The sequence below is a fragment of the Oncorhynchus masou genome, chromosome 19 (assembly GCF_036934945.1).
Source record: "Oncorhynchus masou masou isolate Uvic2021 chromosome 19, UVic_Omas_1.1, whole genome shotgun sequence".
In the NCBI taxonomy this organism is placed as follows: domain Eukaryota; kingdom Metazoa; phylum Chordata; class Actinopteri; order Salmoniformes; family Salmonidae; genus Oncorhynchus; species Oncorhynchus masou.
The window spans coordinates 10250122-10318716 of NC_088230.1; the positions used below are offsets into that span (position 1 = coordinate 10250122).

The following is a 68595-nucleotide window of genomic DNA, read 5'->3' on the forward strand; positions in this document are numbered from 1 at the left end:
ATAAAAAACAAAACAATTTTAGAATAAGGCTGTAACCTAACAAAATTTGGAAAAAGTAAAGAGGTCTGAATACTTTCCGAATGCACTGTATGGTGTATCTCTGTGCATTCAAATTGCCATCAATAAAATGCATGTGGTCACGTCTGGAGGAAACCAGGCACCTCTCATCACCTGGCCAATACCATCTCTACGGTGAAATGTGTATCTAATGATTGTTATTAAAATACCTGCATGCCTCCATGTGGGTTAAATCCCTTTTGTGGGGAAATGAGGCCAAGTGGCATTCACAAGAGGTGAATGGCCATACCTCTCCTCACTCTCCCTACACCATGCAGTTCTCCAGGTAACATACAGTACATGACACCGCTCAGTGAACCACAAGATATCCTGTCCTTTTATCAATGTGGTCTAAATACACTTATAAAGTCACAGATATAGGCTATATTCTATTTGAACATATTCTTACTTAAAGTAAATGATCTGGTAAGCCTTAATTTATGATTTTATTTTCTTTATAGATCTATTTTTTTAAAAGGAGTGATTACTGGGGTAACATTAGCGGTAAATGTGAAAGCTGACCAACTGAAGGGAATATTCCCAGTGTTTGTGGTGCTCGTCGTTTGGTGCATCGCAGACAGGGTGGCGTGAGTGGAAAAACAGAAGAGTCATTGTCTGTTCTTTTGAGTTTTGTTGTTGAGTCTTTGCCCGACAAAGTGATGTTTGGGTATATAACTTCTCCTGTACAAGTTTCTGTGCCGACCACAATATGTTGTTACAGGTGCCAAGCTTATGGGCATGTGGCAGCAGTGCGTAGAAGGAGGGTTCCTCGGTGTGAGAAGTGTGCAGAAGGGCATAAGACAAAGGAATGTGTAGCATTGGGGAATCTAGTGGTATGTGTTAATTGTAGGGGTGCCCATGGTGCGAGAGAGGCAGGTTGAGGTTTCCAGGGTTAGAGTAGTACAGAAGTTGTCATATGCTGAGGCAGTGAAGAAAGTAGAGGAAGATGGGTCAATGGGGAGAGATCCTGAGAGGAGTGGCGTGAGTAGTAGATCTGTACCAGTACAGAGGGATAAACTAACAAGTGATATTGGTAAGATTGGATTTTGGGCATGTATAGTAGTGGCTATCAACTGTACTGCAGGGATGGAATGTAAGTCACAGAACATAGAGGTTGTGGTGGCAGCTGCAGAGAGGTATTTGGGTGTGCGAGGCTTGACATCAGAAAAGTTACAGGGTGTGTTAAGTGGTGGTGTCCCATCCTTTGACTGTTGGCCTGAAGTAGGACTAAATAGATTTAAATAGTGGATTATGGTATTTAGATGGTAGGGCATTTGTTGAATTTTTGTATTTCTTTATTTTAGACAAAAAAAAGAAAATAAAAATAAGCAAAGTATAAGGAAGTTATACTCCAGTCGGGTAGGTGGCAGTAATGCCACATTTAATGGATGCCAACCTGTCGTTGAACATCATCGAAGAAGCCATATTGATGTCCCTGCACCCAGGGCCGCGGTATACCTCACATTCATTGCAGTACAACAAGTCCCGAGCTGTCCCTTCTGGAGATTAGTAAGAGCCATTATATTATTTCATAAAAAATGTGCTTACGAGCTCGGTTATTGGTGTACTATAAATGTGTAGTGAAGATAGTGTACTCAGTGTTGCTGATTGAACGTTCATGTTGTTGTGTCAATTTAGATCGCTTTCCTAAATACTGTAGCTAGCTAACCAGCACTAAGTTACTAACGTTCCTGCAGTCTTGTGGCACTACAGTAGCTAGTAGTCTATAATGTCGGGGGGGAACAGTCAGAACTAGCCTGGGCAGCTGATACAGTGCATGGACGCTAGATGTGCACTATCAACTACCTAGGCTAAGTCAGAACAGACTTATTTGCTTGAAAATATCACCAGGTTTCTGGTGGTAGTAAGCATTATAACACGCACACATACATAGCTATTAGTCACCTCGGTTACCCAGCAGTACAATTCTCGCGAATGTTGTCACGAGAGATTATAGTAAACCATCACGTTAGCTAGTAACATTTTGACCGTTGGGTTCAGAAGGGTAGAATCATGCGCATCTAATTAATTCCAATAGTTAAGCCAATTGTCCTCATGGCACGTTGTTACTGCAACTACTTCATTTCGTGTGTGTCATTGAGATATGGTGTGTGTAGGACAGGTAGTATATTAGTGCCTAAAAGTGTGTTTTAGGCACAAAGCTATTTATTTTTCCAAAGTAATGGTGACAGCACAAATACTGCACATAACTCTACTACATGTCGAAGGTGTGTTGATTACATCAACTTGTTGACTGGTGTGAGTGATACAATGAAGTCTCAAGGGTACATAGTGGAAACTTTCTCCCTCGGCTTTATACTTTGGTGTTTCTCTTTCCATCAGCAATGTCTGGAAATCCAGCTGTGGTGATGCGTCTGGTAGCTTCGGCTTACGCTATGGCAGAGAAGGCTGGAGCCATTGTAAGAAGGGTTCTTCAGAGCGGAGAGCTGGGCATCGTGGAAAAGGTTTGACTGACTGAATGGAGAGGGGGACAAAATGCTGGAGATTGATGGGCAGTGAAATGGAGCATGATTGTTGTTTTATAAATTATTTATCTGTACTCAATGTACACAGACAGGGGCCAACGATCTACAGACACTGGCAGACCGGCTGGTCCAGCAGAGCATCTGTGCCTCCCTGTCTAAAAGCTTCCCCAAAATCACCATAATCGGAGAGGAGGTGGGTATATGAATGTACATTAATAGGATCTGTCCTAATGTTACTGACAAATAAACATTGATCTGCAGATTAGAATACACAACACGTTTCACAACATCCTAGTCTGAACAGTGAACATCTCTCTCACACGTCAGGATCTGCCAGAGGAGGCTGTCAAAGAGGACCTGATTGAGAGCGGTCAATCTGAAGACATCCTACAGAAGTCCTGTCCAGCAGAGTACAGTGCCCTGAAAGAAGAGGAGGTGAGAGAGACACTTTAGAGCTGAAACTGAAACCTAATGTCCTGATTTTGATTATTTTCTGGGTACTGACTGCTCATTCCAGCTATGTTTCTGTGTTTGAATGGCAGATTTTAATTTGTCTTTTTAGCTGGTTGTGTGGGTCGACCCCCTTGATGGCACCAAAGAATACACTGAAGGTAAATAAACTTGTTATTATTTTTGGCAGTCACTCTGTGATAAGAGTCACTGACTCAAAGCCATAAGAGGGTAGAACATATTTGACGACAACCTGTTCCCCCTTCTTTCATTCAGTCTTAACATTAACATCTCCAACATAATCATCAGTGCTGATTCCCTGTTTGCTCTCTCTCTCTTTCTTCATCCCATTATTCTTTCTTCCCTGCTTAGCAGCAGCAAAGTGTTTCTACCTGCCAAATCAGATGTGTCACACGGGGTCGGACGCCCAGTTTCTCGGCACGGCTATCTGTATGGTGATGGAGGGAGGGCATTTGGACTGGGAGGGACAAGAGCAGAATAGGTGGAGAGGGAAGGTAAAGGAGAAATGCTTGGGCATCAAATCAAGTTTATTTTCAGCAGATGTCACAAAGTGCTTATACAGAAACTCAGCTTAAAACCCCAAAACTAGAAAGGTGGCTAGGAAAAACTAGAAAGGTGGCTAGGAAAAACTAGAAAGGAAGGAACCTAGAGAGGAACCAGGCTCTTGAGTGGTGGCCATTCCTCTTCCGGATGCATCGTGTGGAGATTATAAGATTTCATGGCCATTAAGGCTAGATTGTTCTTCAAGATGTTAATATTTGACCGGCAGGGTCAAATAATAATCAGTGGTTGTAGAGGGTGCAACAGGAGTAAATGTCAGTTGGCTTTTCATAGCCGAGCATTCAGAGGTCGCGACAGCAGGTGCGGTAGAGTCAAAAACACCAGGTCTGGGACAAGGTAGCACGTCCAGTGAACAGGTCAGGGTTCCATAGCCGCAGGAAGAACAGTTGAAACCACAGCAACAGACTCGCCACAGACACCGTGGATGCCATGGAACTTCATGATGTGATAGCAGGAAATAAGGTGAAATATACAGGAATGGGAAGGTATAGGGGTGCATATGTATTAATATACAGTGCCTTCTGAAAGTATTCACATCCCTTAACTTTCCACATGTTGTTACAGCCTGAATTTCAAGTGGATTAAATTGAGATTTTTGTCACTGGCCTATACACAATACCCCATAGTGACAAAGTGAAAACATGTTTTTAAAATTTGTTGCAAATTTGTTGAAAATGGATTGCAGAAAATCTCATATTAGTATTCACACCCCTGAGTAAATACTTTGTAGAAGCACCTCGTTGATCATTGCCAGACAACCAAGATTTTCAAGTAAAGTCAAAACTGTAACTCAGCCATTCAGGAACATTCAGTTTTTTCTTGGTAAGCAACTCCAGTGTAGATTTGGCCATGTGTTTTAGTTTATTGTCCTGCTGAAAGGATCATTCTTATCCCAGTGTCTGGTGGAAAATACTGAACCAGGCTTTCCTCAGATTTTTTCACCCTGTGTTTAGCAGACGTATCCTGGAAAAACTCCCCTGTCCTTAACCATTACACGCATAATTATAAAATAAAAGCAGAGATTGAATATATTTTTGAGCATGGTGAAGTTATTAATTACACTTTGGATGGTATATCAATCAATACACCCAGTCACTACAAAGATACAGGCGTCCTTACTGACTGTTGCCGCGCGACCAGACTAGACAGCCAGGCGTCATCAGGCCAGGTAGTCCTGAGGAATGGTCCAAGGGCTTCTCTCTATCCCTTTTTTCCTTTGTACCACTATACTACTTTTACCTCACTGATTTGTTTTTCATGCTGGAAAAATACACTGAACCAAAATATAAACGCAACATGTTAAGTGTTTGGTCCATGTTTCATGAGCTGAAATAAAAGTTTCCAGAAATGTTCCATATGCACAAAAAGCTTATTTCTCAAATGTTGTGCACAAATTAGCTTACATCCCTGTTAGTGAGCATTTTTCCTTTGCCAAGATAAATCATCCACCTGACAGGTGTGGCATATTAAGAAGCTGATTAAACAGCATGATCATTACACAGGTGCACCATGTGCTAGGGACAAAAGTCCACTAAAATGTGTGGTTTTGTCACAACACAATGCCACAGATGTCTCATGTTTTGAGGGAGTGTGTAATTGGCATGCTGACTGCAGGAATGTTCACCAGAGCTGTTGCCAGAACATTTGTTTATCTACCATAAGCCGCCTCCAACGTCATTTTAGAGAATTTGGCAGTACGTTCAACCTGCCTCACAAACACAGACCATGTGTAACCATGCCAGCCCAGGACCACATCTGGCTTCTTCACCTGCGGGATCGAGGAGTATTTCTGTCTGTAATAAAGCTCTTTGGTGGGGAAAAACAAATTCTGATTGGCTGGGCCTGGACCCGAGTGGGGTCGACATGGCTCCCAAGTGGGTGGTCCTATGCCTTCCCAGGCCCACCCATTGCTGCACCCCTGCCCAGTCATGTGAAATCCATAGATTCAGGCCTAATGAATGTATTTTGATTGATTTCCTTATATGAACTGTAACTCAGTAAAATCTTTGAAATGGTTGCATGTTGTGTTTTTTATATTTTCGTTCAGTGTAGTTTTACAGTACAATGACAATACTTGTGTGAAGTCCACTGTTATTTGTTCCCTTCAGCTAAAATGTTGTCATGTGATGTCAGGGCTTCTTGATCATGTGACTGTTCTGATCGGCATTGCATATGGCGGGAAGGCCATTGCTGGGGTCATCAACCAGCCCTTCTTCAATTATCAGGTACCAACAAATAATCGACAACGAAAAATTATTTTTCTGTCTTATACCCTCTCACCCTATCAGGGCATGACATATTCAGTAGGGAGAAAATGTTTTGAAATAGGGAGATTTTTCATTTTCTATAGTGTGCCCTACTGAACACTACTTTAGTCTGTGAGTGTATAATTTCCATTTTTTTGTATCCACAGCTGGGGGCGGAGTCAGCAGACATGGGGAGAACTCTGTGGGGAATGCCCGGACTGGGCGCTTTCGGGTTCGAGCTACAGGAGGTCCCGGATGGCCGACGCATTGTCACCACAACCCGTTCCCACAGCAACAAACTCGTCACAGACACTGTGGATGCCATGGAACCTCATGATGTGATAAGAGTCGGCGGAGCAGGAAATAAGGTGAAATATACAGGAATGGAAAGGTTAGGGGTGCATATGTATTCAGAGAAAGTATTCACAGCCTGAATTTCAAATGGATTAAATTGAGATTTTGTGTCACTGGCCTATACACAATACCCCATAATGACAAAGTGAAAACATGTTTTTAGATATATTTTTTTTGCAAACTTGTTGAAAATGAAATGCAGAAAATCTTATTAGTATTCACACCCCTGAGTAAATACTTTGTAGAAGCACCTTGTTGATCATTGCAAGACAATTTGCAGCAGGTCCTGCCGTAGATTTTCAAGGAAAGTCAACTTTAGCTCGGCCACTCAGGAACATTGTTTTCTTGGTAAGCAACTCCAGTATAGATTTGGCCTTTTGTAGATTTGTCCTGCTGAAAGGAGAATTCTTCTTCCAGTGGCTAGTGGAAAACCGACTGAACCAGGCTTTCCTTTATATTTCCCTGTGCTTAGCTGAATTGTTTTGTTGTTTTTTTACCCTGAAAGACTCCCCAGTCTTAACGATTACACGCATAATGATACAATAAAAGCAGAGATTGAATATCTTCTTGGGCATGGTGAAGTTATTAATTACACTTTGGATGGCGTATCAATCAATACACCCAGTCACTACAAAGATACAGAAGTCCTTCCTCACTCCGTTGCCAGAGAGGAAGGAAACCGCTCAGGGATTTCACCATGAGGCCAATGGTGACTTTAAAACAGTTAGTTTAATGGCTGTGATAGGAGAACTGAGGATGGATCAACAACATTGTAGTTACTCCACAATACTAACCGAAATGACAGAGTGAAAAGAAGAAAGCCTGTACATATTTCAAATATTCAAAAACATGCATCCTGTTATTGGTATGCTTTTCATCGGCAAGGGAGTTTATTTTTACCCTAAACAGAAGAGAGCTAAGCACAAGCAAAATCCTAGAGGAAAACCTGGTTCAGTCTGCTTTCCAGCAGACACTTGGAAACATTCACCTTTCAGCAGGTCAACCTGAAACACAAGGCCAAATATACACTGGAGTTGCTTACCAAGACATTGAATTTTCCTGAGTGGCCTAGTTAGTTTTGACTTAAATCAGCTTGAAAATCTATGGCAAGACTTGAAAATTGCTATCTAGCAATGATCAACAACGAACTTGACAGAGCTTGAAGTTTTTAAAGAATGTGCAAATATTGTACAATCCAGGTGAGCAAAGCTTAGACTTACCCAGAAAGACTCACAGATGTAACTGTAGAATCGTGAAAATTCACTTCGTCTGAGGATGACATAATTATTTTAGGGATCTATGACCCTACTATGATATTACATCTGACTCCATTATCATGTGAATGCTATAGCCCCATAATCATACCCAGTGGGTATAGCCAAGTTTGCAAGCCTTGCGTCACCACTTGGAATACTATAAGATGCACGTATCTAGGTTTACCATTATGCAATTATTAAGAGGCAAAGGGACAAGGAGCTAATATCTTGCAATCAATGTCCTAGCATTAAATGATTGAGTTAATTCTGGCTCAGAGATGCAGTTAGAGAAAGCATACAGTACCAGTCAAAAGTTAACACATCTACTCGTCAAGGGTTTTCTTTGTCTTCCCTATTATTCTACAATGTAGAAAATAGTAAAAATAAACTGAAATAATGTAGTACCCAAAAAAAGTGTTAAACAAATCAAAATGAGATTATTCAAAGTAGACACCCTTTGACAACTTTTGCACACTCTGCATTCTCTCAACCAGCTTCACCTGGAATGCTTTTCCAACAGTCTTGAAGGAGTTCCCACATATAATGAGCACTTGTTGGCTGCTTTTCCTGCAGTCCAACTCATCCCAAACCATCTCAATTGGGTTGAGGTCAAGTGATTGTGGAGGCCAGGTCATCTGATGCAGCACTCAATCACTCTCCTGTTATCCTGTTGCAAAACAAATGATAGTCCCACTTAGCACAAACCAGCTAGGATGGCGTATCGCTGCAGAGTGCTGTGGTAGCCATGCTGGTTAAGTGTGCCTTGAATTCTAAATAAATCAGACTGTCACCAGCAAAGCACCCCCACAGCACCTCCTACATGCTTCACGGTGGGAACCACTCATGCGGAGATCATCAGTTCACTTACTCTGCGTCTCACAAAGACGCAGCGGTTGTAGCCAAAAATCTCAAATTTGGACTAATCAGACCAAAGGACAGATTTCCACCAGTCTGTCCTTTGCTTGCGTTTCTTGGCCAAAGCAAGTCTCTTCTTATTATTGGTGTCCTTTAGTAGTGGTTTCTTTGCAGAAATTCAACCACGAAGGCCTGATTCACAAAGTCTCCTCTGAACAGTTGATGTTGATAAATGTCTGTTACTTGAACTCTGTTAATTAAGCACTTATTTGGGCTGCAATTTCTGAGGCTGGTAACTCTAACTTAATCTCTGCAGCAGAGGTAACTCTGCGTCTACCTTTTCTGTGGCGGTCCTCATGAGAGCCTGTTTCATCATAGCGCTTGATGGTTTTTGCGACTGCACTTGAAGAAACTTTCAGAATTCTTGAAATGTTCCGGATTGTCTGACCTTCATGTCTTTTAAAGTAACGGACTGTCGTTTCTCTTTGCTTATTTGAGCTGTTCTTGCCATAATATGGACTTGAAATGCATTCCACGTGACTAACTCATGAAGCTAGTTGAGAGAATGCTAAGAGCGTGCAAAGCTGTCACGGCAAAGAAAGTGTGGCTACCTTTGAAGATTCTCAAATATAAAATATATTTTGATTTGTTTAACACTTTTTTGGTTAGTACATGATTCTAGATGTGTAATTTCATAGTTTGTTTTCACTATTCTGCAATGTAGAAAATAGTCAATGAAAAACCCTGGAATGAGTAGGTGTGTCAACTTTTGGCTGGTACTGTATATTGTGAATAAGATGTACTATTAGACATCATCAAATAATATTTAAAGGAAAATTACTCCAATGTGAGGACTACGGTTCGTATCCATTTAAACGTGATCGGATTTGGACTTCCGAGTGGCGCAGCAGTCTAAGGCACTGCTAGAGGCATCATTAGAGCTGGGTTCGATCCCAGGCTGTGTCGGCTTGGCAGGGTCATACCAGAAATCGTCATGATAAAAAGAATGCAAAATATTGTTTTAACGGCATAGAAAATTAATCACTGATATACAAACATACATCGAGATCTACCATGACCTAAGTTTAAGACAAGCTTTTATTCTTCTAAGAGCGATAAATCCCAGTATCTCCCATCGTCTAATTTAACATCAATTTGCAAGGCCCAAAACAAAAAAAAGTCATAACTTCAGACACGTTCTCTAATCTAATTATCACATATCAACACTATGATAAGAGCACATCGTTGTTGTTCCCCTTTGAACTTTCCGCTGTCCAACGAACAGAACAAATCCACAGCACTTACAGTACAATGAAACATCAAAATTCATAGATCTTTATGAACTCTTGAATTCACATAGTAACATTAATTTTGTTGATTGAAATCTTCACCTCTCCTGGCTTCAGTGACCTTAGGGCGTCTGTGGGACTGTCTCTTCGAGATTACCACAGTAAATGTGTGTTTGACCACTGTGGCCCACAGATGGTCAGTCATTCAAACAATGCCATAAATCCCAGTTTGAGTAATCACACTGGGCCTCGGTGCCTACTAGACATCATCACTGGCCTTCATCATTCACTCTGTCTATTCAACTAATCACTGCCAAAGGTGATTCTAACATGTATTGTGGTATTCAGTGGTGTGAATATTTATAGAAATGACATTTAATGTTCAATAAATTTGCAGTGTTGTGTGTAGATGGGTGTTTTTTGAAATCTGGCTGTAACACTTTGGAATAAGTCGAGGTATGAATACACTAATTATAAAATGTATTCTTATTGCTCTGTTGCACCCTATCTTTGTGTAGATTATTCAGCTTGTGGAGGGGAAGGCTTCAGCCTATGTATTTGCCAGTCTAGGAACTAAAAAGTGGGACACATGTGCCCCTGAAGCCATCCTGCATGCAGTAGGAGGTAAGCAACAATCTTCCTCTATCTTACTGAAAGTACCTCCTAATTATGAGTAAGGACCGTAATGTTGCCTGCCATTTTGGTTTTTGTCTTTCCCTCTGCAGGTAAGCTGACAGACATGCATGGCAGTGCATTGTGTTATGATGCTAACGTGAAGCACATGAACTCTGCTGGGGTGCTGGCCACTCTACGCAACCACCAATATTATGCCAGCAGAGTGCCCCAGTCAGTCCTGCAGGCTCTCAAGCCCTGAGTGATAAATTTACTGTACCACGCATTGTCCAAAAACAAATTAGCATAAAATGTTCTTTAATCATGAATCGTGTTTGTTTATTTATATAATAACCTGTGTAACATATTGCACATCAGTGTTAAAAACAACACTGCACTTTTATACTGTGTATAGATAATTGTTGACTAGGAAAATCAGGCCATATGACACTTGTTAAAAACATTTTTATTTACTAGCCATTTCTACATAACATTAACAGCCCAGACTGATTCGGCCAGCAGCATACCCCCTGCGTCCCACTGCTGGGTTTGTCCTTTGATTGGAGACGTGCCGTCTTTTGGATGTTAAACAGGTGTCCCGACTCTGGTCACTAAAGATCCCATGGCACTTATCGTAAGAGTAGAGGTGTTAACCCCGGTGTCCTGGCTAAATTCCCAATCTGGCCCTCAGACCATCACGGTTACCTAATCATCCCGAGTTTACAATTGGCTCATTCATCCCCCCTCCTCTCCCCTATAACTATTCCCCAGGTCATTGCTGTAAATAAGAATGAGTTCTCAGTCAACTTACCTGGTAAAATAAGGGTTAAATTAAATAATTACCAAAATGGTATGGCATAAAAGTAAGCAAGCCTGATGCCCGTGACTACAAGTCAGAGGACTTCGAGAGCTGGTGTCAGACAGACTTGGCCTTAACCATGTCCAAACGACTTGGTAAAAATCGCTGTTCTAAATTGGTAATTGGCTGACATACATCCGTATTACCTTTCTGGAAGACAACACTAGGCCCTCCTCCGATGCACTGGTTTGAAAGGCACCCTAAAGCATAATGACAGACATGAGGCAGGGTCAACAGCACTGTTCCATTTATTCCATTCAAAGATTCTGAAACAAACTTGTACAAATCTCAAAACTGTTTAAAAACAATGACAGTTTCCAACTTGAATAGAGATCGATAAATGAGAACAAGGCAAAAGGCGAGATATGCCCTAACTCAAACTAAAATGTTACTTAAAATTTTCCTTAGTAAGCTCATTAGTTGGATGAGAATAATAATTCTGAACCAGATATTGGAATCAGCATACAGGAAAGGTCCAAGTAGATATACTCACTGGCTCATGCATTCTGATGCCTTGCTTGTTGTTGACGTCTTCAACCTCTTTAGGTGGTCAATCTACCACTAGGGGGCAGCAATGTCTAAGTAACTGACACTGCAGAGTAAAAAGTGCCATCTCTGCTAGCTTGGTAAACATGAGCTGACCTCCTTGTGTAATATTTAATGTTTACAAGAACTGCAGGGGCAATGCTGAAAATAGCTCATAAGTTAAAAAATGTAAAAAAAAAAAAAAAAATGGAAATAGTCTTGTCGTGTGAGAAAAATAATAGGCTACTGAACACCAATTGAAACCAGGTGTCTTGAATCTTGCCTTTAACTTCCCAAGCCACAACCATCTATGCATTCTCACAGGCATACAGTAAAAGCAATGTCCATAACAAACAGTCTTCAGCAATGGAAGCAGGTTCAGTGGGTAAGAAGAGAGGCTGGTGTGGGGGTGGAGGGGCTTGATTCAAAACCAACAGGCTTTTGGAACACCCATTTGTGAGCCCTTTGAGTTAGTACACATAACCTTAACTGTACTAGTACTTTTCTGTATAGAATGTGTACGCAATACATGCCCCGTGTGTATATACCATCATTTTGTATGGTTCTGATAATATGCATTTGTATGAGTACTTTCAAAGTAATTTTGTTAAAACTTCATTAGTGTCCGCATAAAGAAAACATTGAGTCCAACAGGGTGAAAATGACATTCTCCAAACTCACTAGGAGGCTAAACCATTCCAATCAGTTACTGTAGCCAAAATGTGGGAGGAAAATGGTATGTTATTAGTAATATTGTGAGAAGGTTACATACGCATTAGCAGGGAAAATGCAAGGGTCTGGAAACGTTATAGATCTGGAAGAGTTAACGTTGGCTGGGGGTAAAGAACCCACCTCACTCAAATAAGAGGCTATACTTTTTACTATGTTTGAAGGCAGAAAAGCAGCGGTTCCAAATGTGTTGCCCCTTTCCACAAAAGGTTTGTATCGTATTGCTGCACCTTAACCTGAGCAACACATTTCATAGCATTGAAAAACCACAAGTCACCTACATTATGAATAAAAAAACAAAAGTTCACAGCAAAGATTTTATGTTTTACACATATATGAAAGAGGTGAGTGGGGGTCAGGGGGGGCGAGAGCGCTTCCTATAGATGGGAGGGAGGGGACAGCAGGGGAAAGGGTGCGAGGAGAATGCGTGACGGGGGGGGAAGGGGGGGGCCAGACGCTCACCTCTTCTTGGGGGCTTGGGCAGTACGGGGCGGGGTTACGGGGCGTCCCGAGTTCACCCCTCCATACTGGTACTTAGCTTTTTTCTCTGACGGCTTCAAAATCTGAAAGAGAAAGTATTAATACTCAGCTTGTTTCCAGTATTGGGAGACTCATCCACAGTAAGTGTGTTTACGTGCGAGTTCTCACCTGAAAGGAACACATGAGGGACTCGTCAACGCTCATCATGCCCCCAGCGTTATCAAACTCCCCGCAGTAGTTGGGAGCCGAGAACAGCGTCACCAGCTGCCGTTTGGCAAAAAACTCATAGCCGTCCTCAACAACCTTCCAGTACAGAACAACACATGAGTTAATAAACCTTCTTTAGAGAGGCATCCAAATGAACATAGCCCTCATACATTAGGCTCTACCTGGTGGGCTCTGCAGATGAGGTCCAGGTCGTGGCGGTTGAGGAACTTGCTGACCACGTCAGCCCCAAAGGTGAAGGAGACGCCTCGGTCGTTTTCCCCCCAGCCCTGCACGTCTTTGTCTGGATCCGACCACAGCAGATCACACAGCAGTCCTAGCACAGAGAGAGTGCAGTCAGAGCCACCACAAATACAGCACATGTACCACACACACACACACACGTTTACACACCTGTGTCAGGGACATCGGTTGGCCTCATGATGCGTCGAATTTGCTCCATGGACTGTAGATCAGGAGAGAGACCTGAGGAAGAGGGATGATTGTGAATTAATAATATTCATAGAAAAATAATTGATAGAAAAGCACCCACGAATACCTCCATGGCAGCAGAAGATCTTCTCATCGATTATAGCGGCGATGGGCAGACAGTTGAAGCAATCTGTGAAGGTCTTCCACAGCTTTATGTTGAATCTGCGTTTGCCTGGGGAACACAACATAGAAAGACATGGAATTACACAGAGTATATAAAACATTAAGAACACCTGCTCTTTCCATGACACCAGGTGAAAGCTATGATCCCTTACTGATGTCACTTGTTAAATCCACTTCAAATCAATATAGATGAACAGTATGAGCGTAGCTTTTTGTTTTTTAGCCTAAAGACAATTGAGACTGGATTGTTTGTGCCTTTGAATTGGGTATGGTAGGTGCCAGGCTCACCGGTTTGATTATGTCAACACTGCTGGGTTTATAACGCTCAACAGTTTCTCGTGTGTATCAAGAATGGTCCACCACCCCAAAGATATCCAGCCAACTTGACACAACTGTGGGAAGCATTGGAGTCAACATGCGTTAGCATCCCTGTGGAACACTTTCAACACCTTGTAGAGTCCATGCCCAGATGAATAGAGACTGTTCTGAGGTGGTGCAACTCAATATTAGGAAGGTGTTCCTAATGTTTGGTATACTCAGTAGAGAACACAAAACCATTGCCATTATGAATTCCATTTGTGTGTTGGCCCTTTCCACAAAAAGTGCCGCAGACACAGAAAGATAACCGATTCAGCGTGTGTATGAGTGTGAGAGACACTGCTTCCTGTCTTACACTCATCATAGAAACCGTAGATGCGGTTGATGGAAGCACACTCGTGGTTGCCTCTGAGTAGGAAGAAGTTCTCGGGGTATTTGATCTTGTAGGCCAGCAGTAAACAGATGGTCTCCAGGGACTGCTTGCCTCGGTCCACGTAGTCTCCCAGGAACAGGTAGTTAGCCTCCGGCGGGAAGCCCCCGTACTCAAAGAGCCGCAGCAGGTCTGTGTACTGGCCATGGATATCACCTAGTGGGAGAACAAGAGCAGAGAGGTTATGAGACAACCATTATAATAGGTTTTATTTAACCAGGGTAGTCACATTGAGATTGACATAGCCTGGACAATTGGCAGGAGTGGAGAGTGAGCTTGATCCAGATTGTCCTTGCTGGAAGGGAGATGGTCACATCCTGCAGAGCAGCAGACACTTGAGGGAGACACATACCACTTACATCCTACTTCTCTACTTACTGAGCTAGGCCTATGTCTCCCCAATGTGTTATCCTACCCTCTCCTTTCTCTCTGACATGTTGGTTTAAAGACAACTGTGTGTGGGTGAGGATGCCCTTTTCACGTTCATGTAAATTCACAAACATTAGGCCTATGTCTTTATTCAGACAGCTGATATTTTTCTAACCCTGGTATTTCTCATATGCTATTTGTCCTCTCAGGGGGAAACAAAGAGGGCCCAGGAGTAAGGATATAGCAGTAGGAAGGAAGAGGAATAATTCATTTTACTGACCGCAGATTTTGAGAGGAGCCTCCAGCTCCAGTAGAATGGGCTGACTGAGGAAGATCTCCCGGGACTTGATGCACAACCCCCGCACCTCCGCCTCCGTCATCTGGACTATCTTCCCTGGACGACATCCTCGTACTTGAGAGAAAGATAGGGTTATAAATCACAACCACGAGTCATGACCCTTCTCTCCATTTTAAATCGTGCTGGCTTTAAATGTGTCATGTGCTTTTCATTGTCTTCAAACTAGTGCAGAATATGCAACCACTTAAAGTGGCAATCTGCTGTTGAAACAAAGTGTTCGCCCCACCTGTTTCGTTAAACAGCTGAGAGACAGGGCTGGAGAAGTGTAACCAGTCGAATTTATACAGTAGGGTTGTCCCGACTAAAAAACATCTTGTCGACATGTTTTTAAAAAGAACAGACGACGACACATGTACACTACCATTCAAAAGTTTGGGGTCACTTAGAAATGTTCTTGTTTTCCATGGAAACATACATGAAATTAGTTGCAAAATGAATAGGAAATATAGTCAAGACATTGGCAAGGTTATAAATAATGATTTTTAATTGAAATTGTCATTCAAACTTTTCTTTTGCCAAAGAATCGTCCATTTGCAGGAATTACAGCCTTGTAGACCTTTGGCATTCTAGTTGTCAATTTGTTGAGGTAATCTGAAGATATTTCACCCTATGCTTTCTGAAGCACCTCCCACAAATTGGCTTGATGGGCACTTCTTACGTAACATACTGCTCCCAAGCTCAATAGGGTTGAGATCCGGTGACAATAATGGAGTGGCCAGCACAGACATACCAGCTGACGGCTTCTTCCCTAAATTGTTCCTGCATAGTTTGGAGCAGTGTTTTGGGTCATTGTCCTGTTGAAGGAGGAAATTGGCTCCAATTAAGCGCCGTCCACAAGGTATGGCATGGCGTTGCAAAATGGAATGCTACCCTTCCTTCAAGATCCCTTTTTCCCTGTACAAATCTCCCACTTCACCACCGTACAAAGCACCCCCAGACCATCACATTGCCTCCACCATACTTGACAGATGGGGTCAAGCACTGCTTCAGCAACTTTTCCTTTTTCTGCATCCCACGAATGTTCTTCTTTGTGATCCGAACACCTCAAACTTAAATAAGTCTGTCCATAACACTTTTTTCCAATCTTCCTCTGTCCAGTGTCTGTTCTTTTGCCCATCTTAATCTTTTCTCTTTATTGGCCAGACTGAGATAAGGCTTTTCTTTGCAACACCTGCGGGGTCGCCTCTTCACTGTTGACGTTGAGACTGGTGTTTTGCGAGTACTATTTAATGAAGCTGCCAGTTGAGGACTTGTGAAGCGTCTGTTTCTCAAACTAGGCACAAATGTACTTGTCCTCTTGCTCAGTTGAGCACCGGGGCCTTCTGGATTCAAACCAGAGTGTCTGTAGTGACGGCTCTAGCACTGAGATGCAGTGCCTTACACCGCTGCGCCACTTGGGAGCCCACAATTAGTTTGGCTAATACTTTTCAGGGAGTCACTGGGTGACTTAGGCAAGCTCCCTGCTAGTGGTCTGGATGAAATTGAGTTGGGATTAAGGATGTCAATTTTGCTGCTGACCCTCATTGTCAGAATTGTTTTTCTTTTTTAAAATGACATGACCAACAGAAAATACTATGCATGCGTACAAGGAACTGACATTTTTCAATAAGAGCTTAATGGAAACATGCAACAACAGCAAGCCTGTCGTCAGCTAATAAAATGTTATTTTCAAACATTTGCATGAAAAAAACTATTCTAAACAGCGCACCTAATGTGAAGAGTTCCATATGTGACAGATAAAAATCTCTTTTAGATACTTAGAAAGAGGGGGAATCTAATAGCAACCACTTGGATGGGATGCTAATATGACTAGGATTGTACATTTGGCTTCTGGAAAAACAAAGAAAGTTGATATAGAAACCAATAGAACAGGAGAGAAAGGCAGGTTAATGGCACAATGAAGTCCTTATGAAATAATTGCCTCCATGTTTCTATAGTGAGATTTTGGCTAGGCTACCTTTGAAGCAAGGTAAGAAATGATGCTAAGCTACAGAACTGTTTTGCTAGCACAGACTGAAATATGTTTCGGGATTCCTCCGATGACATTGAGGAGTACACCACATCAGTCATTGGCTTAATCAATAAGTGCATCGATGACATCGTCCCCACAGTGACCGTACGTACATACTAGAGGTCGACCGATTATGAGTTTTCAACGCCGATACGGATTACTGGAGGACCAAAAAAAGGCGATTAAATCAGCCGATATATATATGTATATATATGTAAATAACAATTACAACAATACTGAATGAACACTTATTTTAACTTAATATAATACATGAAATCAATGTAGCCTCAAATAAATAATTAAACATGTTTAATTTAGTTTAAATAATACAAAAACAGTGTTGAAAGAGAAAGTAAAAGTGCAATATGTGTTCCTTGCTCAGAACATATTACCAGTTAAGAAGTTTTAGGTTGTAGTTATTATAGGAATAATGACACGTCGACTATTTCACTCTATGCCATTTGTATTTCATATACCTTTGACTATTGGATGTTCTTATAGGCACTTTAGTATTGCCAGCCTAATCTCGGGAGTTGATCGGCTTGAAGTCATAAACAGCGCTGTGCTTCAAGCATTGCTAAGAGCTGCTGGCAAACGCAGTAATGTGCTGTTTGAATGAATGCTTACGAGCCTGCTGCTGCCTACCACCGCTCAGTGAGACTGCTCTATCAAATATAAACTCAAACTTAATTATAATAAACACACAGAAATATGAGCCTTTGGTCATTAATATGGTCAAATCCGTAAAGTATTATTTCAAAAACAAAACATTTATTCTTTCAGTGAAATACGGAACCGTTCTGTATTTTATTGAACGGGTGGCAACCTTAAGTCTAAATATTGCTGTTACACTGCACAACCTTCAATGCTATGTCATAATTATGTAAAATTCTGGCAAATTAATTATGGTCTTTGTTAGGAAGAAATGGTCTTCACGCAGTTTGTAATGAGCTGGGCAGCCCAAACTGCTGCATATACCCCGACTCCGCTTACACTGAACGCAAGAGAAGTGACAATTTCCCTAGTTAATATAGCCTGCTAACATTAATTTATTTTAACTAAATATGCAGGTTAAAAAAAATTATACTTCTGTGTATTGATTTTAACCTCTTACACTTATGGTGGCGCTATTTCATTTTTGGAAGAAAAACGTTCCCGTTTTAAACAAGATATTTTGTCACAAAAAGATGCTCGACTATGCATATAATTGCTACTGTTCGAAAGAAAACACTCTGACGTGTCCAGAAATACAAATATCTTCTCTGTGCGTGCCCTTTAACGTGAGCTTCAGGCAAAACCAAGATGACTTGGCATCCAGGAAATGACAAGGATTTTTGAGGCTCTGTCTTTCATGATCTCCTTATATGGCTGTGAACGCAAGAGGAATGAGTCTGCCCTTTCTGTCGTTTCCCCAAGGTGTCTGCAGCATTGTGACGTATTTGTAGGCAGATCGTTGGAAGATTGACCATAAGAGACCACATTTACCACGTGTCCGCCCGGTGTCCTGCGCCGAAATTGGTGCGCAAAAGTCACCTGCCAGTATTTTTCCATGGGGCACAGAGAGAGAAGCAAGCTTCCATGAACTGCATGTCAATGAAGAGATATGTGAAAAAACACCTTGAGGATTGATTCCAAACAACGTTTGCCATGTTTCGGTCGATATTATGTAGTTAATCCGGAAAAAGTTTCACGTTGTAGGTGACTGCATTTTCGGTTCGTTTCGGTAGCCAGGCGCAATGTAGAAAACGGAACGATTTCTCCTACACACAGACGCTTTCAGGAAACACTGCGCATTTGGTATGTGGCTGGGAGTCTCCTCATTGAAAACATCAGAAGCTCTTCAAAGGTAAATGATTTTATTTATTTGGTTATCTGGCTTTTGTGAAAATGTTGCGTGCTACATGCTACACAAAATGCTATGCTAGCTTTGCATACTCTTACACAAATTAGTCAATTTCTATGGTTCAAAAGCATATTTTGAAAATCTGAGATGACAGTGTTGTTAAGAAAAGGCTAAGCTTGAGAGCAAACGCATTATTTTAATTTTATTTGCGATTTTCAGAAATCGTTAACGTTGCGTTATGCTAATGAGCCTGAGGCTTAGTCACAATCCCGGATCCGGGATGGGGAGTTTCAAGAGGTTAAGAAAGGCATTGACGTTTATGGTTAGGTACATTTGTGCAATGATTGTGCTTTTTTCTCGAATGCACTTTTGTTAAATCATTACCCGTTTGGCGAAGTAGGCTGTGAGTCGATGATAAATTAACAGGCACCACATTGATTATATGCAACGCAGGACAAGCTAGATAACTACACATAATTGATGATATTCCTAGGTTAACTAGTCATTAAGTGAAGATTAAACTTATCTTGTAAAATATAATCAATGCTAGCTAGCAACTTAGCCTGGCTCCTTGCAGCCACCAGGTAATTTTGATGCTGCACTTGTGTAACAGGTGGTCAGCCTGCCACGCAGTCTCCTTGTGGATTGCAATGTAATCGGTGTCCCCCTAATTAAATCGGCCATGCCGATTAATCGGTCGCCCTCTAGTACATACCCCAACCAGAAGCCATGGATTACAGGCAACATCCACATTGAGCTAAAGGCTAGAGCTGCCGCTTTCACGGAGCTGGAGTCTTATAAGAAATCCCACTATGCCACCTGACAAACCATCAAACAGGCAAAGCGTCAATAGAGGACTAAGATCGAATCGTACTACACCGGCTTTGATGCTCGTCGGATGTGGCAGGGCTTGCAAACCATTACAGACTACAAAGGGAAGCACAACCGAGAGCTGCCCAATGACACGAGCCTACCAGACGAGCTAAACGACTTCTATGCTCGCTTCGAGGCAAATTGCACTGAAACATAACACGAGAGCACTAGCTGTGCCGGAAGACTGTGTGATCATGCTCTCCGCAGCCGATGTGAGTAAGACCTTTAAACAGGTCAACATTCACAAGGCCGCAGGGCCAGACGGATTACCAGGACGTGTACTGCGAGCATGCACTGACCAACTGGCAAGTGTCTTCACTGACATTTTAAACCTCTCCATGTCCGAGTCTGTAATTACCAACATGTTTTAAGCAGTGTGCATCATAGTGCCTGTGCTAGAGGTCGACCGATTAATCGGAATGGCCGATTTAGTCGTTTTTAAAAATAAAATATATATATTTTTAAACACCTTTATTTAACTAGGCAAGTCAGTTAAGAACACATTCTTATTTTCAATGACGGCCTAGGAGCGGTGGGTTAACTGCCTCGTTCAGGGGCAAAACGACAGATTTTTACCTTGTCAGCTCGGGGGATTCAATCTTGCAACCTTAGAGTTAACTAGTCCAACGCTCTAACCACCTGATTTACATTGCACTCCACAAGGAGCCTGCCTGTTATGTGAATGCAGTAGAAGCCAAGGTAAGTTGCTAGCTAGCATTAAACTTATCTTATAAAAAACAATCAATCAATCATAATCACTAGTTAACTACACATGGTTGATGATATTACTAGTTTATCTAGCGTGTCCTGCGTTGCATATAATCGATGCGGTGCGTATCGTTGCTCCAATGTGTACCTAACCATAAACATCAATGCCTTTCTTAAAATCAATACACAGAAGTATATATCTTTAAACATGTATATTTATCTAAAAGAAATCCATGTTAGCAGGCAATATTAACCAGGTGAAATTGTGTCACTTCTCTTGCGTTCATTGCACGCAGAGTCAGTGTATATGCAAGTGTTTGGGCCACCTGCCAGAATTTTACGTAATTATGACATAACATTGAAGGTTGTGCAATGTAACAGGAATATTTAGACTTATAGATGCCACCCCGTTAGATAAAATACAGAACGGTTTTGTCTTTCACTGAAAGAATAAACTTCTTGTTTTCGAGATGATAGTTTTCTGGATTCGACCATATTAATGACTTAAGGCTCGTATATCTGTGTGTTATCATGTTATAACTAAGTCTATGATTTGATAGAGCAGTCTGACTTAGCGGTGGTAGGCACCAGCAGGCTCGTAAGCATTCATTCAAACAGCACTTCCGTGCGTTTTGCCAGCAGCTCTGTTGTGCTTCAAGAATTGCGCTGTTTATGACTTCAAGCCTATCAACTCCCGAGATTAGGCAGGTGTAACCAATGTGAAATGGCCAGCTAGTTAGCGGGGTGCGCGCTAATAGCGTTTCAAACATCACTCGCTCTGAGACTTGGGAGTGGTTGTTCCCCTTGCTCTGCATGGGTAACACTGCTTCAAGGGTGGCTGCTGTCGATGTGTTCCTGGTTCGAGCCAAGGTCGGAGCGAGGAGAGGGACGGAAGCTATACTGTTACACTGGCAATACTAAAGTGCCTATAAGAACATCCAATAGTCAAAAGGTTAATGAAATACAAATGGTAGAGAGAGAAATAGTCCTATAATTCCTATAATAACTACAACCTAAAACTTCTTACCTGGGAATATTGAAGACTCCTGTTAAAAGGAACCACCAGCTTTCATATGTTCTCATGTTCTGAGCAATGAACTTAAACGTTAGCTTTCTTACATGGCACATATTGCACTTCTACTTTCTCCTCCAACACTTTGTTTTTGCAGTATTTAAACCAAATTGAACATGTTTCATTATTTATTTGAGGCTAAATTGATTTTATTAATGTATTATATTAAGTTAAAATAAGTGTTCATTCAGTATTGTTGTAATTGTCATTATTACAATATATATATATATATATATAAGAAATCGTCCGATTAATCGGTATAGGCTGTTTTTGGTCCTCCAATAATCGGTATCGGCGTTGAAAAATCTAAATCGGTCAACCTCTAGCCTGTGCCCAGGAACACTAAGGTAACCTGCCTAATGGACTACCGACCCATAGCACTCACGGCTGTAGCCATGAGGTGCTTTGAAAGGTTGGTCATGGCTCACATCAACACCATTATCACAGATACCCTAGACCCACTCCAATTTGCATAGCACTCCAACAGATCCACAGATGATGCAATCTCTATTGCACTCCACACTGCCCTTTCCCACCTGGACAAAAATAGCACCTGTGAGAATTCTATTCATTGACTACAGCTCAGCATTCAACACCATACTGCCCTCAAAGCTCATCAATAAGCTAAGGACCCTGAGACTAAACACCTCCCTCTGCAACTGGATTCTAGACTTACTGACGGGCCACCCCCAGGTGGTAAGGGTAGGTAACAACATATTCGCCACGCTGATCCTCAACACAGGGGCCCCTTAAGGGTGCGTGCTCAGTCCCCTTCTGTACTCCATGTTTACTCATGACTGCACGGCCAGGCACAACACCATCATTAAGTTTGCCGATGACACAACAGTGGAAGACCTGACCACCGACAACGATGAGACAGCCTATAGGGAGGTCAGAGACCAGGTCGTGTGGTGCCAGGACAACAAGCTCTACCTCAACATGATCAAGATAAAGGAGATGATTGTGGACTACAAGAAAAAAAAGACCAGAAACACCCCCATTCTCATCGACGGGGCTGCAGTGGAGCAGGGTTAAGAGCTTCAAGTTCCTTGGTGTCCAAGCACACCAAGACAGTTGTGAAGAGGGCACGACAAAACCTATTCCCCCTCAGGAGATTGAAAAGATTTGGCATGAGTTCTCAAATCCTCAAAAGGATCTACCATCGAGAACATCCTGACTGGTTGCGTCACTGCCTGGTATGGCAACTGCTCGGGCTCCGACCCCAAGGCACTACAAGAGGGTAGTGCAAACGGCCCAGTACATCACTGGGGCCATCCAGGACCTGCCATTCAGGACCTCTATACTAGGCGGTGTCAGAGGAAGGCCCTAAAAAGATTCCAGCCACCCTAGTCATAGACTGTTCTCTCTGCTACCGCACGGCAAGCAGTAACGGAGCACCAAGTCTAGGTCCAATAGGCTTCAGAGGGTAGCTGTTATCTATGCATAGTCACTTTAATAACTCTATCTACATGTACATATGACCTCAACTAACCAGTGCCCCCCTGTATAGTCTTGCTATTGTTATTTTACTGCTGCTCTTTAATTACTTGTTACTTTTAGTTCTTATTCTTATATTTCTTTTTAAACTGCATTGTTGGTTAGCGGCTCGTAAGTAAGCAGTTGTATTTGGCTCATGTGACTAATAACATTTGATTTTACTTTAAATGGCTTATTATTTGAAATAAAACAATTGGGTTTCAAACAATTATACTGCCTCAAGCTCACATTGCAAAGTGGTGGGTGACTCGTTGATAGCCTGACTACCGTTGACTATAGCCTATGCACTCGATTGGGGAACGGGAGGTGAGCTAGTTGAGATTTAGACTGCTACTATTTTTATTTATCTTTCCACTCCAGTACCAGCCTTTTTTAGGAGCTGCTTCCGCACGGTCTGGCAGGTGATAGGCTATTCCGTTCCTAAAACTAGGCTCTGTATGCTTTGCAAATGTGACAAATAAGATACATGAAGACCAATGTAAAACTACACACACACACCAATTTTATTCCTCACAATTATGAAAATTAACTGATAGACTGGTAAGCATGACTGGTCAAGTGTATTTTCCAGGGCTAACCAATTAAAGGTTATCCATTAACATCCCTAATTGGGATTTTTCAAAGTCCTGCAATTTCAGTTCAGCAATGTGCTGAACTGAATAAAACAGGTGGTTGCCACTTTTGCTGAGTGTTCCAATTGGGACAGTGTCACGAAAAGGTGTTTGATGGCAAAATGTACAGCATGTAATATCAGGTTGACTGTGGTCTTCAACATCTCAACAATTTATATGAAAAAAGAAATCCAGACAAAACATGCTTTTCATGTAGGCTGAAGTGTGACATCTTCCATAGGTGATTTCAGTACAGAAAATAAAACGCTCAGGTGGGTACATACCAAACCAACATTGAAAGCGGTTTGTAAAATGACTAACTCGCTACAGATGCGAAACTGAGTAGACGTCAATGGCAGGTTAAATCAATGTTGTGACTGCTCGAGTTGACGCATACTAGCTAACTCGGGCTTTTCTGTGTTATTGCTACCTATAAACGTTACACATAGACATATGACTAAGTTAGAGGCATTCTTTCTTCACTAACAACGTAATAGCCCCTATACAGCCTTGCGTTAAACAAATCTGAATCTAGCTAGCTTAACTGACTTACCTAGCAACACGGACGGAGAGGGGCGTGTGTTCACGCTGGCAAAGCCCCCTCTCATCAAGGTATAAAAGCTAACACTAGTGCCTAACGAGCAATAAAAATGTGCATCTATATATCTATATATATAATAATAAAAAAACATCCATGTCCTGCGCTAGGCAAAGAGTATCTAACTAGCTAATTTCGTAAACTAGAGTAACGTTTGCTTGCTTGATCATATATCTAACGTTACTGTAACACACCGCGTTAGCTAGCATAACACAAATCAAACGTGACAGCATATATTTATATTCAAACAGATGTTGCTTTTTTTGGCAAATTAACTAACTAGTTACAGTTAAATGGTAGTTACTTAAACAGGGCATAACACAGTTAGCTAAGGCTAAAGTCACTAGTTTGTTGAACCACTCTCCCAGTTCCACCTTTCTCCTCTGACGCGCTCGCTAGCTAGCAAAGTCAACTGGCGTCACCAAATATGATTTTACATTCGTTCTTCGACACCTGAAAATGACATAAAATTGTTACATCCTTTTTCTTTGCTGTCCCCACCAAGTAACCACACGGTTAATTGCAAAGCAAAAACAGCATACCTTCAAGCAATCGAGAGATGATGCTATCAACGTTGAGCTCGCTTTCCGCCATTTTCTTCGAAACACTAAAAACTACTACGCAGAGAGAACTACGTCGTGCTCACCAGCAGAGGGCGTGGTCTACTACTGTACAAACGGTGTACTCTAGTTTATTTTGGTTCACTCAGGCTTTCTGTATTTTGGCAAAGATTTGTAACCAGCAGTACGGTACGAGCTTTTTTAAAATCGTATTTGGTGGTACAAAACATTTTGCAGGTAGCTTTCTTTACCCTTCATTGAAGCTGACCTGCCTGCAAACAAGGTACATTCTAAGTTTATTAACATAATTTGGGGATATCCATTACTTTTATTGTAACCCCTCTATCATAGCTCTATCAAATATTAACATGGTGAGGCAACTTGTTGTGTACCCTCAATAAAATACTCCCCTTTCTCCCTTTGTTAATCTCCAAGGACAATGGCTCCAACTTCTATTGCAATGGGCTTGGGTTACGCTGACCTATTCATCCTGGTTATTCATAGGGGCTCACATGATGCAATTGAATGCCAACATTTCTCTTGAAATACCCAATGACATAGTTACTGACAATTTAACCATACAAAGCTAAATTATTGTCTATGCCACCTACATGCTTTTGACACTGTATTTCCACATTCAAACTAGAAAAAAGTATTTGTTATCTGTTGCTGAATATCATTAGAAACCAGTTCCTTTCATCTCAACCTCTTTCTCTCCCATTTTCCTCTTATTCCGCCGTTCTCTGCAGGACATGAGTAGCCATGTGATTCCCCAGCCGATCAGTAAGCCAGTGACGCCCAGCAACACGGGCACCCACACAGGTATGGAGGAGTCACACTGGGGCAAGGCGCTGGGGGTGGTGGTGTTAGTGACTGGGACAGGGGTGGTGGTGGTAACAGGTGGACTCGGGAGGCTATTGACCTTAGTGAAGATGAAGGGTTGATCCTAAAGGAGAGAGCAAATTTCAGTTCAGGGGAAACTAACCTGAGCATAGATCTTCTTCTTAGACATTGTAAGAAATAGCTTTCAGGAGGTGATATGACTAAAATGGTCTACTGCTCAACCAACACACTCGACAACCCACACGTACTGTCAAGTAAGCCGACAACTAACTCACTGATTGCCAATTCAGCCAACACCTGATCAACCCTGCTAAAAAAAAACAGCATAGACCAGCATGCATTTCAAGCTGGTCCTTGCTTGTCTATGCTGGTCCATATTGGCCTATGCTGGTCAAGCTGCTCTGACCAGCATGGTCTTGCTCAGGGATGGGCAACTTTGATTGGTGTGGGGGCCACAAAAATATCTGAACTCATCATAAGGGGCTCCACTCTTGACATCGGAGATAAGTTTTAGATTTAATTTCCTGCCATTCTTGTTTGCCATGGGCTGTAGGGAAATGTTGCAATTTTAAAACAAGTTTGCTTCAATTCTGCACATTTTGCCATGGGGTGGCGAGAAGATATTGACATTTTATAATTCATTTCATGCAATTCTACTCATTTTGCCATGTGGCAGGGGACAAAATAGCAGTTTAACAGCTAATTTCCTGCAATTCTACACATTTTTCTCTGACAGTTACTGACATAACAAGAGAAAACAGCTGATGCACAACCATATTTTGAAATTGTACTTTGAGTATTTTACTATTCTAACACTCAACAGTAAGTTCAAATCAAATCAAAGTTTATTTGTCACGTGCACCGAATACAACAGGTATTACAGTGAAATGCTTACTTACAGGCTCTAACCAATAGTGCAAAAAAGGTATTAGGTATTAGGTGAACAATAGGTAAGTAAAGAAATGCAAACAACAGTAAAAAGACAGTGAAAAATAACAGTAGCGAGGCTACATACATACCAGTTAGTCAGACTGATTGAGGTAGTATGTACATGTAGATATGGTTAAAGGGACTATGCATATATGATGAACAGAGAGTAGTGGTAGCGTAAAAGAGGGGTTGGCGGGTGGTGGGTGGCGGGACATAATGCAGATAGCCCGGTTAGCCAATGTGCGGGAGCACTGGTTGGTCGGGCCAATTGAGGGAGTATGTACATGAATGTATGGTTAAAGTGACTATGCATATATGATAAAGTTGAGACTGTGAGTAAAAAAAAAAAATTATATGTACAGTGGGGCAAAAAAGTATTTAGTCAGCCACCAATTGTGCAAGTTCTCCCACTTAAAAAGATGAGAGGCCTGTAATTTTCATCGTAGGTACACTTCAACTATGACAGACAAAATGAGGGTGGAAAAAATCCAGAAAATCACATTATATGATTTTTAATGAATTTATTTGCAAATTATGGTGGAAAATAAGTATTTAACTTATAAGTAAGTAACCCGTGGTCCTCATTGAGAGCCAGTTTCATCATAGTGCTTGAGGGTTTTTGCGACTGCACTTGAAGAAACTTTCAAAATTCTTCTAATTTTCCAGGTTGACTGACCTTCATGTTTTAAAGTAACGATGGACTGTTGTTTCTCTTTGCTTATTTGAGCTGCTCTTGCCATAATATGGACTTGGTCTTTTACCTAAATAGCGCTATCTTCTGTATACCACCCCTAACTTATCACGACACAACTGATTGGCTCAAACGCATTAAGAAGGAAAGACATTCCACAAATACATTTTTTAGAAGGCACACCTGTTAATTGAAATGCATTCCAGGTGACTACCTCATGAAGCTCGTTGAGAGAATGCCAAGCATGTGCAAATCTGTCATCAAGGCAAATGGTGGCTACTTTGAAGAATCTCAAATATAAAATATTATTATTTCATATGTTATTTCATAGATTTGATGTCTTCACTATTATTCTACAATATAGAAAATAGTAAAAATTAAGAAAAACCCATGAATGAGTAGGTGTGTCCAAATTTTTGACTGGTACGGTATATATATTTAGATTTTTTTTGGGGGGGGGATTTATCCGTGGCCTACAAAAGTTGCCCATCCCTAGTCTAGCTGGTCAAGCTGATCTGACCAGCAGGGTCTAGCTGGTTCATAGATTGTATATATACTGTAAATGGATAAAGCCATTGATCACGTGATCACCATCTACTGTATCTGCCTATGCTGCTCTGTACCATCACTCATTCATATATCTTTATGTACATATTCTTTTCCCCTTACACTGTGTATAAGAAATTAGTTTTGGAATTGTTAGTTAGATTACTTGTTGGTTATTACTGCATTGTCAGAACTAGAAGCACAAGCATTTCGCTACACTCGCATTAACATCTGCTAACCATGTGTATGTGACAAATAAAATTTGATTTGATTTGACACCATTCATTCCTATGTGACGACTCAATAGCGCATTTGAAGCCAAGGGGAAGATCTCAATTGCATACTCTTTGCATCCTCTCTCCTCGTATCATTCTAAAAACAAATTGGAGGAGAAGGTTAGGGGAGAGGGACCTCTGTCTTTCTCATCCAATGTGTTTTGAGTAGGAGACGAGGAGACAGGATGCGTGCAGTATGCCCTTGAGATCTTCCCATAGAAGTAGATTTTTAGCTTAATAAGATAGTGTCTCATAGAGACATAACATGTGCAGATTGAGCTAGTCCAGGAAGTAACGTTGCAGGCTAGGTCAGTGCTGCCCCCTCTCATTGACGATCGCAAGTTGAAGGCCGACCGGGCCGACCGCGGTACTGCAGGTTGCTGGTAGAATCTAAATGATATTTTCTGGTTTCCTGGTTGCTAAAATTCTTATTGTTAATTTTATTTCAGTTTATTTGGCAAAACAAGCAGTCATTGTGTAGAGAATTGTACCATCTAAACCGGTGTGAAATATATTTTCCATATCCACAAATATTTTCTTTTCAGCTGTTTGAAGCTGGTGTACAAAACCGAAAATAAAAGATGCAAAAATGAAACTTAAGAACGGGATGCATAGAAATAGCGCACATAGAACATATCCATAGCTTCTTAGACTTGCTTTCAATGACAAAGACAGATCTATAACTCACATTTCTATGTGAATTTGGTCGGGTCAACTAAAAAGTTACATATTGTAGCTTTAATGTCTGCAATTTTAAATAATTGCTGAAATGTGTATAAAATCAAGCACACAGCCATGCAAACTCCATCCTTACTGAAGAGCTCAGTGACTTTCAACATGGTACCGTCATAGGATGCCACCTTTCCAACAAGTCAGTTCATGAAATTTCTGTCCTGCTAGAGCTACTCCGGTCAACCGTAAGTGCTGTTATTGTGAAGTAGAAACGTATAGGAGCAACAATGGCTCAGTTACGAAGTGGTAGGCCACACAAGCTCACAGAACAGGACCGCCAAGTGCTGAAGCGCACAGCACTTAAAAATCGTCTGTCTTTGGTTGTAACACTCACTACAGAGTTCCAAGCTTCACCATCTGGCAGTCCGACGGACAAATATGGGTTTGGCAATGCCAGGAAAACGCTACCTGCCCGAATGCATAGCGCCAACTGTAAAGTTTGTCGGAGGAGGAATAATGGTCTGGGGCTGGTTTTCATGTTTCGGGCTAGACCCCTTAGTTCCAGTCTAGGAAAATCTTACCGCTTCATCATACAATGACATTCTAGACTATTCTGTGCTTCCAACTTCGTGGCAACAGTTTGAGGAAGGCCCTTTCCTGTTTCAGCATGACAATGCCCACATGCACAAAGCGAGGTCCATACAGAAATGGTTTGTTGGAATCGGTGTAGAAGAACTTGACTGGCCTACACAAAGACCTGACCTCAACTACATCGAACAATTGGGATGAATTGGAACACCATCCGCGAGCCAAGCCTAATTGCCCAACCTTACTAATGCGCTTATGGCTGAATGGAAGCAAGTTCCCACAGCAATGTTCCCACATCTAGTAGAAAGTCTTCCCAGAAGAGTGGAGACTGTTATAGCAGCAAAAGGGGGACAAACTCCATATTAATGCCCGTGATTTTGGAATGAGAAGTTGGACAAGCAGGTGTCCACATACTTTTGGTCATGTAGTGCACAGCTGGTCTAATAGAAGCAAGTATTGGCACCACGAATGTCTAACAAAGAACACAACAGCCTGTGGTTGCCCTTGAACTTCTGGGCTTCTATGAGAGGGGGCAGTCATTGTCACCAAGGCTGGTCACCAGCGAAACCAGTACTAGTCACCAGCATATGCTGGTCTATGCAGTTTTTTCAGCAGGGAAACTTTTCTCCAATAAATGTTGTGTTCATGTCATGTGCATTCAGCATACCTCAGAGGGGCAGTTGATCTTGGTGCGGTCGTATGTGAAGTTGTTGTAGCCCTGCTTCATGCCTACCGGCTCCAACTGTAAAAACAAAACAATAACGTTGTCAGACCACAAACCTGTATGCCTGGAAATACACTGACCATAGAGCTCATGTGTTTTGAGTTAAGCTTCAGAGGGGCAGGTAGCCTAGTGGTTAGAGCGTTGGACGAGTAACTGAAAAGTTGCACGATCGAATCTCCGAGCTGACAAGGTAAAAATCTGTTGTTCTGCCCCTGAACAAGGCAGTTAACCCACTGTTCCTAGGCCGTCATTGAAAATAAGAATTTGTTCTTAAATGACTTGCCTAGTTAAATAAAGGTCAAATAAAAAAAGAGTGCTCTCTATGTAGCCTGGTCCCAGATCTGTGGGTGCTGTCTTGAAAATGAACATGGGGAGTTGGCAAGACAGCACAAACAGATCTGGGACCACACTACTCTTTATGTGGCTGTCTTTACCATGTTGTTCCAGAGAGCAATGGCCATCTCAGCGTGTGCTCGCTCACTGATGTGGAAACAGTCCACTGAGAATAAACTCAGGTCAGGCTTCCCAATCTGAGGAGACAAGAGAACGCAGTGTCAGTGTGTTTGTGCGGGCTTGCGCATACATGCATGCAGTTAAACCACACTCACCCCAATGAGAGGGACAAATGTGTTTCGTAAGTAGGGTTGAACAACTACAGTGAAGTCCTCTCGCCCATCATAGCGCACCCCAGAGACCAGTCTCTCAGTCTCGATCTGGACAGAAGCACAGAGAGGGTAGAGAGAACAAAGAGACACTGTTAAGTATTGTAGAATTGTGTCCGATTGATCGGATCACATCGAATCCCTGTATCTTTATCTATGGAGCTTATGTATCTCTGAGTAACATACTTTACATGACACATTGGAACATTGGCAAAGACCCTCCAAATCCCAGATGTTTTAAGACTGGTAGTTCAGACCTTTTTCTGCACTTACCTGGTACTCCTGGTTGATCCGCCTAACCTCTGCAAGCTCAGGAGAATTCTCTTCAGGGTTCAAAAAGCAGGGGCAAGCATTCCTGTGCAAAAACAAAGACACTTGAGAGGAAACGTTCTGAATATACACATTCTACCGACATACGATGCAATGGGTGTGGCTGCCGTCTTCGTGGGGGAATGGGGAGGTCCCAAACAAACCTCTGTATGAGGTTGCAGACCAGATCGTTCTTCCTGACACTCCTCAACGGATTCATTTCCAGAACCTCGATAACATTGACCATTACCCTGGGTACCTTAGCGAGAGAGATGGAGGGAGAGAGAAAAGAGGGGGTTAGATCTTTAGATTCTGCAAATGATCCTTGTTGAGTAAGTACAGGCTTTCACCTATAATAGATCTCCATTACCAAGCTGTCCATAACTTACCTCTTTGTACAGCATGTCCAGGCTCAACATCAGATTCTCACTGTAGTTCCTGGGTGTAAGGTTGTTCTGTGCAAAGAAGAGCATACAGTAAATAACACTATTTTTAACACTACCACAGTTCCCCAGTGTGCAACAAAGTTATTAAGATTGTAATACATTTTTGTGTCTTTCGTTTGACTTTAGGATAAGAATACATACATGGTCCATGCAATAATCACACAGATCCCTGGCACCAACTAATAAGGTCACTAGCTTCCAATCCTGTTCAAAATTCACCTTCTGTGTGGAAGACGAAGGGATACAATGAGAAGAGAGAAAAATAGCTATAGATTATCATACACTTATATAATACAACAATATGGAATTATGATTACTAACTGAGTCCAGTATAACTATTCAACACATTGAAGAGGCTGCGTCCCAAATTGAAACCGATTCTCCATGTGGTGCACTACTTTTGACTAGGGCCCATAGAACTCTGGTCAAAAGTAGAGCACTATGTATGGAATAGGTGCCAATGGGACATAGAACAGTCTCACCTTGTCATCTTTCATGGCCTTGATGAGAGCTTGGACTTGGGCTGCGATGTCACTACAAGAGATATTTGTTAAAATGTGGTGTTTATTATGCCTTTATTCAAATGAGAAGAAAAGACAGGAGAAACTCAGGGGGAGGTGATAGGCTAGCAGCCAGAGCTGCTGCAAATGAAAGGATGACACAAAATAAAAGGATGGGAAATAGACTGACAGGAAAAAGAGTACAGTGAGTGGACGAGGGAACAGAGAGGTCTAAACTTAGCTCTCTACTCACAAGGCCATGGCTCCAGGCACCGCCATGTTGAAGCCGTTATTCTGCAGAAAGCCCTGACCCTTGGAGAATCCCTGGAGGGAAGGGTTGAATTTCTTCAGGATGTCTGAGAAAGAGAGATGGGAAATACTTATTGGCTTATTCTGGTAAAGCACACAGACATTTCAGTATCAAATGGTCCATTTTAGCTAAACTACAGAGAGGGTGCTTGATGAAGAATGTTTCCTCTATACAAGGAGGCTGCACTCCAAAGGAATGTCATGATATCATATGCTGAGACCGCCATCTTGTGGATATGTGGAATGCTGCAAAGCCACAAGATCATGGGACGGGTGATGTCATGTCTTGTGCACTGTGAATTCATTGACTGTGAATTCATTGAAGTCTTTCTCCAAAGATGTGACAGAAACGGGTCGTATGTGAAATCATCAGTGTGAGGAAGCTACTCTGAAAATATAGCGTACCAAGCTACAAATTACTTCACCCCGGAAGAAGTTAAGAAACGTATAGTTTACTTAACTTTTCAAAAGTAGCTCACCACATCACTGCTGAGTAAAAAAATGTCATACCTAAATCTGAAATGCCATAGACTACAAATTGCAAGAACAGATCACTCTGGAGTCAGATGTTAACTGAATTTGTAATTTATCCTACTAAACACAAAAAAAAACGAGTTTTCCTTTCAAATGAGCCAATAGGATCAGTGACAAGAGGAAATAGTGACTCACTTGGTAGTGTGGTGACTGTGTCCAAGGTCTGATCTCCTCCGATACTGCAGAAATGTGCACACATTTAGTCAATTTCACTGTTGACAATTGTTAAAAAACAGTATGGCAGTGTCAATGTGCTCTGCAAGTGGTCCATAATATGTATGCTGTGTAGTTTGACTATTTCTCAACATGATTCATTACAGTAGGTACCTCCATGACACTCCTTTATACTGTGTGTTGAGTTGCAACACGTTCTTTGCCTTGGCTCCAACTGCTGCCTGCAAACATATTACAACAAAGGCACATAAACAACCCATCATGTAACAAATATACTGTATCCTCTCAGCACAAAGGATAATATAACAGTCAGACACAAGCATGTACTGCTGGTACATTAGTATGCATATGAATACACTTGACTTGCACAAACACTTAGAACATAAAATGGGGCATCACTAATGCCAAACGACTCGCTGATAACAAATTATTAGATGGTTCATATCAGGGTTTTTCTGGATCAAAAAGAGGCTAAGGTGGTGGGCATGGCAGGGGGCGTGGCAGAGGGCATGGCGATATTCCAAGATGGCGTAGCAGTGCGGACGTGTTTGTTGTTGTCCCGTGTAAATGTTATGTTTTTTCATATTTTTTGTTGTTGTATATATGTATTTCAATATATTTAAACCTTTTTTTCTATTTTCAAATTAAATATACCTTCCAGCAACCCGTCTCACCCAGTGTGATACGGATCTGCTATTTTTAGACCTTATAGCTAGAACCTCCATCAGGGGCTAGCCATCAGAAGCTAACCAGCTAATTAGCTACTAGCTATTTAGTCATTGTTAGCCACTGCTAGCGGCTTTTACCTTTAGCTCAGACACCAGCTGCTTTTAGCCTGGATAATACCTGCCAATCTGCACAGCACGATATCAACCCTGAGCATTACGGACTGCTTTTGTCCACTACATCACCAGATTCCTGCCGTAAGCTCTGGACCATTACACTGGATCATTGCAGCTAGTTTTGAGCCAGGCCCATCTCCTGGCCTGCTCAGTGGACCCTATGATCACTCGGGTACACAGCTGATGCCACAGTGACCCAAACTGTTACAGACCTATATCCATCCTGCTCTGCCGTTCTAAAGTCTTCAAAAGCCAAGTTAACAAACAGATTACTGATCATTTTGAATCCCACCGTACCTTCTCAGCTGTACAATCCGGTTTCCGAGCTGGTTACGGGTGCACCTCAGCCACGCTCGAGGAACTAAACGCTATCATAACCGCCATTGATAAAAGATAGTACTGTGCAGCCGTCTTCATCGACCTGGCCAAGGCTTTTGACTCTGTCAATCACAGTATTCTTATCGGCAGACTCCACAGCCTTCGTTTCTTTTCTCAAATGACTGCCTCGTCTGGTTCACCAACTTCTTCTCAGAAAGAGTTCAGTGTCTCAAATTGGAGGGCCTGTTGTCCAGACCTCTGGCAGTCTCTATGGGGGTACCACAGGGTTCAATTCTCGGGCCAACTATTTTTTCTGTATATATCAAAGATGTCGCTCTTTCTGTGGGTGATTCTTTGACCCACCGCTACGCGGACGACACCATTCTGTATACACCTGGCCCTTCTTTGGAAACTGTGTTAACAAACCTCCAAACGAGCTTCAATGCCATACAACACTCCCTCCGTGGCCTCCAACTGCGTTTAAATGCTAGTAAAACTAGATGCATGCTCTTCAAGCCGATCACTGCCCGCACCTGCCTGCCCGACTAGCATCACAACTCTGGACAGTTCTGACTAGAATATGTGGACAACTACAAATACCTAGGTGTCTGGCTAGACTGTAAACTCTCCTTCCAGACTTATATTAGGCATCTCCAATCAAAAATTAAATCTAGAATCAGCTTCCCATTGCAACAAAGCCTCCTTCACTTACGCTGTCAAACATACCCTCGTAAAACTGACTCTCCTACCGATCCTCGACTTCGGCGATGTCATTTACAAAATAGCCTCCAACACTCTACTCAACAAACTGGATGCAGTCTATCACAGTGCCATCCGTTTTGTCACCAAAGCCCCATATACCACCCACCACTTTGACCTGTTTGCTCTCGTCGGCTGGCCCTCGCTACATATTCGTCGCCAAACCCACCGGCTCCAGGTCATCTATAAGTCTTTGCTAGGTAAAGCTCCGCATTATCTCAGCTCACTAGTCACCATAGCACGTGCCCGAAGCATGTGCCCCAGAGGTATATCTCACTGGTCATCCCCAAAGCCAACACCTCTTTTGGCCGCCTTTCCTTCCAGCTCTCTGCTGCCAATGACTGGAACGAATTGCAAAAATCGAAGTTGGAGACTTATCTCCCTCGCTAACTTTAAGCATGAGCTATCTGAGCACCTTACAGATCGCTGCAGCTGTACACAGCCCATCTGTAAATAGCCCATCCAACGACATACCTCATCCCCATATTGTTTTTATTTACTTTTGTGCTCCTTTGCACATCAGTATTTGTGCTCCTTTGCCCATTATCATCTGCACATCTATCACTCCACTGTTAATTTGCTAAATTGTAATTACTTCGCTACTATGGCCTATTTATTGCCTACCTCCTTTCTCCATTAGCACACACTGTATGTAGATTTTTCTATTGTGTTATTGACTGTATTTTTGTTTATCCCACTTGTAACTCTGTGTTGTTGTTTTTTGTTGCACTGCTTTGCTTTATCTTGGCCAGGTCACAGTTGTAAATGCAAACTTGTCCTCAACTGGCCTACCTGATTAAATAAAGGTGGGAAAAAAAGAATGAGCTAGGTCAGACATCAGCACGGCTACATTTTAGAGGCCCCCATCTTGGCGCTGTAGAGGAATTTGAGCATTTTTATGTCAATTTCCAGCAATTCTACACATTTTTCTTTTGTTCAAACATAATAGCAAAATGAATACTGCTAAATTCATAGTTTTTGGAATCTTTAATTCTCTCTGACTGTCTAGCTTTTATTTAGGTGATTGTTAGTTCCCAAAGATGATATTATAAAAAAAATCTATATGTCCATTCTCTTTTCTACATACTTTTAAGTTTACACTTAAAGCGTTTTTCATCCCTAAAATGAATTTCCCCAAAATTGCACTGTTTGGACTTTTAAGGCCAGCCCAAAGATTACAATGGCATGAAAATCCCTGGATATGTCAGCAAATTTACTATCAGCACATTCAGATTGTTCTATTTTACAAGAACACATGCATGCACACACAAACACACACACACACACACAACATATCACACCAACATAAACACTCTCTTACAGTGTTTGAGTCTCCCAGTGCTGCCACCACCTTGATGTCTCCTGGTCGCAGCTTATGAACTGGGGACAAAGGAACAGATTGATACATAAACACAAATACACCAGCATCTCTTTACTTTCCATTGTCTATAATGTTACAACAAATGAATCATACACTGAGTTTGAGTTTATTTTTATTTTTACAAGGACAGTGCACATTAATCAACGTTTCAGTAAAAGTGCCGGTTTTAGCCAGCCGGCTAATTTTCAACCGCAGTCCCTGGGCAGGTTATTAAAAACAATTACAATATAGACAATAGCAACATAGAACAAGCAAGACATAGCAACATAGGACAAGCAAGACATAGCATACAGACAGAGCAACATAGAGCAAAAAGCAGCAAGACAAAATTTATAAAAGCAACAAAGTGTTTCCACACCTCACAAGCTACAGACAACAGACAACATGGAAAGCGGCAACACACAGCTAGGGACCATGTTCACAAATCTGATTGACCTATAGCCATGTCTTCAAGCATTTTGTGAAAGTGTGATATGTGGTGCAGTTATGTGTGTCTGATGGCAGTGTATTCCAGACATGGGAAGCTCTCACAGAGAATGCAGATTTACTAAAGGTGCTTTTCCTTAGGGGAACTATACAGTCACCTCTCATGGCAGACCTTGTGGATCTGCTGCCATATGTCTGGGTTTTCTGTTCAACAAAAATATTGAGTGGAGGGGGAGCCAGGCCATTAAGGATCTTGAATACAAGAAATGCGTCGGTGTATTGCACAAGATTTTCCCAACTCAAGAGCTCATGCTTTCTAAGGATGTGACAATGATGATGGCTATTGGGCTTCCTATCAAGCACTTTGAGAGCCTGTTTGTAGACAGACTGAATAGGTTTTAATGTTGTACAGCAAGCTTGGGCCCAACTAGTCAAGCAGTATGTTAAGTGGGGGAGTATCATAGAGTTGAAGTACAGTTTTGCTACCTCTGTAGTCAAACAATTTCGTATAAATCGGAAATTAGCTAGGTTGAATTTAGTTATTTGAATTACCTTTTTCACATGCTTTTTAAAAGAGAGGTTGGAATCAAGTAAGATGCCAAGGTACTTAAAATCGGATACCACCTGGAGCTTCTCCCCTGACACATAGACATCTGGCTCAGTAGCATCTGTTGCCCTCTTTGTGAAGAACATGCAAACAGTTTTTTTCACATTGAGATGCAAACACAGAGTACGACCCTGCCTCACACAGGAAGCGGCGCAGGTCCTAATCCAGGCACTTGTCATCTCCCGTCTGGATTACTGCAACTCGCTGTTGGCTGGGCTCCCTGCCTGTGCCATTAAACCCCTACAACTCATCCAGAACGCCGCAGCCCGTCTGGTGTTCAACCTTCCCAAGTTCTCTCACGTCACCCCGCTCCTCCGCTCTCTCCACTGGCTTCCAGTTGAAGCTCGCATCCGCTACAAGACCATGGTGCTTGCCTACGGAGCTGTGAGGGGAACGGCACCGCAGTACCTCCAGGCTCTGATCAGGCCCTACACCCAAACAAGGGCACTGCGTTCATCCACCTCTGGCCTGCTCGCCTCCCTACCACTGAGGAAGTACAGTTCCCGCTCAGCCCAGTCAAAACTGTTCGCTGCTCTGGCCCCCCAATGGTGGAACAAACTCCCTCACGACGCCAGGACAGCGGAGTCAATCACCACCTTCCGGAGACACCTGAAACCCCACCTCTTTAAGGAATACCTAGGATAGGATAAAGTAATCCTTCTCACCCCCCCTTAAATGATTTAGATGCACTATTGTAAAGTGGCTGTTCCACTGGATGTCATAAGGTGAATTCACCAATTTGTAAGTCGCTCTGGATAAGAGCGTCTGCCAAATGACTTAAATGTAAATGTAAATGTAACACGAGTCACTGAGCCACTTTGTAACCTGGACCATTACAGTAGTGAGTTCTTGTGCAGCTTGTTGTTTGCTCTTTGCATGCACATATATCACTGTATCATCTGCATACATTTGAACTTCAGACCCAGTACAGACAGAAGGCAGACCATTAATGTACAGGCTGAACAGGAGGGGCCCCAGTATTGACCCTTGGGGCACGCCCACATCATAGCTAAGATAGGGCGACAGCTCATTGCTCACTCTGACACACTGTTGGGTTTCGACACCTATCTCAGACACGTTGTGTGATTGGTGTGGTGAGGGGGTTGGACAAATGTCATGCAACCAGATCATTGGCCTTCCCTTAGTCATGCACTTCCTCGTATGAAACTTTGTCACCTCTTACTACACTTCTCTCACTCTCACCTGATGTAGGCACAGAGGTGGATGGAGCAAAATTCCCACAAGAGAAGTCACTTCCCCAGTTCTGGGAGAGAAGACAGACAATATATTGACAGATGAATGTGAGACAGTATTGTCAAATATTGAATACCTAAATTAACTATGAACACATTGCTGTAATAACAGTTATCATTACTCCTCTATCGCTTGAACGTTTTGACTTGGTCCACCTTATCTACACATGTAAAAAAAAATACCGGAAGGCACAGAGATTTAAACCTGGAATGGTGGCCTACTGTAATTGGTGGAAGTGTTGGGGTGGGTTCCTCATAGGTGTAATTGCTGTTGACATAGGTCCGCACAAATGGTGAGGTCTACGGGGAAGTCAGAGACACAGTTGTATCAGCTAAACATATAGTACTATCAACACGTTATACTCATGAATTGACATGTTATAATTGCACTCTTTTCTGTAAAACTCCCAAAAGGGTGACCAAAATATATCAGTAAATGCAATTAAATAAAGTGAAGACGTCACAGTAGTTCTATAGTTCTGACAATTGTAAACATATTGTCCTAATATTGTACCTTAGAGGGGCATTTCACAGAGATAGCATCATTAAAGTCCTGTTGGGCAGTCTTCTTGCCCAGAGGCTCCAGCTAGTGGAACGCAAAAGCAACAAGAATGATTCAGCAACATGTCAGAGAATTGAAAAGAACTGGGAGGATTGTCTTATAGCTTGCGTTTCAACTCAAGGTGTTATTTGTGTCTTCCTTTATGTCCCTCAGTGCAACACAGTGTTGTGTTTTGGGTAGTGACAGTCAGAGCCACATACTGTATATGTTATGACATGTCACATGTATTGTCACATGTATAAATGAAATGTCAGGTTCTATATAATATATAGATGGATATATGTGAGGTGGCCTACGAGAACCTGCCGGGTGTCACAGATGACTTTTTGTAAGGAAAAAAGTGAAATGCAAAATGCAACAAAAATTTGTTTTTGTGGAAATTGAGATTTTGGTTGTTTTGAATATTTTAAACCCTACAGATAAATTACATCAGGCTGGTTTAGATACAGGATAATTAGCTAGATGGTTATTAATGTAGTCGTATAAAGTTGTCATTTACAATCAACAATGTAGTAATGAATACAAGTGGGTCGGATTTTAATTTGGTCTAAAAGTAGCCATACGCCGTAGCTAATGAGTAACGTTCATAAAAGAGGTCCAGACTTTCCTCTGATGTTGCTTGATCAGTGGTTAGCTGGCCAAAATGTAATGAAAAGTGATTAAAATATATTAAAAGTATTGCAGTAATTTCAGCCGTTCAGAATGATTAAGATTATAGGTAGCAAAGCAATCAATATCATATCAGTGGCGGTTTTTAGCTTGTACGGCTCCCTGGGAAACAATATGCAAAATGCAACAATATGTCTGTGAAACTATATATTCACACTTATGAATGAATTGTGGTTTATTTGGTAGCATTTCATCGTGTGACTGATTTTACTAATTGCATTAGTACTGTATAAAATTAGAGATGCGCTATTTAATAGATTCCCCTGCCACCACCTACCTTCCCAGGCAGTAGCCTGCCTAGCTCACAAACTAAAATCAGGGTGCCCACTCCGACAAGGTTAATTGACCCACAGTCCCACACCGTGACATGATATCATTCACGTGCAAATGTGCGATAGAAAACCGATCGCGCAAATGTCACCATTCCCAAAAAATTAACCTATACCTAAATCCGCCACTGTATCCTATCCTAAACTTGTTGGAAGCGAGAGGCATATTGTTATTAGTATTCTTTGTGTGGCTTTCCTGCAGACTAAACGCCATGTTGCGTATTGCTGCATTTCACAGTTTGTTAAAAGGGAACTGGGGAAAAAGGAAATTGCACCTCATTATATTATACTGTATCTGTATCTATGATTGTATAGTAGAATAATTCATTCTGGTAATGGTTATTGAATGCAAACAATACCAGCAGTTGCTGTTTTAAAAATAAAACATGTAGTGACAATCTCTTTTGAAACAATCAAGTTGAGTGTCTTTGAATGCCGTTTTCTCCGTTTTTACGTTTTGGCTGAAGTCAACTTTAAAACCTAACTTGGGACAGTCTGTAGTTTTCAGAACTTCAAAACTAGTTCAGAATTTGACAATGTGAAGGGTTTGCCTTGGCTGCCATACATATGATGTGTTACACTCATAGCACATTTCTTTCTATCTAGAAGCAAAAAGGGTTGTTGTGCTGTCCCCATAGAATAACTATTTTAAGAACCCCATTTGGTTCCAGGTAGAACCCTTTTGGATTTCATGTAAAAACCTTTTCCACAGAGGGTTCTACATGGAACACAAAAGAGTTCTAGCTGGAACCAAAAAGGGTTCTATCTGGGGACAGCCACAGAACCCTTTTAGAACCCCATTTTTTTCTAAGAGTGTATTGGGTCTCACCATGTTGTTCCAGAGACCACGAGCCATCTGAGTCTGGGCCTTTTGACTGAGATGGAAGCAGTCAGGACTGAAGTAAGTGCGGTCTGGACGTCCATCCTATGTGTCAGACAGAGAGTGTAGTGTGAATATGTGTGCTTGTGTGTGTGTGAAAGACAAAAAATTAAAAAAGGTGTGCAGGTGAGTTTAGAAGCCCAAGAGGATATATAGACCCCTTGACTTTTTCCACATTTTGCTACGTTACAGCCTTATTCTAATACTGATTCAATTTTTAAAAATCCTCAGAAATCTACACACAATAAGACATAATGACAAAGCAAAAGCAAATTTTTTTTTTTTTTACATTTTTGCTAAATGATTAAAAATGAAACAGAAATACCTTATTTACATAAGTATTCAGACCCTTTGCTATGAGTCTCAAAATTGAGCTTAGGTGCATCCTGTTTTCATTGATCATCCTTGAGATGTTTCTACAACTTGATTGGACATGATTTGGAAAGGCACACACTTGACTATATAAGGTCACACAGTTGACAATGCATGTCAGAGCAAAACCAAGCCATGGGGTCAAAGGGATTGTCCGTAGAGCTCAGAGACAGAATTGTGTCGAGGCGCAGATCTGGGGAAGGGTACCAAAACATTTCTGCAGCATTGAAGGTCCCCAAGAACACAGTGGCCTCCATCATTCTTAAACGGAAGACATTTGGAACCACCAAGACTCTTCCTAGAGCTGGTCTCCTAGGAGAAATCAGGGACATGACCAAGAACCCTGACAGAGCTCTAGAGTTCCTCTGTGGAGATGGGAGAACCAGCCCGCTTGGCACATGACAGCCCACTTGGAATGGAGCAAAGTACAGAGAGATCTTTGATGAAAACCTGCTCCAGAGAGCTCAGGACCTCAGATTGGGACAAAGGTTCACCTTCCAATAGGACAACAAACCAAGCACACAGACAAGGAGTGTCTTTGGGACAAGCCTCTGGATATCCTTGAGTGGCCCAGCCAGAGCCCGGTCGAACATCTCTGGAGAGACCTGAAAATAGCTGTGCAGCAACGCTCCCCATCCAACCTGACAGGGTTGGGAGAACTCCCCAAATACAGGTGTGCCAAGATTGTAGCGTCATACCAATGAAGAGTCAAGGCTGTAATCACTGCCAAAGGTGCTTTAACAAGGTACTAAGTAAAGGGTCTGAATACTTATGTAAATGTGATGTCTGTTTAAAAAATATATATAAATTAGCTTTGTCATTATAGGGTATTGTGTGGGTATTGTGTGTAGATTGACAATGGATTTAAATTTAAAAAATAGAATAAGGCTGTAACCTAACAAAATGTGGAAAAAGTAAAGGAGTCTAGATACTTTTCGAAGACACTGTGTATAGAGAAAAACCTATACTTTGCTCTCTCTCTATATATATATATATATTGTTCACTCAATGAAACAATGCATAGTAATTACAATTGAACATGATCAACTCAGTGTGTGTGTGTGTGTGTGTGTGTCTGTACATGCGTGTGTGTGTGTGTGTGTGTGTGTGTGGTGTGTGTGTCCATATATATGCGTGCATCAGCCGGAGTATGTGTGTGGGTGGGTGTGTCCGTACATGCGTGCGTGCGTCTGCCGGAGTATATGTGTGTGTGCGTGTATTTGTGCGTTGGAGTGTGTGTGTGTGTCTAGCCATTTAACGGCATTGGAATATTCATACACATTGTACAGTCTTACAATTGTTGTTTTAGAGAACAGGTGAGTGACAATGCAGTGTGCCTAACCTCCATCACTGGAATGATGATGTCTCGTAGGAAAGGCTGCAGGACCACCGTGAAGTTGTTATGGGTGTCGTATCGTCCTGACTCCACTAGCTCATGCAGTCCACGCTGAAAGAGGTAACAGTTAATTTTTGTTATTGGTAATCATTGAGCAACCACCCTCTTATGGTATTTACCATAGCGTCATGTATAATATTGTGGTCTCAATGGACTGCAGAATTAGTTTTTCCATACCTGATAATCTCTGTTCAGAACGTGGAGTTTCTGAAGTGTTACAGAGCCCTCCTTAGGCGAAATGACACAGGGACACAGAATACTGAAGGAGAGACACACGATTAGGTGTTACTGATCTAGACTTCAGAGATCCGTTGGTATATTACCCTGCATAATGGCAAATATATGAAAGTGGTGGCTTGATGAGGAGGATTGCGGATAGGGGGCATCCCGACTCAAAGTGTGCATTTGCACCCTCCCTGTAATGGATTTTACAATTTTACAATTAAAACTCCCTCCATCAACTGCTCTAGTTATATTCTCCACTTGCTAGGAGGGACTCTTACTTGGCAAGCCAGGTAGGGCACTTGAGATAGGCATTTTCTTGTGTGTGCATCTGTCTCAGAATGGGGATGTAGAGAGGCTCCACCAGGTTGACCAGGGCCCTCGGCACCTGAGAGAGAGAGAGAGATGGAGACAGACAGTGACATAGAGAGACACAGATAGAGAGAGAGAGACAGAGAGAGACGGAGAGAGAGAGAGACACAGAGAGACGGAGAGAGAGAGACACACAGAGAAACAGAGAGAGACAGAGAGACAGACAGACAGACAGAGACAGACAGACAGACAGAGAGAGACAGAGAGAGAGAGACAGACAGAGACAGACAGACAGACAGACAGACAGACAGACAGAGACAGAGAGATAGACACAGACACAGAGAGAGACAGAGAGACACACACAGAGAGACAGAGAGATAGACACAGAGAGACAGAGAGACACAGAGAGACCGAGAGAGAGACAGAGAGACCGAGAGAGAGACAGAGAGATAGAGACAGAGAGAGAGACACAGAAAAAAAGTGTTTGTGTTAAACAACAAGTAATTGAAAGCACAGGAATGCATGTGCTTGCTGATAAGATTTGTAAATGTAAGAATGTGGATATACTGTAACTGTGACATGTCTACAGCTCTTACCTGTTTATGAAGGTAATCGAGAGACTCACGAATGTGGCGCACGTAGTTGTCAGTGGAGTAAAACAGCTGTGGGAATGAAAGGTAGTGACAGTCAGAGCAATGGAACATGCACATCTGGTACAGTGTCACTGCAGACAGAGTTCTTAGAGGAGGTCACGATACAGAATGGTATTGTATCTTAATGTAGTGTATCTTATCACCAAGTATTGGTACTCACAGAGTTGTAGCAGTACTCACACATGTCATTGCCTCCAATGAACAAAGTGATAACTTTCCAGTCGTCTTGGAAATTAACGCTCTGTGAAAGAGGACAGAGGGCGATAACGTGTTTTCATATAAGCTTGTTTATTATATCAATCTATAGGCAAACAAAAAGTAGATTGAAATATAATTCCGGATTATCTTTTACCGAGTCATTCTTCATCCTGGCCACCAGTGCTCGCACTTGGTCTGGGATGTCCCTTAAAAACAAACACAGACAATCCAACATCACTCTTCGGCAACAGTATAAAAACGACAAAACATATTCAGTAAAACATAGTCAGTCAGAGAGGCAGGTATGTCTGGATAGAAGAGTATCATATGGACTGGTGATGAGACTCACTTGGCTCTTTCTCCGGCCACAGCCTGGTTGAGGAAGGCCTGAGTGGTGTGCTCTTTGCCTTTGCCCACTGAGTAGCCAGTCAGGGAGGGGTTAAACTCACGCAGGATATCTGAGCAGCAACACAAAAGACGTATCCGTCAAACCGGAATACATTGATAACGATGCACATAAAACAACAGCATTTTTCTTACTCTTCTGAATGTAAATGTGTGAATGTGTATTCCAGGCTTTGGGCAACATTTTGGCTCCACAATTAGCCTGATAGCGAAGACAAGACGACAGCAACACGAAGGGGACTCACTGGGAAGAGTGGTGACGGTGGTGAGGTTCTCGTCTCCACCGACACTGAGAAACACAGAGGCTGGTTATAGACTATTTAGAGATGTAAACCATATAGATTAGTGTTCACCTCTACCTCCAGGTAACCCACAGCAAAGGAAGACGAACTGACATTGACTCTGCACTTTGTACTGCTGTGTCGTTGTAGGAGCGATAAGGACCCTTTACGATAAGGACCCACCTGTATGATAACCCCCTGTACTGCGTCCGGACATCCAGTAGGTTGATTACGCTGGATCCCGATCCGACACCGTTGCCCGCCTGCCGGATAGGTCAAAGCGTGTGTTATAAATATAGCAATAGCATGAGTGTAATAATACTGCGAGCAATAAAATATGATGAGCAACAGTCCTACAACTGGGGTAATGTAGATTACTTCACTAATGTACTATCCACTATAGTACAGATAAAAGGTAAACAAGGGACAGGTGACTTACAGTCAGAGAGTCGCCCACTGCAGCTACTACATTAATATCGCCAGGCCGGAGGGCGTGAACTGTGAACGCATGGAAGATCAGGTGATGAGAATGATATAAGGCAAACTTTATCCAGGGAGCACAATCAGAAACCTGTTGACATCGCACTGTCTGTTTTCTAAAACTTTTTTTTGCCCATTTTTAATTGGGGCTATAACAGTCTATTACTAGTACTTTTGAAAGTCTTTCAACCTGAAGGAAGTGTGGTTTGAAGAGACTGTAATGCATTCAGAAAGGTGTTGTGAAATCCAGAAGATCATCAGGCAATATTGTTTTATGATCTTCTGTGTAGAAAATAACTTTATCATTGATGATGCTCTTTTACCCCCCAGTGCCTGGTCTTATCCATTCGGTTCTATTGAGTCTAATGGGAAAAGTAGAGGGAAACGGAAGTCTTATCTTTCAGCGATGGGGTCATAATATGGTGTAGCTTAAACAGGTCAAAGGATAGAGCCATATTTGCAAGACGAAAAACAGAAACCGCTTTGTTTATTGCAATGATCCTTAGTTTGGGAAACATTGCAGTAAGTGCAGGGGTTATACAAGACCAGGGCATACTGGCTGTGTCTCAACAAATAAGCTGTATATTGTACACTGTATGTTGTATAGTGCTAGGATTCCTCTCACCTGAGGTGGGTGGGGAGTTGGAAGGGCTACGGTCTTCGCAGGGCATATGAGTGCCCATGATCTGACGACAAGGCACGCAGAGCACATCCAGAGTCATTACCATGTATAATGGGTATGCAGAGACCACCATGTGCAGGGGTCTAATAGTCATACAGTATCAGGCCTCATACATGACAACAATAACTCACAGGGTCGAGAAGAGGAGAGGGCTCACTGGTATGATCTGATGGAGAGTTACTCTCTGTTCTCAGGAAGGGCCGGTCCTGTGTGAGTGATTGTGAGTGAGTGAGTGAGTGAGTGAGTGAGTGAGTGAGTGAGTGAGTGAGTGAGTGAGTGAGTGGAGGATGAAAGTTTGAAAACAACAACAGCATTATTTCTCAGTTGTATGAATCATACTATACTGTGTGAGACTTTTATAGGCAGCTCATAGTACAGTGTGTGCACAATGTACAGTACATTCTATTAATCCGACACTATACTGTATTTGCCAGACTTTAGGCAGGGGTTCAAATATGGAACCAATGAATGGAACCAATGAATAGGCCCTAAAGTACAAACCACACTCATCTGGCACTCCAGGCAGTCTCAATGAAAGTATTTGAAAGAAAACTACTTGAACCCAGGTATGGTGTGTGTTGGAGGCCACACTCTCTCACCTCACTGGGGCATAGCACAGAGATGATCATGCTATTTTCCTCCATGTTCTGCTGGCCTATGGTGGGCTGCAGCTGAAAAACAGAAAACAAGTCTCCTTTGTTTGCCTTGACTAGAACTAAGAGCCGAGACAATGCCACAGTGTGTTAGCAGCATGTGTAGTATTTTGTGTGACGCACCAAGTTGGCCCACATCTGTACTGCCAGTTTGTCGGTGTGTTGTTCACCCGCTCTGGGGGCAGCGCTCTGTACATAGATTAACATTTGTGTTACACACACTGACACACGTATGCATCAGAAATGCTAGCGGATGCAAGTATCAGTATGCAAGCGTACGCACACACCATAACAACTCAACTCTGCATCACACAATACGATAGGCACATTAAATGTATAAAAATTGTAGGGAGGGTTTAATGGCTTGTCACTCACAATAAAAGAGGCGGGGTCTGATGTGATGAAGGGGGCATCCTGCAGTAGGACGGTGAAGTCATCTCTGTTGCTGTACCACTGCTTCTCCACCAGGTGTCGATCAAGGGACTCCTATTGACCACCATGAATAGTAGTTTGTAAAAATAATAATAACTATATATAAAACACCTTTTTAACTGAAATATTGGTCTACTAAATCCCCAGCAAGGAGAGACGAGTGTGCCACTTTCATTTTAACTTGTAAATTCCCCTGTACTACAGCCCCTTCCGTCCATAGTTCCTATAGACCTACTGTATGTTGTTTACCATTTTTTATGGGGTTTTAGTTTTTTTTTTATGATGCAAAATATTTTGGGGGTGAAAACAGACAATAACATACAATCTAACCTCATTTTATCTTATTTGTATAGTGGAAAAAATGTAAACAGCACAAACAGTGGGGAGAACAAGTATTTGATACATTGCCGATTTTGCAGGTCTTCCTACTTAAAAAGCATGTAGAGGTCTGTAATTTTTATCATAGGTACACTTCAACTGTGAAGATTTTTGTTTTAGATTCCATCTGTCACAGTTGAAGTGTACCTATGATGAAAAATTACAGACCTCTACATGCTTTGTAAATAGGAAAGCCTGCAAAATCGGCAGTGTATCAAATACTTGTTCTACCCACTGTAGATGTTGGGGATATAGGGGAGATGACGTAGATGTAAGACATTGAACCTGGAGGACTTGAGTGAGGATGGCCTTCAGTAGTCTGAGCTCCCCTTCATGTTTTTCCTCCATACATTGACACATCCTGTCAATAGACATAGAAGCAATCAAATGCCTACCAGAAACTATAGATTGAAATCACTGAAGAATTTCAAACTCAGGGAATGAGTGCACTGACTTATTGAGGAGTATTGCAATTGGTTGAGAAAGTCACCTGTTCTGATAACGAAATCCAGTATCATACTCTCCATACCACAGTGCAACATTGACAATGGTCCGCTTCAACTGCAAACACATTAAGAGCAATCTTAACAATCATATAAATGAATGTACTGTAGCATTACTGAGAGTGTCACACGAGTCACCAAAACCCACCTGTGACTGCAGCACCTGCAGCGCAAGATCCACCTGATGGACAGCTGCTTTGATTGTCTCGCTGACCTGCATACACACAAATACTCACTCAAAGGAAGGCAGCCACGAACACTGTAAAGTCATGAAATGAAGACGTGGACTGAAATCCAGACATGTGAGGTGGCTGCTGACCTGGTCCTGACATACACAGAGCTCATCCACCTGAACGAAAAGCATCACCAGCTTCCAGTCTGTGTCTAGCTCAACGGCCTATCAGAGAGAAGAACTGACACAGTCAGAGACGACAACCAGGGAAGCTGTTCTGATTCTATAGGACAATGTGTCGGGTGGTGTAGAAGGAGAGTCACTCGAATACCTGGTTACTCCTGAGGGAGAGTGGTAGTTCCTTTGCCTGCTCGACAAGAGCCCTGAAAATGAACAAAACATGGTCTGAAATACTACTTTTCTCTCTTTCTTTCACGCTCTTTCTCTGTCTTTACTCACACATTGCTCAAGTGTAGTTGTGGTTTACCTGTGCTGTGAGGATTCAGAATAGAGGTTTGTCTGACCAAGGAGAGTACTGGTCATTGCAGGGTTAAACATGGTCAGCAACTCTAGCGGGGCAGAGAGTAAGGGGGTGGAAGTTGCTTGATTGTAAGTGAAATCAACATTGTCATATGCACACGACTTGGCACTTTATGGCGTGAAAAAAACATTATAGGAAATGGCCCCGTATGATTTATATATTAAGTACTGTATGTACTGTCTATATAGATATACTGTAGATACACGTGGGCAAATTGGTTTGACCAGACACGTAGGACTGTCTTGGTACTAACATGCAGTAAGTGCTACGTGAGTTGAGAGTACAGTGTGTCTATCACTTTCATCTTTATTTATGTTCTTTTGTATTGTGTGAGAGGTACAATAGTCTTTATTGCTTCCTTGTGAAATTCTTTCTTGTGAAATTGTTGGCAGTAAAGACTGGTGGTTCTATCGTTAGTATTGTCAGGGTTGGTACTGATACCGGACCGATAAATCAAATCAAATCAAATTATTTATATAGCCCTTCGTACATCAGCTGATATCTCAAAGTGCTGTACAGAAACCCAGCCTAAAACCCCAGACAGCAAGCAATGCAGGTGTAGAAGCACGGTGGCTAGGAAAAACTCCCTAGAAAGGCCAAAACCTAGGAAGAAACCTAGAGAGGAACCAGGCAATGTGGGGTGGCCAGTCCTCTTCTGGCTGTACCGGGTGGAGATTATAACAGAACATGGCCAATATGTTCAAATGTTCATAAATGACCAGCATGGTCAAATAATAATAAGGCAGAACAGATGAAACTGGAGTAGCAGCACGGCCAGGTGGACTGGGGACAGCAAGGAGTCATAAAGATGTCACACAGTAATGTGAGGTTAATGAATTGATACTAAAATGAACATATTGACCTATTAGATGGGAAGCTGTTCATTCTTATATTTGTGTATTGTCTAAAAAACTACAATTATTTGTATGTAATGACACGTGAAACCGTTCAACAGTTACAGTAATTTATATAAGAGCAGGTCTAACACTCCCACTATCTCAAGTACATAATTTCTTCCAAACGTATTCAGTTTTTCAATGCTTTTATCCTTTCCCGCACAAGCCTATCATTGAAAATTGTTCAGAAGACAAATAAATTGTTTAAAAGGTAAAAACCTAAATTCTGTCTGGTTCTAGATTATCTTGATGAATTGAGATGAGAATTCTACGTAAGTATACACGAGGGTCAGATTGCAATGGGAGGACATTTGGCATGGAAGAGGAAGATCTATCAGCAGGCCAAAATGTCTTATCAACCAATAAGTGTGTTTTATTGAGATATTATTTGATGCGGTCTGAAAGTTGGTGCTGAAGGTCACATGAAATTAAAATGTGTATTTGTGTGTACTTGTGTCTGTCTATGTTTATAGCCTGGGTTTGAATACATATTTTCACAATAATATTAGACTGTGGAGCAAGATCTTTTCTTCTGTTTCAAAGGACTGGTTTGATACATTGAGTAACCCCCAAATCCTCATGAATAGCAGGGGCTTACCATGAAGTCTCGATAACACTCTGGACAGCTCGCTGCTGCGGAGAGTGAGAGAAACAGAAGTTTGAAAAACCTTTCTGCGTTCACATTGACACAAGGATGATTCAATATTGACACCTGGTAGTGTTCCCTTATCTATCAAGGTTAGATACTTTTGATGTGTTGCTTACCTGTGTGTGTGGGGAAGTCCAATGGCAGAGAGCACAGCCACATCTGAGGGTCTGACACTGTGAGCTGGAGAGAAAATAGTGAAATTAGGAGCCGACCTGAGGCGGCACTGGTTGATCGTTCAGAACAGCCAACTCAAAAAGGACTAACGAGACTGAAGATATGCACTGGGTATACCAAACATTGGGAACACCATCCTAATATTGAGCTGTGCCCTTGGAACAGCTTCAATATTTCGGGGCATGGACTCGAGATGCTGTCGATAGCGTTCCACAGGGATGCTAGCCCATGTTGACTCCAATGCTTCCCATAGTTGTGTCAAGTTGGCTGGATGTCCTTTGGGTGGTGGACCATTCTTGATACGCACATGAAACTGTTGAGTGTGAAAAACTCAGCAGCGTTGCAGTTCTTGACACAAACCGGAGCGCCTGGCACCTACTTCCATACCCCATTAAAAGGCACTTCCATTTTTTGTCTTGCCCATTCACTCTCTGAATTGCACACACACACAATCCATGTCTCAATTGTCTCAAGGCTTAAAGATCCTTATTTAACCGGTCTCCTCCTCTTTATCTACACTGATTGAAGTGGATTTTTACAAGTGACGTCAATAAGGGATCATATCTTTCACCTGGATTCGCCTGGTCAGTCTATGTCATGGAAAGAGCATGTGTTCTTAATGTTTTGTATACTCAGTGTATCTCTACATTCTTGTTGGCCAGACATATAATTGAATGACCTCAATGACATTAAGCAGAGTACAAGGCCAGATCATACTGTTCTTTACCCAGTAAAGATGTACTTCCCCTCCTCGGGCTGTCAAGCCATTGATAACAACTACTGTATATCGCTAATGACAGATTAGTGAACATACTCACCTGAGGAGGGAATAGTCTTGGAGAGAGAGATCTGAGTGCAAGGCAGTGCAGAGGCTGGGAATAACAAAAGCGACATTACAGGTCACATACTATGGAGATTAATACAGTATCTTTTTTATACAATCAATGTTGCTTACTGCTATATGAATGTGGAAAGCATACGTGAAGTGTGCACACATGAAATGAAATCTTGGTTTTTCTCAAATGCTTTCTCAGAGCCTATTTGCTCCATGAATTTAGCGTTATCATCTTAGAAGAGAGGCGACAAGAACACATTCAACAAGAATGCTGTCGTGTCCCCTACAGTATCAGTGAGAGAGTTTGTTGTCCCATCTGATTTATATGATTTATACTGTTTTTGTCTCACTCCTGAAAGTCTGTCAAGGTCCCCAAGATGTTACTTTAACTATGCAGAAATACATTAAAATGGTGTAACCAAAGCGGGCAACAGTACATCAATTACACTGAAATATGAGAGACCTCAGGCATGCCAATAATCACCACAGAAATACAACTTGACTCTACTTGTGATATTTCCCAAATACCATTCCTGCGAACACGAAACACAAGGCCACTGGTATTCTTCAATTTACCCAGTTTGTAAACTTTTATGTTTAAAATAATCAGAGAGTTTGAGTATAGAAGTGCATAGAAACCTGGTGCTGTGGAGAACCCCAGCAGAGCTATAACCAGTAATGGAAGCATCCTTTGTCTGTCAAAGTTTGTCCTCATAGGCCATCTGTTGTCTTCTGTCTGTCTTTATGTCTGACTCTCTGTCTGTTTGTCTAACAGCTCAGTTGTCTGGGCTTACTGTCCTTTACCGTCCTGCTTCCTCAACCTCGTGGTTTGATGTGATTCAAAGGTGCACCTATCCAGGATATATAATACACATCATGCATATGCATATTATGCATAGTGGGAGGGGTTGGGCATGGCTGTGAAATTGTTACATCCCATAATTACAGGAAGAAAGAATGGAAGAAAGTGAAAGCAAAGACGTGAGAGAGAGAGAGAGAGAGAGAGGCAGCCCAGTCTAAGCTATTCCCTTTCCTTGCACCCCTAAAGCTAGGACAGCATAGTACCTGCCCATTTTACAAAAACCTCTGATCCTTGATGAAAACCTGCTCCAGAGTGCTCAGGACCTTAGACTGGGGAGAAGGTTCATCTTCCAACAGTACAACGACCCTAAGCACACAGCCAAGACAATGCAGGAGTGGCTTCGGGACAAGTCTCTGAATGTTCTTGAGTGGCCCAGCCAGAGACCTTACTTGAACCCGATCTAACATCTCTGGAGAGGTGTGAAAATAGTGATACAGTGACGCTCCCCATCCAACCTGACAGAGCTTGAGAAGATCTGCAGAAAATAATGGGAGAAACTCCCCAGATACAGGTGTGCCAAGCTTGTAGCTTCATACCCAAGAAGACTCAAGGCTTTAACGCTGCCAAAGATGCTTCAACAAAGTTCTGAGTAAAGAGTCTGAATGCATATGTTTGTAGATGTGATATTTCAGGGTTGTTTTTTTATACATTTGCTCAATTTAAAAAATATATATATTTGCATTGTCATTATGGGGAATTGTGTATAGTTTGATAAGGGGGAAAAATACTATTTATTCCATTTTAGAATAAGGCTGTAATGTAACAAAATGTGGAAAAAGTCAAGGGGTCTGAATACTTTCCAAACAGTAAGTCGTTCTGGATAAGAGTGTCTGCTAAATGACTCCAATATCAATGTGAACAGTGCCAATGAGAACCTTCCTCGACAATCTTTTTTTTTAATGAATCATTATTACATACTTTAAAAGTTGTTTAGAAATGTGTGAATGACTTCAATTAGCCTGCTAACATTTACAAATGTGGGAGTCATGATTTAAGGCGAGGAACCACAGGCTGAAAATAAAATGTTACATTTATAAATTCTGAGATTTTTTTGTATATCTATATCTAATTATTATTCACGATTCAATCAGGACTATCCATAATCATGGTAGCATCCACATTAATGTAAAAGTGTTTAGAATAAAAGTGACTCCAAAATAACAGCATAAATTATTTACCAATAATTTCTATTGGACAAAAAAAAAATCTGAAACACAATCAAAACAAAGCAAAGCAAATGCATCCAACAAGTTTGTCGTCACTATCATTGTATGCTAGGAATATGGGACCAAATAGTATACTTTTGACTACTTTTATACACAAAATAATTTGTCCCAATAACTTTGTTCCCCTAAAATTGAGGGACTATTTACAAAAAGGGCTGTCTTTTCTAAAGTTCACCCCAAATGGATGAAAATAACCTCAAATTAAAGCTGACAGTCTGGACTTTAACTTGGGGCGGCAGGTTAAAGCGTTGGACTAGTAACCGGAAAGGTTGCAAGTTCAAATCCCCGAGCTGACAAGGTACAAATCTGTCGTTCTGCCCCTGAACAGGCAGTTAACCCACTGTTCCTAGGCCGTCATTGAAAATAAGAGTTTGACTGACTTGCCTAGTTAAATAAAGGTTAAAAAAAAGTACCTTCATTGTATCATTTCAAATCCAAAGTGCTGAAGTACAGAGCCAAAATAAAACAAAATGTGTCACAGTCCCAATACATTTGGAGCTCACTGGATGTAGTAACTTACTTTGAAGAGATTGTGATTGGGTCTACAGTGCCTTCAGAAAGTATTCCATTGACTTTCCACATTTGTTTGTGTTACAGCCTAAATTTAAAATGGATTCAATTGAGTTTTTGTGTCACTGGCATATACACAATACTCCATAATGTCAAAGTGGAATTATGTTATTTGAAACTTTTACAAAATAATAACACATTTCAAACTGAAATGTCTTGAGTCAATACGTATTTAACCCATTTGTTATGGGAAGTAAAAATGTGCTTAACAAGTCAGATAATAAATTGCATGGACTCTGTGTGCAATAATAGTGTTTAACATTGTTTTTGAATGACTACCTCATCACTGTAAGGTCCCTCAGTTGAGTAGTGAATTTCAAAGTTTCTACCACAAAGACCAGGGAGATATCCTTTTGTGCACGGTGAAGTTATTAATTACACTTTGGATGGTATATCAATACACCCAGTCACAACAGAGATTTCCATGATTTCCATAGGCAGACCTCATACTGTCTGTGTGTACTCGCTAACACACTTAAAAAAAAATGTAATCATGTAATAGTAAAGACCATAGGTTGCTCATTACTTTCAAGTTTTGGGGAAGCTTACAATTTGTCCTATCATTTTACCAATCTGCATGCCAGTTATTAATATTTATATACACACATTTTTGTGTGAACTGTCTAATTTCAATAACATTTTTGTTTCTCAAACACTACATTAATTGCACTATACCACTGCTACACCTGGCTATCAGTGGAGCCTTGTCTGGCTGCGAAACAGTTCATTCAGCCTCATTTATTGTCTTAAAAAAAAACATAGCTCATATGGCTGACTTGATTAAAAAAATGTGGTTTCTTCTGACAATTGAGATGTACAAACTATTTCAAGGGGACAAGGGGATAAGAGGCAATCCGTAATTTTGATTAAGACATTAATGAGCGAGCTAGGACAGACAAGGTCAATATAACTATTTGTTCAGCACTTTTGAAATGTACAGAGACATAATTCAGAACATGGGCCTTACATTACAGTGTTCTCCCTGTACACCAAGTCAGAACTGTAGGATAAATAAAGCAGGCATATAAACAGACAATAAAGCTCTTACAATATTCAATGATTACATTTCTCTAAAACAGGTTATAGGCTACATGTGCACCACCAAGTCAGAACAGTAGGCAAAATTAAGAGATGAACATATACCAAATTATTAGGGTGAGGCACATGGGCTACTAACAGCTTACTACACAACATACACCTAGTATTATTTTCTTAGCTACAGTATACACATCTCCCTGGCATATTCCATAATTTATGCAGCAGCATACAAGACATTCTTAGACTTGGGACCACACAGCCATTCCACTAAATAGTAGGCTAATGATTGCTTTGCAATGCTTGCAGTTAGCTACTGATTCCTTCCAAACCACTCATTGTTGAATTTGTGATTTCCAACTTGTTGTGCAATGTTTATGTCCAATGGCCAATAAGCACCGATACGTTTTATCTATAATTTATCTTCATTATTTCTCTTTATACGACAATGATTTTGCCAGTAGATTGTCGACTTGATTCATGATGATGACTGCTAGCTAAGACTTTGAAAGTATGATGTTGACATGATCAGTCCAATCAGAGCTACTGTTGATATAACATGATTTGACGTCATTTTATCTGTGGCCAATGACATTGAGCCTTCTTGGATATAATTATTCTAATGTAACTCTATGACAGCACCCAAGGGGATTTCATTTTTTTCAGCTCTACCCTTACGGCTCGTGTTCACTAGCACTTGGCAAATTGCTGTGTGCTGATTAGACTGCCCAGCGTGGCTCGCTTGTGGGCGTGCTGGCAGCATGCACGCCCACGTTGCACGCCCACGTTCGATTGTGCATCAATAATTCAGCGCAGCAAGTTTGTATGGAGGTCTGGTTATTAAATGGTTAAATAGTTTTTCCAATCATCCATATGGCTGGGAGAACCTATTCAAGTAAGTAAATACATTTAAAAAATGTAAAACAAAATGCTGTATTATTAGCTAACTAGCTACAGTGAAGGCTAACTCAAATGAGCTGCTAACGTAGCTAGCTAGCTATCTAGCCAACATAACATAATGTATAGCTAGCTAAGTGAATTAAATATCACCAACTACTTAACTTCATATTAGTTAGCTATCTTTATGTATTTATCACTGTAAAAAAAACTCCAAATGCATTTGTAGGTAGCTAACTAACCGCCATGGAGGAGGGTGAAAGGATAGCAGCCCCAACTGTCAAAGTGAGCGAGGAGGCTATTCTGAATAGGGCAGGTACTTTTGCGTAGTTCCAGTCACTAGAAGTGAGGATGGGGATAATAGTAACATAATATTCACTGCGGTCTAATTTGAGTATAATGAAGTCTGTTTCTTGTGAGGTTTTCTGTCCTCAGATACAGAGAGCTGTGAAAGCCTGTCTGCAGATGAAGAGGTCCAAATGAAGAGCAGTGGTTCTCAGTCCTGGTCCTGGGGACTCAAATGGGTGCACATTTTTGTTTTTGTCTCATCTTCCATATTCCTACAGATACCTTGTAACTGGAGATTCCTTCAAAACGTTTGCCTACAGTTACTGTGTCGAGCACTGCAAGGTTGGGTGACCAGGGCCATCCTGGGACTGCCTCCTGGGGGAATTCAGGTGTGTGAAGGCTACCTGTGTCCTGCATAACTTCCTAAGGATGGACACGAGGACCAGGAGGGGATCTGCAACTCGCCAACGCGTGCCAGAGGAGAAGACTGCTGCTCTGCAGGATGTTTCAAGGATGGGGTCCAACAACGCAGCAAGAGAGGAAACCTATGTGTGGGAAGTCTTCACCTCCTACTTCTTTGAAGAGTGTGCTGTTCCCTGGCAACACCATAGACTATGCACAACCAACGGTTCTTTTAAGAGCCATTCACATTGCAATAAGAGTGTTCTTCCTTTTACTTAGCTATGTCAACTGCAGTTATTCAATTCCAAGTTTCTCGCTCTTTGATTTCTACTTCTCAGGTGAGGGAACTGTTTCGGTAAGGGTGTGTTGCCTGTACAAAAACAAACAGGCTATTTTAAGTCACCCATATTGAAAAAATGTAGAACAATTAGACACCCTGTAACCCACAATCATGTATCTGTAACGGCTTTCTTCTGTTGAAGGAGGAGCGGACCAAAATGCAGCGTGGTACTTTTGAGACATATTTATTGAAGAACGAAAAAACACGAACAATACAAAAACAACAAAACGGAAACGTGAAAACCTAAACAGTCCTATCTGGTGAAGACAAAGAGACAGGAACAATCACACCCTGGCCTGACCCAATAAATGAAGATAAACATAATAAATATAGACCAGGGCGTGACAGTATCAATCTGACTGACGGACTGTGTTGTGCAGTAAGCAGGCTCAGGTGTATAACAGTGGCTCCTTCCACCTTCAAAGAATAGGCAAGATGGCTAACCATGGAGAATAGTAAGACACTTCATTATTTATAGAACTATACTATATTGTTTGTCCTTGTGTGTCTGTGCATGTTTTTCAGCATAAAGTACTCTGCAGCCACTTAGTGTGGACAGCAGGTGAGGCCACACACACAGATTCCTGTTGAACAATGTCTCTTTAACTACCTTATTTTCTCAATAACAGTTTCTCTCCTTCACTTTATCCCTCACTCCCCTTTTCCCTAAATCCTCTAGGTTATATCAGCTGTGTCGGTGAACCCCTCCTGCATCTGAACTGGCTACATAGAGTGCACAGCATGATCAGAGGGGAGGGGTGAGAGGTCACTTGGTCAGCTCAACAGGAAGTATTATTAAAGAGATGCTCTACGTTGAAATACAAAGATGTAGTAGTCCCAGAGTTAATGATCCAAGGTCAGTTTTGCATTTCACCTCCTGATGGTTATGTTGACTGACAATGTTAGAAAAAAAACAGGGCTTAAACATGCTTTCTCTCTCCATCTGTCTCTCGTCTGCAGGTATGTTTTGATGTGAGAGAGGATGCCAACCCCCAGTCCCGTCATCGCCACCTCACCCGCTCTTAAGATAATCTTCGGGCCGACTGGGAGCCCAGGGCTGGTTAGGAGACACTACTAGAGACACTATTATGTAATTGTGATGACCTGAGAGAATATGAAGTTTAGCAGCACTGTTTAGTAATCCCTGCTCCTCTGTTCTTACCTCTTTCCTTTCTGTCTTTTATGCTCTTTCTCACCTCTTTCTTCTTCTGTTTTTATAATGCACCCCAGATGTGCATTGAAGTACAGATTTAACTTGTATTTATAATATAACAATTATAATAGTATAATGCATGTATTATGTATTTATAAAACTTGAAAATTCTTTCAATAAAGCGTTTCACATTCTCGACTGTGTCACGCCCTGGTCGAAATATATTATGTTTATTCTTCATTTATTCGGTCAGGCCAGGGTGTGACATGGGTTATTGTGGTGTGTTTTTGTCTTGGGGTTTTGTGGGATGTCTAGCGTTAGTCTATGGCTACCTGAGGCGGTTCTCAATCAGAGTCAGGTGATTATCGTTGTCTCTGATTGGGAACCATATTTAGGCAGCCATATTCTTTGTGTGTTTCGTGGGTGATTGTCCTTAGTGTCCTTGTTCCTGTCGCTGTGTTAGTTTACACTAGTATAGGCTGTTTCGGTTTTCGTTACGTTCATTACATTCTTTGTTTTGTAGTATTTGTATTGATTCGTGTTTACGTTTGTTGATTAAACATGGATCGCAATCTACACGTTGCATTTTGGTCCGACTCTCCTTCAGCGCATGAAAACCGTTACAGAATCACCCACCACAAACGGACCAAGCAGCGTGTCAACAGGCAGGAGCCACAGGAGAAACAGCAAAGGCAGCAACAGCGGCGCAATGAGGATTGGACATGGGACAATATATTGGATGGCAAGGGTTGCTACACATGGGAGGAGATCCTAGCGTGAAGGGATCGCCTTCCATGGGAACAGGTGGAGGCAGCGAGGAGAGCAGAGGCAGCCGGAGAGAGGAGCCGGCGATATGAGGGAACACGGTTGGCTAGGAAGCCCGAGAGTCAGCCCCAAAAATTTCTTGTGCTTACCGGGGGGCTAGAGAGACCGGGCAGGCACCGTGTTATGCAGTGGTGCGCACGGTGTCCCCAGTGCGGGTGCATAGCCCGGTGCGGTATATTACAGCTCCTCGTATCGGCCGGGCTAGAGTGGGCATCGAGCCAGGTAAGGTTGGACAGGCTCGGTGCTCAAGAGCTCCAGTGCGCCTGCACGGTCCGGTCTACCCAGTACCACCTCCACACCCCAGCCCTCCGGTGGCAGCTCCCCGCACCAGGCTTCCTGTGCGTGTCCTCGGCCCAGTACCACCAGTGCCAGCACCACGCATCAGACCTACTATGCGCCTCGCCTGTTCAGCGCAGCCAGAGCCTTCCTCCTCTACAGCGCTGCTGGAGTCTCCCGCCTGTTTAGCGCAGACGGAGCTGTCAGTCTGCAAGGAGCTGTCAGTCTGCAAGGAGCTGTCAGTCTGCATGGAGCTGCCAGTCTGCATGGAGCAGCCAGAGCTGTCAGTCTGCAAGAAGCCGCCAGAGCTGTCAGTCTACATGGAGCAGCCAGAGCCGCCAGTCAGCATGGAGCAGCCAGATCTGCCAGTCAGCCAGACTCTTCCAGATCCGCCAGTCAGCCAGACTCTTCCAGATCCGCCAGTCAGCCAGACTCTTCCAGATCCGCCAGACTCTTCCAGATCTGCCAGATCCGCCAGACTCTTCCAGATCTGCCAGTCAGCCAGACTCTTCCAGATCTGCCAGTCAGCCAGACTCTTCCAGATCTGCCAGTCAGCCAGACTCTTCCAGATCCGCCAGACTCTTCCAGATCCGCCAGTCAGCCAGACTCTTCCAGATCCGCCAGTCAGCCAGACTCTTCCAGATCCGCCAGTCAACCAGACTCTTCCAGATCCGCCAGTCAACCAGACTCTTCCAGATCCGCCAGTCAGCCAGGATCTGCCAGAACCGTCAACCAGCCAGGATCTGCCGGATCCAACTACCTGGCTAAGCTTCCTCTCAGTCCCGAGCTTCCCCTCAGTGCTGAGCTGCTCCTCAGTGCTGAGCTGCCCCTGTCCCGAGCTGCCCCTCTGTCCCGAGCTGCCCCTCAGTCCAGTGGGGTTCTGGGTGAGGACTACTAGGCCATGGTCGGCGGAGAAGGTGGACTATCCTAGGACACGAGGAGGGGGGACTAAGACATTTATAGAGTGGGTTTCACGTCCCGCGCCGGAGCCGGAGCCGCCACCATGGACAGACGCCCACCCGGACCCTCCCGATTGTTTTGATGTGCGTCCGGGAGTCCGCACCTTAGGGGGGGGTTCTGTCACGCCCTGGTCGAAATGTATTATGTTTATTCTTCATTTATTCGGTCAGGCCAGGTTGTGACATGGGTTATTGTGGTGTGTTTTTGTCTTGGGGTTTTGTGGGATGTCTAGCGTTAGTCCATGGCTGCCTGAGGCGGTTCTCAATCAGAGTCAGGTGATTATCGTTGTCTCTGATTGGGAACCATATTTAGGCAGCCATATTCTTTGTGTGTTTCGTGGGTGATTGTACTTAGTGTCCTTGTTCCTGTCGCTGTGTTAGTTTACACTAGTATAGGCTGTTTCGGTTTTTCGTTACGTTCATTACGTTCTTTGTTTTGTAGTATTTGTATTGATTCGTGCTTACGTTTGTTGATTAAACATGGATCGCAATCTACACGCTGCATTTTGGTCCGACTCTCCTTCACCGCATGAAAACCGTTACAGACTGGTTGAAATTAAGTCTCATTTGATGAAATACTACACCTATCCTGTGTTTATCAGATCAATAGAGATGAAGGAAATTAGATATTGAGACGAACCGGTTTTAGAGTACTTACATGATGCATAGGAAGTGTAGTGTGCTGTTTAAAAAAATTATATTTCTGTATATATGAATTACAAATAAGCCTTTAACTAGTTAAATCATGTTTCTAGTCTAATGCATAGTTAATGTATAAAAATTGATGTCCCAGGACCAAGATTGATAAACACTGTTGAAGTATATAATTGTAATAAATACAGTTGAAGTCGGAAGTTTACATACACTTATGTTGGAGTCATTAAAACTCATTTTTCAACCACTCCACAAATGTCTTGTTAACAAACTATGGTTTTGGCAAGTCGGTTAGGACATCTACTTCGTGCATGACACAAGTAATTTTTTCAACAATTGTTTACAGACAGATTATTCACTTATAATTCACTGTATCACAATTCTAGTGGGTCAGAAGTCTACATACAGTAAGTTGACTGTAACTTTAAACAGCTTGGGAGATTTCAGAAAATGATGTCATGGCTTTAGAAGCTTCTGATAGGCTAATTTACATCATTTGAGTCAATTGGAGGTTTACCTGTGGATGTATTTCAAGGCCTACCTTCAAACTCAGCGCCTATCTAAAGAAATCAGCCAAGATCTCAGAAAAAAATTGTAGACCTCCACAAGTCTAGTTCATCCTTGGGAGCAATATCCAAACGCCTGAAGGATCCACGTTCATCTGTACAAGAAAATAGTACGCAAGTGTAAACACCATGGGACCACGCTCAGGAAGGAGACGCGTTCTGTCTCCTGGAGATTAACGTACCTTGGTGCGAAAAATGCAAATTAATCCCAGAACAACAGCAAAGGATCTCAGAAAAAAATTGTAGACCTCCACAAGTCTAGTTCATCCTTGGGAGCAATATCCAAACGCCTGAAGGATCCACGTTCATCTGTACAAAAAAATAGTACGCAAGTGTAAACACCATGGGACCACGCTCAGGAAGGAGACGCGTTCTGTCTCCTGGAGATGAACGTACCTTGGTGCGATAAGTGCAAATTAATCCCAGAACAACAGTAAAGGACCTTTTGAAGATGCTGGAAGAAACAGGTACAAAAGTATCTATATCCACAGTAAAACGAGTCCTACATCGACATAACCTGAAAGGCCGCTCAGCGAGGAAGAAGCCACTGCACCAAAACCGCCATAAAAAAAGCCAGACTACGGTTTGCAACTGCGCATGGGAACAAAGATCGTACTTTTTGGAGAAATGTCCTCTGGTCTGATGAAACAAAAATAGAACTGTTTGGCCATAATGACCATCGTTATGTTTGGAGGAACAAGGTGGAGGCTTGCAAGCCGAAGAACATCATCCCAACCGTGAAGCACAGGGGTGGCAGCGTCATGTTGTGGGGGTGATTTGCTGCAGGAGGAACTGGTGCACTTCACAAATTAGATGGCATCATGAGGAGGGTAAAATTATGTGGATATATTGAAGCAACATCAGTCAGGAAGTTAAAGCTTGGTCACAAATGGGTCTTCCAAATGGACAATGACCCCAAGCATACTTCCAAAGTTGTGGAAAAATGGCTTAAGGACTGTCGTGGCAGAATCTGAATTCTTTAGGTAACATTTATAAATAAGATGTTTTATTCATTTTCATAAGCATGCCTATGTGGGCAAAAGTTAGATGGGAGAGGTCGGGTTAGTCTTATCTGTGAATGTGTCTGTAAACTATTCCTAAATCATGTGAAGGAATGGGGTGATTAATGGGGAACCAGTTAGGTGGCTTCACAATGTCTGTGTGGCAGTCTGTGATCTTGTCCAGGAGGGGGTGTATTTGATATATGCCATTGGATGAGGTAATGTTTTTGGTCCTAAGTGGTACCAAGAACGAGATAAGAACTCAGTTTAGGAGACCAAACTGAACGATAATTTATAGCCAATGCTGTCTGGCTATGTGTGTCTTTGCTATAAAGGATCTCAGTTGCCAATATGTAAGCACTCTCAGAGAATTCATTTATAGACACTGAATTGATCTGAGAGTCACAGGGCTATGGTGAAGCTCATATAATTAAAGATGGACTTTATGACAACTCTGACTTGTGTGTGGTTTGCTCTCTCATGATTTGGTAATACAGGACATTTCCACGACAGGACAGTCAAGGTATTGGAGTGGCCACCACAAAGCCCTGACCTTATTCCCATAGAAAATTTGTGGGCAGAACTGAAAAAGTGTGTGCGAGCAAGAAGGCCTACAAACCTGACTCAGTTACACCAGCTCTGTCAGGAGGAATGGGCCAAAATTCACCCAACTTATTGTGGGACGCTTGTGGAAGGCTACCCAAAACGTTTGACCCAAGTTAAACAATTTAAAGGCAATGCTACCAAATATTAATTGAGTGTATGTGAAATTCTGACCCACTGGGAATGTGATGAAAGAAAAGCTGAAATAAATAATTCTCTCTACTATTATTCTGACATTTCACATTCTTAAAATAAAGTGGTGATCCTAACTGACCTAAGACAGGGAATGTTTACTAGGCTAAATGTCAGGAATTGTGAAAAACTGAGTTTAAATCTATTTGGTGTATGTAAACTTACAACTTCAATTGTACATGCAGACAGCATCATTCAAAGACTGGAATTTGATACTCCTGGTATAGTATTTTATCATGACACAAGGCGAGACCGAGACACAAGAGACAGATGGTTGGAGTCTTACAATATTTATTAATTCAATAGGGTAAGGAGAATGGTCGTGGAGAATGGTCGTGGACAGGCAAAAGGGTCAAAACCAGTTCAGAGTCCAAAAGGTACCGAAGGGCAGGCTCAAGGTCAGAGCAGGCAGGATGATCAGGCAGGCGGGAAAGTAGTCCAGAGACAGGCAGGGGTCAAAACCGGGAAGACTATTAAAAAGAGAAATGCAAAAGGAGAATGGGAAAAACACGCTGGTTGACTTGACTAACATACAAGACGAACTGGCACAGAGAGCCAGGAAACACAGGGATAAATACACTGGGGAAAATAAGAAACGCCTGCAGGGGGTGGAGCCAATCACAGGAAGAGGTGAAACAGATCGGGGCGTGACAGGATTTGACTGAAGAATAATCTGAAAAGACATTCATACCTGAACTGCATCTTTATTTTCCAAGGTAGAATACATGATCAGTGAATATATTAAATGTACAGGCTACAATGTTATTACATGCATGGTAATAACTACATGTATATACATATACTACATGTATATACAATCCTTGGCACAAAGTTATATTATATTCTACTCAATCCATAGTCTTCATTAATGTCATTCAGACTGTTTTGAAGTTGATACAACAGGCTATAATAACTGAGATGAATAGCTAGGTTCTGAACTAATATGTATACTAAACGTTTTAGGGTCCATACACAGATTGGCTACATAGCTAGCTACACATCTATAGGCATACAGGTATTTTTATCCTCCACTGCACAATAAGCAAGAAAATAGCTAGCTAGCTAGCTACGTTACTTCTTCTGCATTGCATGGCAAATATCAGTAAGGCAAGCTTACAAAATTGTACGTTCAATTTACAGTAAATGCTTAGCTAGCTAGATTCTTTACATCCACTGTTTCACAAGATGACATCCTGGTTTGCTGGTTGTTTCAGGAGTCCCTAAAACATGAAAAAAACAGAATTTCAATTTCATATGCATGTCACAACACCCATAAAGCTAGCAGATTAATTTTAGCTCGTCAGCTAGCTTGCTAAATAGCGATTTTTGTAAATTAACATATGTATAATTGTTTGTCATACATTAACATATTCCTCTCAACTTTACATTTATTACATGATTCGTTATAAAGTTATAATTACTTACATTTGCTTCCATCCTAGTATTTTTGTCAGCCATCTTTGCTGAAGAAAGTCTCCAGCATGGGTTGCATAGCGTCAAATTTGTTGTGGGGACAACTTGATATGATTGGTCCTCGCCCAGCGGTCGCCACTGGTGATTTGCATAAAGTTGGGAAATGTTGAACTTTTCACCCTCTCCCACACCACGTTCGTGCCGCCCAATGATCCACCGCCCTCTCTGCTTCTCACCGCTTTCCTTCCATTGAAAATTAATGGGAAGAGGTGTTTCACCGCGCGGCACCACGTGCTAGTGTACACGGGGCATGAGACTTGGGGGTGATTCAGCGTCCACATGAGTGACAGAACACTGAGCCAATCACGGCGCAACGCTCCGTATTTTCTGCTGGCTTGCCCCATCACCACAGAAAGCACTGAGCTAGGATGAAATACCTGCATTTTGGAGCTGCCTTACTCAAGAAAACAATACATAGAACATGTTTGTATGCGGTTTTATTAACTCAATGACATTTACACACACACACACACACACACACACACACACACACACACACACACACATACATACATACATACATACATACATACATATTTTTTTTACATTGCTCTGCCCCACCTGATGTGAATGACGGGTCACCACTGAGCCTCTGCCATATGGACACATTAATACACTGTGATCCATGGTGGCTAAATAAATGAGAGCATAGAACTCAGAGATAACCTATAGTCCAATGCAGCAGTAGGCCTATAACTTCCATCATCAACTAAGTAACATACATAGGCCTAAAGCCGACAAATAAAAACAGTAGAAAGTAAACCGATGAAAATTCTGGTTCTTTCAATCACATTAATCTCTTTTCTCCGCCTGTATGCCTCCATTTCTATATGTCTTGACTTGAGTTATTGCTAGCGAAGGTCAACATCATATCAAATTGTCACAGGGTCCGGCCGGAAGTTGTCGCTAATGAACTTGCAATATTGTATCAACTAGCCTATTCCGGGCCCTCAAATTTCCTGCGCCAATGAATTCCGGACAGAAAGTGGTCTTTTATGACGATTCCTCTGCATATATGGGATCATCAGATCATTATATTTTGATCTTTTACACTGAGGCTTGGTGAATATCGAGGCTGGGTGTGTTGGAAAGATTTTTTGAATACTGAGGACTATCTGAGGACTACTGAGGACTGAACTATCATTCGCAATGGATGTTATTTAAACATACTTTGTTGACTTGTGTGAGGCAAAGAAAACATTTGTGGTGAATTAGACAATCAGAAAAAAGACTGCCAAATGGGCACCTTCCTACATATGTATGCATTCTGGAGAGAGATGCACAATATTGCTCCTCAACTTCTTCTTGAGGCAACATTTTTAATTATACTCAAGACTATCTTCACACATATTTTAGACGCTTTCACTGACAGCCGCAACTCAGTCAGCTAGACATATTGCCACAGGCAATACCCAAATTTCGGGCTTCCTAAACACACTTGTGATTTAAAATAATCCACAGAAATAAAAATTAAGAAGCTAATGATACCCTGTGGCTAAGTCATGCTCCCTGGTGAAGATTTTAAATTATTTTATTTGGACAGGAGTAATTACAGTGGGGAGAACAAGTATTTGATACACTGCCAATTTTGCAGGTTTTGCTACCTACAAAGCATGTAGAGGTCTGTAATTTTTATCATAGGTACACTTCAACTGTGAGAGACGGAATCTAAAACAAAAATCCAGAAAATCACATTATGATTTTTAATTAATTTGTATTTTATTGCACGACATTGTTAAAGTTCCAATATTTAAAGTGACTAGTGATCCATTTATTAAAGTGGCCAATGATTTGAGTCTGTATGTATGCAGCAGCCTCTCTGAGTTAATGATTGCTGTTTAAAGTTAACAGTCTGATGGCCTTGAGATAGAAGCTGTTTTTCAGTCTCTCCGTCACCTGTTCTGACCTTGTCTTCTGGATGGTGGCGGGGTGAACAGGCAGTGGCTCGGGTGGTTGTTGTCCTTGATGATCTTTTTGGCCTTCCTGTGACATCGAGTGCTGTAGGTGTCCTGGAGGACAGATAGTTTGCCCCCGGTGATGCGTTGTACAGACTGCACCACCCTCTGGAGAGCCTTGTGGTTGAGGGCGGTGCAGTTGTCGTACCAGGAGGTGATACAGCCCGACAGGACGCTCTCAATTGTGCATCTGTAAAAGTTTGTCAGGTTTTTAGGTGACAAGCCAAATTTCTTCAGCCTCCTGAGTTTGAAGAGGCATTGTTGCGCCTTCTTCACCACACTGTCTGTGTATTGTTATGCATGTATTGTTATATATTACTTTACTGTTGGAGCAAGCATAATAAGCATTTCACTAGACCAGCAATACCATCTGCTAAATACTGTATGTTTAGGCAACCAATAACATTTTACTTTATTTGAGATTGGTGAGAAAAATAATATATTTAATCATTTTTGAATTTAGTCTGTAACACAACAAAATGTGGAATAAGTCAATGGGTATCAATACTTTCTGAAGGCACTGCAAATAGGAATTTGGCAATTGGTAGGCTACATTCTTTATACTTCTCTTTAATTGCCGTTTCCCAAAAGTAAGACTCTTCCCACACACCAACAACATTTTATCAGCTTCAGAAGCATCTGCATTCAACACATGTTTTGTGGTTGTCCTTAGATAGATTCTCCAGACTTGCAAAGAAAGAATTGTTGATTTGTTGCCAAATCTAGATTCTGAATAGCATTTTATTTGGAAATATGCACCAACAATTATTTCACAGATAGAAAGATGAAAAAAGTATGTATCCATAACCTGCTCTACTTGTTCAACCTAAATATGTAGGCTTGCATATACAGCAAAAAACATTTGCGGTACATGCAAATATGCACATATTTAATGAGACATTGCCTAATTAAAATGGCTAAGCCTCCTTGGTAACAGATTGACAGTGTCACGCCCTGACCATAGAGAGACTTTTTATTCTCTATTTTGGTTAGGTCAGGGTGTGTCTCGGGTGGGTAATCTACGTTGTTTATTTCTATGTTGGCCTGGTATGGTTCCCAATCAGAGGCAGCTGTTTATCGTTGTCTCTGATTGGGGATCATATTTAGGCAGCCATTTACACTCTGTGTTTTTTGGGATCTTGTATGTGTAGTTGCCTGTGAGCACTTCATTGACATCACGTTTCGGTTGTTCTTTATTGTTTCTTGGGTTTCACTTCAACAAATATGTGGAACCCATATCACGCTGCGCTTTGGTCCGAATGTTCTTACGACAATATTGACAAAAGATCCCACCAAACCAGGACCAAGCAGCATGCCCAGGAGGAGAGAGTATCCTGGACTTGGGAGGAGATCAAGGAGGGGAAGGGATCCTGGACTTGGGAGGAAATCATGGGAGAATACGAAAGCCTTCCTTGGAAGCAGACACAAGGAGATAAGGGAGGTCAGCGACGACGCTGGGGTTTGCGGCCACAACGAAAGCCCCAAAAACAGCCCCAAAGATCTTTGGGGGGGGCACACGGGGTGGTCACACGGGGTGGTCAGCGGAGCCGAGGAGTGAACCAGAGCCAGTCTGGGAGAAATTGGAGGAGAGTGAACGGAAAGAGTCAGAAACCGTCAGTGAGTTGATGGATGGCTAAGTCTCCTTGGTAATAGATTGACAGTGTCACGCCCTGACCAAAGAGAGCCTTTTAATTCTCTATTTTGGTTAGGTTGGGGTGTGACTTGGGTGGGTAATCTAGGTTGTTTATTTCTATGTTGGCCTGGTATGGTTCCCAATCAGAGGCAGCTGTTTATCGTTGTCTCTGATTGGGGATCGTATTTAGGCAGCCATTTCCCCGCTGTGTTTTGTGGGATTTTGTTTATGTGTAGTTGCCTGTGAGCACTTCATTGACATCACGTTTCATTTGTTCTTTATTGTTTTATGCGTTTCACTTCAATAAATGTGGAAACCATATCACGCTGTGCTTTGGTCCGAATGTTCTTACGACAATATTGACAGATGGTGACA

At 42.0% G+C, this 68595-nt stretch overlaps 3 protein-coding genes across 3 annotated transcripts; 1 reads left to right on the top strand and 2 right to left on the bottom strand.

The window, feature by feature from the left end:
* The first annotated feature begins 1470 nt into the window (after nt 1-1470).
* On the top strand, nt 1471-10516 carry bpnt1 (bisphosphate nucleotidase 1). Its single transcript, XM_064924927.1, has 9 exons — nt 1471-1566; nt 2401-2522; nt 2632-2736; nt 2871-2978; nt 3106-3154; nt 5709-5800; nt 5989-6189; nt 10094-10199; nt 10301-10516. The coding sequence occupies exons 2-9, from the start codon at nt 2403-2405 to the stop codon at nt 10447-10449; spliced, it is 930 nt and encodes a 309-aa protein (XP_064780999.1). The 5' UTR covers nt 1471-1566; nt 2401-2402; the 3' UTR covers nt 10450-10516.
* A 760-nt stretch (nt 10517-11276) lies between these two features.
* Nucleotides 11277-24905, bottom strand: LOC135505787 (serine/threonine-protein phosphatase PP1-beta catalytic subunit). The gene is made up of 8 exons (XM_064924926.1): nt 24830-24905; nt 14997-15128; nt 14273-14503; nt 13544-13648; nt 13399-13470; nt 13170-13321; nt 12949-13083; nt 11277-12863 (listed from the first exon to the last, which is right to left on the bottom strand). The coding sequence occupies exons 1-8, from the start codon at nt 24879-24881 to the stop codon at nt 12759-12761; spliced, it is 984 nt and encodes a 327-aa protein (XP_064780998.1). The 5' UTR covers nt 24882-24905; the 3' UTR covers nt 11277-12758.
* Nucleotides 24883-52155, bottom strand: LOC135505786 (phospholipase B1, membrane-associated-like). The gene is made up of 42 exons (XM_064924925.1): nt 51950-52155; nt 51294-51347; nt 50418-50481; nt 50251-50285; nt 48703-48784; nt 48547-48598; nt 48363-48440; nt 48192-48257; nt 48031-48101; nt 47826-47901; nt 47106-47216; nt 46854-46919; nt 46677-46748; nt 46209-46283; nt 46021-46081; nt 45355-45413; nt 45099-45178; nt 44880-44923; nt 44579-44687; nt 44384-44435; nt 44192-44272; nt 43975-44040; nt 43348-43454; nt 43022-43103; nt 42791-42895; nt 41026-41121; nt 39151-39222; nt 38859-38936; nt 38587-38647; nt 36291-36349; nt 33204-33271; nt 33012-33055; nt 32287-32389; nt 32016-32067; nt 31675-31755; nt 31477-31542; nt 31252-31346; nt 31052-31133; nt 30725-30829; nt 30551-30646; nt 30060-30134; nt 24883-25793 (listed from the first exon to the last, which is right to left on the bottom strand). Exons 1-42 carry the CDS (start codon nt 52023-52025, stop codon nt 25527-25529), a joined length of 3324 nt encoding a protein of 1107 aa, XP_064780997.1. The 5' UTR covers nt 52026-52155; the 3' UTR covers nt 24883-25526.
* Nucleotides 52156-68595: the final 16440 nt, after the last annotated feature.

Bases quoted from the DNA above. Each gene is read 5' to 3' on its own strand.
- bpnt1 (XM_064924927.1), top strand. From the start codon at position 2,403: ATGTCTGGAAATCCAGCTGTGGTGATGCGTCTGGTAGCTTCGGCTTAC. The intron at 6,190-10,093 runs GTGAAATATACA...ATCTTTGTGTAG, and splicing joins TCGGCGGAGCAGGAAATAAG to ATTATTCAGCTTGTGGAGGG. The intron at 10,200-10,300 runs GTAAGCAACAAT...TTCCCTCTGCAG, and splicing joins CATCCTGCATGCAGTAGGAG to GTAAGCTGACAGACATGCAT.
- LOC135505787 (XM_064924926.1), bottom strand. From the start codon at position 24,881: ATGGCGGAAAGCGAGCTCAACGTTGATAGCATCATCTCTCGATTGCTT. The intron at 13,649-14,272 runs GTAAGACAGGAA...TGTGTTCCCCAG, and splicing joins CTACGGTTTCTATGATGAGT to GCAAACGCAGATTCAACATA. The intron at 13,322-13,398 runs GTGTGTAAACGT...TCTCTGTGCTAG, and splicing joins AACCGATGTCCCTGACACAG to GACTGCTGTGTGATCTGCTG.
- LOC135505786 (XM_064924925.1), bottom strand. From the start codon at position 52,025: ATGAGGACAAACTTTGACAGACAAAGGATGCTTCCATTACTGGTTATA. The intron at 43,104-43,347 runs GTAAGAGTCCCT...TCTCTCCTTCAG, and splicing joins TGCCCTACCTGGCTTGCCAA to TATTCTGTGTCCCTGTGTCA. The intron at 32,068-32,286 runs GTGAGTAGAGAG...TATCTCTTGTAG, and splicing joins GTGCCTGGAGCCATGGCCTT to TGACATCGCAGCCCAAGTCC.